General features: G+C 34.6%; 8 protein-coding genes across 10 annotated transcripts; 3 read left to right on the top strand and 5 right to left on the bottom strand.

Moving 5' to 3' along the window:
- Window positions 1-9,360: 9,360 nt before the first annotated feature.
- On the bottom strand, window positions 9,361-11,253 carry LOC125577868 (peroxidase 57-like). Its single transcript, XM_048739926.1, has 3 exons — window positions 10,546-11,253; window positions 9,880-10,331; window positions 9,361-9,738 (listed from the first exon to the last, which is right to left on the bottom strand). Exons 1-3 carry the CDS (start codon window positions 10,747-10,749, stop codon window positions 9,441-9,443), a joined length of 954 nt encoding a protein of 317 aa, XP_048595883.1. The 5' UTR covers window positions 10,750-11,253; the 3' UTR covers window positions 9,361-9,440.
- Window positions 11,254-14,086: 2,833 nt separating this feature from the next.
- LOC125607321 (FT-interacting protein 7-like) lies at window positions 14,087-17,762 on the top strand. The gene has a single exon (XM_048777265.1). The coding sequence runs from the start codon at window positions 14,589-14,591 to the stop codon at window positions 17,661-17,663; it is 3,075 nt and encodes a 1,024-aa protein (XP_048633222.1). The 5' UTR covers window positions 14,087-14,588; the 3' UTR covers window positions 17,664-17,762.
- Window positions 17,763-18,445: 683 nt separating this feature from the next.
- LOC125574995 (beta-glucuronosyltransferase GlcAT14A-like) lies at window positions 18,446-20,614 on the bottom strand. Of its 2 annotated transcripts, XM_048735845.1 has the most exons (4): window positions 20,093-20,614; window positions 19,666-19,741; window positions 19,368-19,483; window positions 18,446-19,115 (listed from the first exon to the last, which is right to left on the bottom strand). In XM_048735845.1, exons 1-4 carry the CDS (start codon window positions 20,583-20,585, stop codon window positions 18,664-18,666), a joined length of 1,137 nt encoding a protein of 378 aa, XP_048591802.1. In that variant the 5' UTR covers window positions 20,586-20,614; the 3' UTR covers window positions 18,446-18,663. The 2 variants fall into 2 exon arrangements, with proteins under 2 accessions (XP_048591802.1, XP_048591805.1); XM_048735848.1 differs by lacking the exon at window positions 19,368-19,483 and having other exon boundaries at window positions 19,058-19,115.
- An 834-nt stretch (window positions 20,615-21,448) lies between these two features.
- Window positions 21,449-22,639, bottom strand: LOC106449198 (F-box protein KIB4). The gene has a single exon (XM_013890991.3). The coding sequence runs from the start codon at window positions 22,637-22,639 to the stop codon at window positions 21,449-21,451; it is 1,191 nt and encodes a 396-aa protein (XP_013746445.1).
- Window positions 22,640-28,059: 5,420 nt separating this feature from the next.
- On the bottom strand, window positions 28,060-43,928 carry LOC106445321 (cationic amino acid transporter 4, vacuolar). Of its 2 annotated transcripts, XM_048745415.1 has the most exons (15): window positions 43,795-43,928; window positions 43,572-43,715; window positions 43,278-43,479; window positions 43,125-43,209; window positions 42,910-43,050; window positions 42,701-42,819; window positions 42,522-42,618; window positions 42,227-42,399; window positions 42,080-42,146; window positions 41,789-41,947; window positions 41,464-41,668; window positions 41,235-41,343; window positions 40,902-41,014; window positions 40,660-40,735; window positions 40,224-40,575 (listed from the first exon to the last, which is right to left on the bottom strand). In XM_048745415.1, exons 2-15 carry the CDS (start codon window positions 43,690-43,692, stop codon window positions 40,431-40,433), a joined length of 1,812 nt encoding a protein of 603 aa, XP_048601372.1. In that variant the 5' UTR covers window positions 43,693-43,715; window positions 43,795-43,928; the 3' UTR covers window positions 40,224-40,430. The 2 variants fall into 2 exon arrangements, with proteins under 2 accessions (XP_048601394.1, XP_048601372.1); XM_048745437.1 differs by lacking the exons at window positions 40,224-40,575; window positions 40,660-40,735; window positions 40,902-41,014 and adding exons at window positions 28,060-28,154; window positions 28,320-28,432 and having other exon boundaries at window positions 43,572-43,919.
- A 1,734-nt stretch (window positions 43,929-45,662) lies between these two features.
- LOC106433093 (BTB/POZ and MATH domain-containing protein 4) lies at window positions 45,663-48,372 on the bottom strand (the record flags this gene model as incomplete). The annotated part of the gene is made up of 4 exons (XM_013873939.3): window positions 45,663-46,231; window positions 46,307-46,589; window positions 46,665-47,013; window positions 47,915-48,372. Coding segments are annotated over 4 exons (1,428 nt in total), but the record flags the coding sequence as incomplete, so codon positions are not given.
- A 2,375-nt stretch (window positions 48,373-50,747) lies between these two features.
- LOC106449197 (LOB domain-containing protein 20) lies at window positions 50,748-52,379 on the top strand. The gene is made up of 2 exons (XM_013890990.3): window positions 50,748-51,276; window positions 51,795-52,379. The coding sequence occupies exons 1-2, from the start codon at window positions 50,860-50,862 to the stop codon at window positions 52,203-52,205; spliced, it is 828 nt and encodes a 275-aa protein (XP_013746444.1). The 5' UTR covers window positions 50,748-50,859; the 3' UTR covers window positions 52,206-52,379.
- A 1,751-nt stretch (window positions 52,380-54,130) lies between these two features.
- LOC111199538 lies at window positions 54,131-56,098 on the top strand. The gene is made up of 7 exons (XM_048777272.1): window positions 54,131-54,401; window positions 54,480-54,743; window positions 54,847-54,980; window positions 55,073-55,150; window positions 55,244-55,345; window positions 55,445-55,480; window positions 55,553-56,098. Exons 1-7 carry the CDS (start codon window positions 54,146-54,148, stop codon window positions 55,676-55,678), a joined length of 996 nt encoding a protein of 331 aa, XP_048633229.1. The 5' UTR covers window positions 54,131-54,145; the 3' UTR covers window positions 55,679-56,098.
- Window positions 56,099-59,537: the final 3,439 nt, after the last annotated feature.

Here is a 59,537-nt window from a genome sequence, read left to right as displayed (position 1 = left end):
AGTACCTCGTAAAATTCAAATCTACTGCTTCTCAAGTAAAATTGGTTTCATCCTGTTAAGAAAATTGGAATTTAACAATTTATTAAAGTTATTAAAATAACTATGTAGATATTCCACACATCCAATCAATTCCTTATCGTTCCCTATTTGTATTTTCTTCCGTGAAATACACTATTTTTGGCGTCATGCAACAGAGACGCCTAAAAGATTATTTTTGTCACTTCCACGAATGAAGTCAAAATGTTTTTCTTTGCAACTAAGTTTCTAAAACTTATGAAACGAGGAAAATCCTTTTTTTTTGACTTCGGAAAATCTCCTTAGTTCCCTAAAAATATTTTACATGAATACATTTACATTACAATAAGTTTTCACAAATATCAATTTATGGGAAAATTAATAAATAAAAATATGGATATATCATTGACATATTGATAATTATTACTTAATAAAATTATTATGATATAATATTAGTTTCTGACTTAATTTGGATATAGTTCATAGAGCTCTGTTATACTATATAGTGTAATATTTAGTGAACTAAATCATTTAATTTAATACTCTCTCAAAAATAAATGCTTCGAGGGAAGAAGTGACAAGACTTAGTGTGGCTTTTTTCCCCCTTTAATGTACCCTTGTTAGTCGTTCAATAAATTGATTAATAAACTAGTAACTGACATATAATTTTCAAAAATAAATTAACTAACTTTGAAAATAATATCACCAATATCGCATTTTATATTAACTTTATAAGTATCATATGATTGGTAAATTATTAGTCAAATCTTTGACATGGTATATATATAAGTGCATACTTTTTTTCTAAATAAGCATATAGAGTTGACAAATAAAAATAAAAGAGCAATTACGGAGGAAAAGCCAAACTGAAGGTCAAGAAACCGTGCAATTAGTTATTGCATATGACGTTAGGGAAACATGGCTTACAGTGGGCAGCCACTCGTTTCTATTTTGTAAGTTGAACAAAATATGATTATAACTAATATTTTATCATCATATTTGTGTTGATTCCTATAAATTTGTATTTGACAGTTAAGATTTAACTGTGTTCTTCCTGTAAAGTTATATTTTATTATCATGTTTTTGATCAAGACTCCAACGACGATTTTTTTTTTTGACCAAACTCCAACGACGATTTTAAAATATACTTTTGATCATAGTTGATCCAAGGTGTTTTAAAATAATAACGAAAATGCTGACAAATAAATATCGAGTCCAGATTTCTGATCAAGCGTGTAATTTTTTTTTTGAACATATTTTTATGTAAATTTTTTTTTAATAACGGAATATTAATAAAGTCATTTTCTTCTTGGGACGGTCGTTGTCTTTTTTTTTAAACAAAGGTACGGCCATTGTCTATTGCATCTTGGAGTTTACTAAGTATTTACCAAATCAAGTGAGTGTGTTATAAAATTAACTGCTCACAAATACTTTGATCTTTCCAAAATACTAACCATAGGTCATACCAGTAGCGACTTATGAGAGTAGAGCAACACATATGCATGCATGTTATTTTATAATAAGATGTGAAATGAACAAATGCCATTAATATGCGAATTAGTGTATATTCAATGTACAATGATGTCTGATGGATCAAAAGTATTTTGGTTTTTTTTTTTGTTAGGGAGAATGAATGTAACTTAAATGGACAATAAAATAGTCTGTACATAGGTGAGTGTGCGAATACGTATGCAATGGTAGAGTGTAGAAAGACACAGTCGGAGACAACTTGCTTTTTTCAGATGCCCTCTGTTTTTGCCTGTATATGTATAGCTGTGTTTGGTTTTAATGTTTTTTTTTTCATGTTGTACCGTGTTTTTTTCTATACAACATGGATATTACGTAAAAATAAAAAAGTTCTTCTAATTTTTTTTGTTTTAAGGGATGGACATATTATTCAAAATACCAGAGTGATCCATTGCTTGTTTGATCCATCCCAAATTTTCAGAATTATGGATAGGATTGTGGGTTTGGCTACCCGTTTATCTACTTAACTACGTGTTTTGAGAAAGAAAAAAAAGACCTTTTTTAGAAAAGGACCTTTTTATTATGTTTATTAAATATATTACTTTACAAAATTAATTAGTTCTGCGAATTAATTAATATATGAAAACGTGAGGAAACTTTTTTTAAAAATGGAAGCTTGTGTAGCTGTATTTAGGAATGTATAACCTTCATATTAAGATTTAAGACCTGTCAGGAAGTCGTAGAAAAAGGCATAATCTTTTGTAAAGGATCAAAAACTGGGGTACTTGAACACATACAATACCCAGTTATATCAAATCGATCTAATCAGTCAGAAACACTTCTAGATCTGCAGAATCTCCTCCCCCTAATATAATTCAAATATATGAAAATATAAAAGTTTACTTGGAACGGAAATAGCACAACTTGTATAAAATGAGCGACTTTTTTAACAAGTTTAAATGATATTTTTTGACGATATTAAAAGGATGATTATAGTTAACTAAGAAAATATTTTGAAAAAACAAACAAATACAGCTAGAACCACATACATATTTAATTTATATGAAACTAAATTAGTTACCTTTTGATCTATTCATAAATATATATTGCTATATAAATAATACCTTTGGATCTGTGATATGTATAGTTTCAGCTACGAAATGGTATATGATCAATTTATATTTAGTTTAATCAGTTTTTTGCATAGAAACCAATACATTTCTAAATGAAATCAAACTAATGGTGTCTGAAAAAGTACAACTTTTGAAAGGTTCCAAAAATTCTAGTAGTCAAAAATCATCTAGTTTTGATATATTTCCATGCTCAAGTTTCTCCATTTATCACAGTATAAGTTCTTATCATATCAGTTTTGTCTAGCAAGATATTTCTATGTTCACCTACAAAACATATATACTCGCGTGTAGAAAAATAAAGCAACATGATTAACGATGCTATCTAAATCTTATCAAGCGACCATAGAGGAAATGGCATCATATATGCCAATAGTAACATATATATATATATAATATATAATATATATATATATCGATAAAATTATAGTTTTCTGTTGTTATATAAATGCTATTTGGCATTTTCTATCAAGTTGATATTCTTAGTTTTTCTCACAATTTTTTTTTTATTTTATAAAAAGGTCTCTACAAGCTTATATTATTTGAATTTATTCGGATTCAGGGAGACACCGACCAGCATGTGGTCATGCTTTTAGGGCACAAGTTGGTGTCTCTTTTGTTTGTTTATCAACATAATTACTTATCACAATACTTGTGTTTCACCCGCCTACATAAAATTCACTTTTTAGGTTCATGTCCACCCACAAGAAACCTTTGTTCCTAGAGTGAAAAAAATTGTCTATAGATATATACAATTATTGCTTATCAGAATATTTAACCAGTTTATCTGTTTACATATTTGAAGCAAGTGTGTATTTAATATTTTATCAAAAAAATTGCATTTAAGTTTTTTTGTTTGTATTTAAGTTCTATTGTATATTTCCGAAATAGATTGCTGCTGAATTACCTATACTATAGTTTCAATTTATTTAACTCTGTCTATATTTTGGACATTACGATGAGCATCGAAACGAGACGTCACATGTGTCATATAGATTATGATATCTCGATGCTATGAGTATATGTTTTGGCTGCAACTATATGTAGGACTCCTAAACGCACTTTCAGTCTGTGATTCTATTCTCATATGACAATATGTGCGCTACTACGTTAAATTCTAAATGTCTATTATGTTATTGAAAATCACCATAACATAAACTAGTATGTTATTGAAAATCAGTCCATTTAAGTGATCATCAATTATATAAATTGTTCGACGTCAAAAACAATCGATTGAGTTATATATTAGGGATAAGTTATCCAGAAGATATATATATTATTCACTTTTGTAAGTGTGCACATTTCTTTGATATTAATTTATCCACATAAAACTATTTTTTGTATAAAACGATTTAAAACTTTAAATTAGATATGCCATAACAATATATAGTGTGCAGTGAAATTTTGGAAAGTTAGAAACGGTAGAAATACTATTATATATATATGCTTTTATTTATAGTGGGAAAAAAGGTAAATGTTCTAGGTCATATGTAATCTGATCGGTAAAGTAACTTCAGTAGTAAACGATAGAAAAGAATATGTATAGAATTTCTCCCAAAAAAACATGTATATATATATATAAGAGAGAGAGATATTGTAAATCATTAACTAGTTAATTAAGAATAGAATAGAGGTTAGGATTTGGACTAAAAATGGACAAGGCTTCACAAAAATAGAGAGGAACTTGGATTTGGACTTGGAAAAAAAAAACCTTGTACGATCTCTGTGGTCCTGAAATCTTAAATCTTGTAAGACTTCTAGACTAATTTTGTTCGTCTAAAAATAATAGATATGTGGTCCTGCTCTGTGACATGTACGGACTCTATACTTACATGATAAATAATGTGTCTTTGTGTAAGAGCTAAATGATGGATTTTTTTTTCTAATCCAAAATGATGAATTCAGATGATAATTAATAACATTAGTTTTTTCGGGTTGTAACCATTATCAGACTTATTTATTCTCCAGGTCCACAAGAAAATACTCTAGGTCGTATTATATGTGATCTGACCGTTGAAGTTAATATTAGACGATAATATCATTTCTTAATATTCCTTCCATTTCAGAACTATACTTTTTTTTTAAAGTTATTACCACTTCTTTTTCAAGACTGTACATCTTTGAATCCCTTATTTAAAAAGTAAGTGTATATATTATGAGAAAAAGTTCTTCGCGTCTAATAACACATCCGATGTAAAATTTTATTTTTTTCTATAAAATAAAGTAACTTAAAATAAAATTAAGTTTATTATTACTCTACTACTTTTTGAGATGAACGATGAAATGATAAACAAACAATAAAGTATTAGTTTAGTTTTGGAGAAAGCTTATTTTACTCTATTATGGAATAGAAAATGAAGTGATGTTTGAGCATTTCTTATTTCAAATTTCATTTTTGAGTGACATATGAATTAGGGTGGGAGATATTGCTCTAGTACCTTATTTCCTTAATCCTAGATTCCTAGTATTCTAAAAGAACCTCATTTTCTCCATAAATTACACACACACGCATATTGATATGCTTTACAAGCACAACTGAGCTAAACGCAAACAAATCAATTAACTTTAAATATACTTTTTTATCTTGTTAAGAATATCGTAAATTACTATTAACGACGAAACAAAGAATGATTTTTTAAAACTAATCATAATAAAAATATACATATGATCATCCTTTATAGATTTTTGAAGAGGCTTGGTTTCTATATAGTATATACATTGTATTATCGAAGACATAAGTTTTTACGAACAGAGATGACATATGGAGTTGAATTTTGTGGATTTTCCCAGTGAACTTGCAGAGCACTTGAGGAGATATTAAAACAAAAAAACTCAGGAAAAAGACAAAAAAAAGAGGAAAGGAACAAAAAGTTTACAATATAAAACATCAATAATTTAATTAGATGCATGTATCCTGACAAAAACCTACGATCATCTCTCTCTTTAGAGAAGGCAAACAAACATATACCCTCGTATGTTTTACATTTTTTATTATTTACTTTTTGTATGTTAAATTCTATGTAAAGATAAATTTGGTTGAAGGATTTCGATAACCATAAGCATAGTTTCTCATGATAAATATCTTCTCACGTATTTATAAACTGGACTAATAATTAGTGAGGGCTACATCCGCTTTCACAATGTAGTATGATTTTGTTTATTTTCACAAAAGTATTTTTCGTATTTTTAATTTAGTTTCAACGCAAAAAAAAAAACAATTTTATCTTTCTTAGTTTAGTTATTGACTAGAAAAAAAAACAAATCTATATATGTACGAATTAAGGATATATATAATCTCAAACATGTTTTAAGAGACAATACCTATAATGCAGCAAAGGTTATATTTAGTCTACTATAGTATTTTTGATTAGTACTAAATATATATGTTAGTTCTCTAACAAAACAAATATATATATAAACTTTTAATTTAGAATAGTTTTTATCATAGCTTTCCTTTATTTCTTTCATCGAATGATTTCATTCATAAAAAAAAACTGAGGGGTTAAACCGGCCGTGGACCACATATAGTTTGCATTTGTGGAAGTAATATTACCTTTATAATTAAAAAAATTAATATGCATAACTGAAACTCAAATATGATCTAAAACGATACTTATAATAAGCAAAGCTGGTTTAAATTACCCGCTCTAATTTGTGGCTCGAAGAAATCATAGACTTATCTATATCTGGATGATTTGGAAAATAAAAGAAGCTAAGATTCATCTACAATATTTCAACAAGAAATACTTCAAAAATATTCGTTCGTATGCCTTATCCACCAATAAGATCAAATTGATATACTTTAAACATATATAGGGTCTCCTGGAGTCGAGAAAACGTCGACTTATCTTTCCATTAACATGAAGGGCATATGAGTTTGGTGCAAAACATTTAAACATACCAAAGATACGGCGCAAGTAATTTTTGAAATAATAAATTTGTACATCTTTATGATTTTAAAATAATTATATATGCCTTCAGCTGTTTCAAGTGACTCTGATTTGTCCCGCACTTGAATGCTTCGCCATCACAAAAAGAAAGAAAAGGCTAAACCTCTAATCTTTCCATTTTTTTTATTTAAAACTAATTAAACTATGTAATGATCAGAGAATAGTGGGGCAGATTCATGCACTTATTATACATTTTTGGGTAAAATGCACTTATTATACATGTTCAGATCGTTCGAAATTTTAATTACGTGCTAAAGCTAAATAAATCATCATTCGCCGGCACTATGTTTGGCCTTTGTTAAGACAAATGGCAATGTTGCTGCGAAAAGGACATGTGAACTAAACAAAGACAACATCTTTCCTAGTGTCACACACGAGCACAAAACATCACCATTTTAATAATTGCTATTATTGTGACTAGATTCTAAATAAACTCTAGTTAGTTATTCCCATTTTTTCCCACTTATACGCGTGTATAAGTGTCTATTAAAGGGAATAATAGAGATACTTTACTGCACTTTATTTTCTTTAATTATGGTACTGTCCAGTGCCCATAAAGGAGAGTGTCGAGCTTCCTATTATATTACTTATTTATAAACTGTTGTGCTGACGGCTTAGGTGAGACTTTTGGGCAACCATAAGACTTATTTGTCCGGTCGAACCTCTACTTATTAATTCTTTCTTTTAACAAGAACTTTATTGTTTATATACTATAAGTAGTACTTATTTACAAAAAAAGTAGCTACAAAGTTTAAACTACTCTAAACATATTATATAGTTATATGATTTTTGTAAGTTTGTACATAATTAAGAGCGGTAGCTAGCATTATTGTTTAGAGGTTAGAGCTCATTATTCTTTGTTACTATTCTCTACATTTAACTACTGGAGTCCGAAGTGCGTTATAATAGTCTTATTTTTAGATTGCCAAATAGAATGTCTATCCTTTGTTTTTTCTTGTGTTGTGTGTTATTTATATGTACACTAAATACTTTCAACATAACTAATTTTCTATCAAGAATAAAATGCCATTTTTCAGATCCATATGAGATAGGATTTACAGATCCAATCGAGTATGTACCGAATCTAGGTTTAGTTTTTTTCCTTTAAATATGGTCATTTTGGTTCATAAATTTATCGCGTCCCATTTAATCAATCACCAATATACTTTAATAGAACGAGTTCATAGGTCATTTTTGTAGCATGCTAAGGTCTAGTCTACACTGAAAAAATGAGAAAGTCTTAAATGTGTGAGTTCTAGCTTAGGGAGACTATCTTCATATCGATTTCGGCTTCGTTCCAAAAGATGTGTCATGTGTTCATGTAAGTTTTTGATTTATGTGATATACTAGGAAGATTGACTTGTAACGACGCCGGTTAATAAATGAAAAAACTAGGGCTGGGCAAATAAACCGAATCCGAAAACCCGAACCGAATCCGATCCGATAAAAATGAATCCGAACCGATCCGAACCCGATGTAAATACTGAATGGGTCTTGTTTTGTGGTATTTCGGGTTATGGGTATTATCCGAACCGAACCCGAATCTAAATGGATATCCGATAGAACCCGAAACATTCAAAACCTCGAAAAGATCTTGTACCAAACATGATTTTAATTTCTAATATGTATTCAAAATACACTAAGAAATATTGAACATCTAAAATACTTATCTATTACATGAAGGTTGGTGGTTCTATTACATGAAGGTTGATGGTTAAAGATGGCCGTTGAATCTTGAAGTATTTAGATTTTGATTTTGTTTTCGTTCAACAATGTTTCTCATTTCATGAGAACTTGGTTTTCGTTTTATACTTTTATTTATTTGGTTTTCTTTTTATTAGTAAATATGTGTATTTTTTGTTTGATTTTGAATGATCACGGTTGATGTTCCTTATTTTTGAATCGATTTTACTTATTTTTGGTTACAAAATAGGTACAACAGGTATTTTAAAACTGAAGAACCGATTTACTCATGTTTTGGTTATAAAATAGGTAAAAATCAGGTACTTTAAACCGAAAACCGATTGGGGACCCGAACCCGAAAGTATATTGGGTTGTACCGGTTCTTTGAAGATTTACTAAACCCCGACCCAACCCGATAGAACCCGAACCGGTCCCGAACCGAACTTTCATATAATCCGAATGGGGCTGATTTTGATAAACCAAAAACCGAAACCCGATTGGATAAAACCGAAACCCGATTGGGACCCCGAATGCCCAGGCCTAGAAAAAACAGAGTAACGAGGCCCACTAAAGTTTGTGTAACGTAAATTAAGAAGTTCGGGGGCAGCGCTATATCATTTAATTGGCCCATAATTCGTATGCAAGCTACAACGCTAACATTTGAACAGTTTTTTTTTTCTTTATCGATCTTAGAAGATCCAGATACCATAGGGAACATGATTAGCGCCTAATGACACGCCCTCGAAGGTATTCCGGAAGACCGCCAATTTCGCCCATTTTAATTGACGATAGTCACACGTGAGATTGATAATTTCACACTAAAAAAATCGATTTCTGGTCTAGACCAACATGATGACTTTTCTTCTAGTTTTGACCACCAAAGCACGATAATGTGGTTAGTATACAAAATTTTTAGACCAAATTAAAATGTAAAAGTATGAATGTGTTTCCAGTATAGATCACTGGATGAATTTATTTAGTAAATACATTTTCTATCTAATGAAGTCCATATTTAAATAAATATTTGATCGATATACATTAATCACATAAATAAATAGAAATATTTTATTCAAAAAAAAATATAGCAACTCAAATGCTTCACAATTCACCCAGATTAAAACCAAAATAACATGGCCATAAAATAAATACCAAACAAACAATCAAGATTCAGAGTATTAAACACACACAAGTCAAGTTAGTTGTTATTGAACGCCCAACAATTCGTTCTGATCTCACCGTCTTCGCCTGTAAAGACATCAACGGCTCCCATTTTCACCATCGCGATCGCAAACTGGCGTTTGAATAAGTCGTTGTCTGCTGCGTATTGAGCCACCACACTAGAAGTGGCTTCATCGGTTGCGAGGCGCTGGTCAAGTTGCAAAACTCCTCTCCTTACTCGGATTTGTCCGAAGAATGCATTATCGAAAGTCAATGGCGTTGACCGGTCAAGTCCTGTTGATGGGTTCTCTGAAGCCTCACATATGGTGGTTAAACTGTACGTATTAAGAAGTTATTATTAAGTGAATTTACGTTATTGCTGTTTATGGTCGATAAGGTGATAATGCATGGACCTATTTTGACTTAAATAAAACAAAAATATTTAATCATATATATAAATATCCGGTCTAACTTACTTTGCAACCAAATCGGAGTCCATGGACGGATCAGGCAGTCCGGTTCCATTAAAATTCACAAGGCGGTCCTGGAATAGATCACAAGATCCCACTCCAACCGTGTGTGCACCCAAAAGAGCCACCGCATCCAACGTGTTCATATCTTTGTCCCCAAAGAAGCTGAGAAACGCAGCCACGGAGGCGGTTGGTCCGATAAGGTTGAACACGCCGTTCGCATTTGTTCTCAACCCATCACGTCGCCCAGTGGGAATGTTGTAGCTCGGACCTCCAGCTAAGGCCACAGAGTCACGGGTGGCAAGAGCCATTATGTCGGCACATGAGACGTTGGAGGGACACTGAGCCTCAAGCTCGGCCTTGATCTCGTCGATCAGCTCAAACCCTCTCACGCTCAAGTTTGGACCGACGAATCTTTCTGAATCTGTTGAGTTTAAGAGGATAGAACCGTCGCAACCCTAGGACATGACATACAATTAATATGTTATAAACATAACTAGTCAAATCAGTCAAAATTTACGATGGTTGTATCGATTTTGTGTATGTGCTTAAGAATATTTAAATTCCATGTTAAGTAGAAACCTACCACAACGGGGAAAATGTGTTAGTCTACATATCTTTTTTGTGTCCCTTGTGTTGCAATTAGAAATAAATATTTGATGAGACTCATACCCCAACAAAGCAATCGTGAAAATGCATGCGAAGCAAAGCGGCCGTGATCGTGGGGTCACTTTCGAACTCATCGCTCACAAGATTTTGAACTATAGTTTCTGCATTAGGGCATGAGTTGTCATAAAACCCTACTCGTAGTTGAGCAAACGTGATAGGAAAAATAAAGAAAGCTAAAAGTAGAATGGAAAAGTTTGCAATCTTCATCTTGTTCTGTAAAAATATGTATTATGATATCTTTGAGATCAAACCTTAGTTCCTATATATACCCAAAAATTGACCGTCGATATCTGACATGCCATACGTGTAAAATAAATGATTTTAAATAAGAGATGTAAATGTATAAACGCTAAGGGAAACATTCCGTTGCCTTGTGGAATATTTAACAAACACTATGGGCTGAAAATTGATGTAGCTTAGTCGACAATAATATTTATACACAAAATTAGATACCAGTAGACCTTTTATATTATATAGTCGGTAAGATGTATGTTTCTAGTAGAGTAACCTAAGTCAAATTATTGTCGTTTATATTCAATGTAAATATTTAAGTGATAAACTATAAATTTCGGAAACAGTAAGCTGAGTTTTTGTTTTCTTTAATGCAATATATAGTTAGTTCAGTTGCTGCTATATATTGTTCAATATCCATAGTGTATTTAGATACTTCAATTGTGAAGATATAAAAATTAAGAAATGAAATATGTATTTTTAAGTTAGTAGCTATGTTTGATATAACAAAAAAAGGGGGGGGGGGGGGGGGGGGGGCAGAGATTGAATATTTAAATTATTTTCAAAATTCACATGTAATTGTTTAAAATTTAGGAAAGCTAGGTGTATTAATAATATTTTTAAAAATAAGTTGATATGTATATTAAATAATCAACATTTAAAATTATTTATAATACGAAATATAAAAATATTTTTAGGGGTTTCCCCAAATTTTAAATAATAATTAAAATTGGTAGCTTTAAATTTATAAATAATTCATATAACAAAAAGGGGGGGGGGGGGCAGAGATTGAATATTTAAATTATTTTCAAAATTCACATGTAATTGTTTAAAATTTAGGAAAGCTAGGTGTATTAATAATATTTTTAAAAATAAGTTGATATGTATATTAAATAATCAACATTTAAAATTATTTATAATACGAAATATAAAAAATATTTTTAGGGGTTTCCCCAAATTTTAAATAATAATTAAAATTGGTAGCTTTAAATTTTATAAATAATTCATATAGATAAATAATCCACTGTCCAATTATTTATAGACCAATATGGCGTTAGTTTAATGCAATGACTCATTCTTACTTTCTTTAGTTTCCTCAAAAGACAGGTAAGTAACTTTTAAAATAAATGACAAAATAGCTATGAAAATATATGTATATAATACTTGAAAAAAACAACCTTGAGGTTGGTGATATCATTTTATGATGCTTTCAACATATGATATAAAATAAAAATAAAAGGTTAATTCTAAAATAATTTCATTTGTGTATGTGTATTGTTGCTCAAGTTTACGGCTTACTCATTCAGACTTTTATTTCTTCTGTATGGCGATGGCTGGCATGTGGGTATAAACATTGCTGATCTGAAGCCCGCTCGTTTGATAAAAAGGGCTTGGCCTAGCTAAAATCTTTCTCCCGTTGCGACCCGAGCCCATTGATCCAAAGAGTTCAGCATTTTTTTGGATCAAAAGAAACGTTGAATTTAAGTAACTTAAAAGTCTACCGAAATTCAAAACTCACTTCTCGTGAAAGGCCCATACGAAAACAAACAAAAATAAAATTAGTTTTTTACAAAAAAATAAATACCGTTGGGGAAAAACATATCAGACAGAGACCTAAGGTGGACAACAGTATTATATAAATTCTATACTTCAAAAACAAATTCACGAAGAAAGTTATAGGACAGGGTAAATATATGTCATTTAAAATATCAAGTATGTTTTTATTGCTGCAAGAAACACGAAAACAAAGCAACGTTCATTTTTGCAGAGAGCAGCAAGTAAGCAAACTAAAAGCAAAGCAAGTTGAAATATTTCATATTTTAATAATTGATAAAAAGTACTGTGTCATACAATTTTTTATGCTGGTATTGGTACTATCATCAATAATTAATAATTAGTAAAGTTAACGAAAAAAGAATAGGTAATTTCATCTTTATGCCAAATCATCAAGATTCTCTGATGTTCTTGTTCCGAACATATATGTTCAATTTTAATTTTAACAGCAACCCCATTTTCTAAAGTTATTTGCTTCAAATGAAAGCTTCCTATAAAGGTGAGATTAATTAGTGTTGACTGTTGATTATAGATATATTTCAAATCTTTGAAATATAAAAGGGAAATGATTCAGACAAACGCAATTTACTCCCACCTAAAGAAAGTGAGACGTCGAATTCTTAATTATATTCAGACCCAAATTTGTGTCATGTATTATGCATGTATGAAAATAGACTATATTTTTTTTGTCAACATAAAAAAAGATTATAAGTATGCTACATTACATAAACGTCACAAAAATCTTGGTCCAAAATTTCACAAAGTACTATATTTTGATTAGATGTTCGGAATCCACGTACGATTCAGAGGGAAAGTATTCTGACAAGATTCGTAATGACCTAAGTAAATTCCAAAAACTTCACTGAAAATTATAATAAAACAGTACTACTACTTATAGACATGAAAGATTTGTAAATATGTCTTGCACGTGCGCGTATTTTGGAACAAGAACTAACGGCTTCTGATTTATTTGTACTATTTTATTTATAATTCAGTGCCCAGTGATATACACAAGTACACAGACACATCTTGTGTGAAGGGAGAAAAAACCATGTAATTTATAATAGTTCAAGAACGTACAAGTATAAGTATAAGTGCAAGTTCTATGCATTTTTTTCAATGCAATTTGTATTTATGGAAGATTCTTCTTTAGTTTCCAGTTGCATGAATGTTATCTTACCGGCCATGCAAGCATATATTCCATGTTCACATAATCAAGAAGCATTTTCGTTATTTTTTATACTTCACGTAAGGAACATGAATTTACTGTAAATCAAATTTCATTATACAGATTTATAATTCATAAATGTCAATAAAGATCTCTAATTATTTAAATATTTGAAAAACAAAAGCAAGGCTTTGCTTATTATATTGATTGAATCACGTAGAGGGCGGGGGACATATAGCAACCATTTGAAGCTTGAATCCTAAACCAAGATTCTGATTTTCCCATGAAACTGGTTTTAATATAATGTTAAATCTAATTTAATTTGGTGAGATTACATTAATTATTTTAGAAAAATAAAAAGAGATTACATTAATTAATGCATAATGTTAGAGAGTTAAGCAATATCAGTTCATTAACTAAATTTGAACGTTATAAGTTTGTAACGCTGTAAACACGGTTTGATAACAAAACAATTTGTCATTTCGTTCATGTTCTAACGGGAAGTCTCTGCATGTTGTAAGTCGTTAGATTTAAGCAAATATCAGTTCATTAATTATCTTTTAACGTTATCAATGCGTCATTTGTCATTTCGTTCGTATTTTTCAAAGGGGGAGCTATTTAGTTGAAAAATGCACAAACCACATCACCTAACTCCTATTTTCAAAATTGTAGAAACCGTTATTTATTACTACAACAAATAAAAACACATGACTTTTATAAAATAAAATCAGTATTTATTTTCTTTTTTCATCAATGAACGTGAGATTCCACTTACCAGCATCAAGCACGGTGCTCAGATTACCTGCACTAAACTTTTTTTAATTTAAAAACAAATAACAATTTGATTCGTCCTCTTATGTTAAATCACGTGGCGTACTATCTTACGTGTCAATGCTGACGTGTAGTAACTTTACCTCTAAAGCCTTTTTAAACCCTTCACTCTCGAGCTTCGAACACAAACAGTACTTCAAAAAAAACACACAATCAGTTCTCTCTCTCTCTAGAAAAAAAACATTTCAAATTTTGTTTCTCTCTTAAAAAGAAACTGAAGAAACAAAACCGATCAGTTCCAGATTGCTGCAAGAAAGACACAATGGCGGACACTGTCCTAAGGAAGCTGATCGTAGAGATCTGCAACGCGAGGAACCTAATGCCGAAGGACGGCCAAGGAACGGCGAGCGCCTACGCGATCGTCGACTTCGACGGCCAGCGGCGGCGGACGAAGACGAAGTTCCGAGATCTGAATCCTCAGTGGGACGAGAAGCTCGAGTTCTTCGTGCACGACGTGGCGACCATGGGGGAGGAGATTCTCGAGATCAATCTGTGCAACGACAAGAAGACGGGGAAGCGGAGCACGTTTCTCGGGAAGGTTAAGATCGCCGGAAACGCGTTCGCGGCGGCGGGATCCGAGACGCTTGTTTATTACCCGCTCGAGAAGAGGAGCGTCTTCTCTCAGATCAAAGGCGAGATCGGTTTAAAGGCTTATTATGTTGACGAGAGTATACCGGCGGCGGCGGCGACGGAGGAGAAGCCTGCGGCGGAGGGTCAGGCTGCTCCGGCGGCGGAAGAGAAGGCGGGGGAGAAGGAGAAGGAGAAAACAGAGGAGGGGAAGAAAGAAGCAGAGGCGGCGAAAACAGAGGAGAAACCGAAGGAAGAAGCTAAACCGGAGGCTAAACCGGGGGATAAACCGAAGGAGGAAGCTAAACCGGAGGAGAAGAAACCCGATGCAGTAGCTCCGCCGGCTAAAGAAGCTGACAAAAAGCCTCCGGAAGCCGCCGCAGCAGCTCCTCCTCCTCCGGCTGTACCGCAGAAGACAGAGACGGTGAAGCAAAAAGAGATAGAAATTAAACCGGAGAATCTAAACCGGCAAGACTTAATCGGAGCGGATCTTGATCTCCCTTCTCTAACCAGAGATCAGAACCGTGGTGGCGGTTACGATCTCGTCGATCGAATGCCGTTTCTATACATCCGCGTAGCCAAGGCGAAGCGAGCGAGCAACGACGGGAGCAATCCGATCTACGCCAAGCTCGTGATCGGTACAACCGGTGTGAAAACCAGATGCCAAACCGGTAAAGACTGGGACCAAGTGTTTGCCTTCGAGAAAGAGAGCTTAAACTCGAGCTCCTTGGAAGTTTCGGTTTGGTCGGAAGAGAAAGTCGAGAAGGAAGACAAAACGGTTACAACAACGGAGAGTTGTCTTGGAACGGTGTCGTTTGACCTTCAAGAGGTTCCCAAGAGAGTGCCTCCGGATAGTCCTTTGGCTCCTCAATGGTACACTTTGGAGTCTGAGAAGTCTCCTGGGAATGACGTCATGCTCGCTGTTTGGCTCGGGACTCAAGCTGATGAAGCGTTTCAAGAGGCTTGGCAGTCGGACTCCGGCGGGTTGATACCGGAGACCCGGTCCAAGGTTTACTTATCTCCGAAGCTTTGGTATTTAAGGCTAACGGTTATACAAACCCAAGACTTGCAGCTAGGTTCGGATCCCGAACCTAAAGCGAAGAACCCCACCACTGAGTTGTATGTGAAAGCTCAGCTTGGACCTCAAGTCTTCAAAACGGCTAGGACTTCGATCGGACCGTCAGCTTCCTCGTCTGGATCAGGTAACCCGACTTGGAATGAGGATCTAGTTTTCGTAGCTTCTGAGCCGTTCGAGCCGTTCTTGATAGTGACTGTGGAAGATATAACGAATGGTCAGTCAATTGGTCAGACCAAGATTCACATGGGGAGCGTCGAGAGGAGAAATGATGACCGGACCGAACCGAAATCGAGGTGGTTTAATCTCGCCGGAGACGAGAATAAACCATACTCAGGGAGGATACATGTGAAGGTTTGCCTTGAAGGTGGATATCATGTGTTGGATGAAGCAGCTCATGTGACGAGTGATGTTAGACCTTCCGCTAAACAGCTAGCGAAGCCACCTATTGGTTTGTTGGAAGTGGGTGTCCGTGGAGCTACTAATTTACTTCCGGTGAAAACAAGAGACGGTACGCGCGGTACTACTGATGCCTATGTGGTTGCAAAGTATGGTCCCAAATGGGTTCGGACTCGTACCATCCTCGACCGGTTTAATCCGCGGTGGAACGAGCAGTATACTTGGGATGTTTATGATCCGTGCACGGTCCTAACCATTGGAGTTTTCGACAACGGACGATACAAACGCGACGAAGCTGGGAAACAAGGGAGAGACTTAAGGGTTGGGAAAATCCGGATACGTCTCTCTACTCTTGACATGAACCGCGTCTACCTAAACTCCTACACCTTAACCGTAGTACTACCGAGCGGAGCCAAGAAGATGGGAGAAATAGAAATTGCGGTTCGGTTTTCTTGTCCCTCTTGGCTAAGCATTATTCAAGCTTATGTCACGCCAATGCTACCTAGGATGCACTATGTCCGCCCCCTCGGCCCGGCTCAACAAGACATTCTACGTCACACGGCTATGCGTATTGTAACTGCCAGGCTGGCCCGATCTGAACCGCCTTTGGGTCAAGAGGTGGTTCAGTACATGCTTGACACGGACAATCATGTGTGGAGCATGAGGAGAAGCAAAGCGAATTGGTTCCGTGTCATCACGTTCTTGTCACGTGCCGCAACTATAGCCCGTTGGGTTCACGGGATCCGAACTTGGGTCCACCCACCAACCACCGTGCTAGTTCACTTGCTTCTCGTGGCCATCGTCTTGTGTCCGCATTTAGTTCTACCAACTGTTTTCATGTACGCGTTCTTGATCCTTGCCTTGAGGTTCCGTTGCCGTGGCAGATTCAAAGTCAGTAGTGTTGACACTCGTCTCTCTTGCGTTGACTCTGTTGCACCCGACGAGCTAGACGAGGAGTTTGACGGTTTCCCGGCGACCAGGCCACCTGAGGTTGTTCGCATAAGGTATGACCGGTTAAGGGCATTAGCCGGTCGAGCACAGACTTTACTAGGTGATGTGGCGGCTCAAGGAGAGCGTATTGAGGCGCTTTTCAACTGGAAGGACCCACGCGCCACATGTATATTTGTGGTGTTCTGTCTTTTCGCGTCGTTCTTGTTCTACATTGTGCCCTTCAAGATCTTCGTTTTGGGGTTTGGTTTTTACTACATTCGACACCCAAGGTTCAGGGACGATATGCCTTCAGTTCCGGCCAACTTTTTCCGACGACTTCCTTCAATGTCTGATCAGATCCTGTGATTCAGACAAAGCGTGGTCCGGTATTCATCTTGTTTTTTTTTTGTTGTTTTATCTATTTCTTGTCATGTAATCCTCTGAATATTTAATTATTATTATTTTTATATACCTTCATTGTTTTTTAAACATAAGTTTGTGGTGGTAGGTCCGTGAGTGAACATTAAGATCTCATCACACCAATAGATGGAAATTTGACCGTTAGTGCTTTGTGGGCCAAATATTTAATTAGAACATTAAAAGACATTCGTATAAAGCTCACAAAAATCTGATCCGTCGTGGTTTAGGTGAAGAAGTTAGTGTGTATGACCGTTGCTGCATCGCAGGAGCGTAGCTCTAGCAAAAAGGAAAACTTAAACCGTAGAATAATAAAGATAAATATTGCCCTTACAAGTTGCCTACCAAAAAGCTGATGTAGAGAGCTGGTCGACCGGTCTCGCCGCCGGATTATGACCGTGAACCATAGCATTACAATCTATCTCAATGATCCTTAGTTCCTTACCTCATGTCTGGACTTTGTTTAGTTTCTCGGATACCTATAAAATTACTCATTTCAACAGGTATTTCATTTTGATTAGAAGATCAGTCTTGTTTGGTTTAGTTTGACCTCTTTCACTTGCCTTTTCCTATATTGAACACCTCTAGTTTCAAACATTAATGTCTTGTAGAAAATCAAGAAATTAAGTACTCCTAGTGAAAACACCAAAAAAAAAACTTAAATCTACTCACTCCCAAAGACACAATTATCAACAGCTATTGCTGAAATATATGCTTTCACAAAGATCAAAGATTGGTCAAACGCTTATAATATGGAGTATCACAACCTCGTCCATCCAAAATTCTATATAGTATAATGGTTTGGAAATCCAAAACCAAATCCACCCCAACAGTATATCTAAAATTTTCATTATTATTTTTAGGAATCACTAAAGACTAAACACCGAAACAAACCAAGAAAGAATAAGGTCAAAGGTATCTCCATATAGAGTAGCATAGCTCACATTTCCTATCTACATTGTCTCTTGACAAAGTTTCTTCTCAACATAAGCCTCAAAAGCAAACTTTTCAACCTCCTAGCCCCCGAACCAGGACCAAGTTCGGGTTTTGACACACGGTTCCGTTTGTTTCTCAGAAGCTCTCGGTCTATCCTATTGAGAACCGGGTCATTGCCCTTGAACTTCCTTGCAAACGGCCTGTTACTCATTACCATCTTTCTGTAATCCCTTGTCCCTAGTGTCTTAGGATGCTGTTTTGGAGGATTGTCCCACGCTATGTAGTGAAGGTCGTGGTTCACGGTTGTGTTCCTGAACTCATCCGAGTTGCATATGAGGGTCTGAAAATAGCCTTCGGGAGATGAAACGAAGTTGGTGTAGTAGAGTAGGAGAGTTCTTGGTAAGTTGTCATAACCTATTATGCAATATTCTGAAAACGGTCTTGATAGGAATGTCCAAGCTGAACCTGAAATATTTCACATGCTATATTGTATCATTTCTACATTCTTTACTAAATGAAAATACATTTCACCAAAAAGAAAATTTCTACATTTTTATCCTTTTTAACAAAAAAAAAATTAGGTTTTATGTCTCAATTAAAATCAATCCTTGGACGCAACACTCTTCTAATCATTTTCAGATTAAATTTCTAAACATCATATACTTTTTTGGTCTTTAAATTAATATAATGAATAAAAGTTGAAAGAGGAGAGGAGACCTGTGAAGAGCTTGAAAGAGGTAGGGAGGCTTCGTTGTTTGATAACCCACCAAATCTCTGACTTGTTGAGGCTATAAAGCCCTGGATCTATTATTATTGGTTTCCCTCTTTTGTTCCTACACATTTCATTGTATTACTAATATTAATCATTTTTTCTTGCAAAATCAATAATACTGCTTTCATATAGTTCAAATTTATATTTATAAGCATGTTCATTATTTTTCTGTTTTTTTTTCTCTTCGATAGTATAGTCTTAATCTCAATGAAAAAGGTAGAAAAGAAAATGAGTACAACTAACATTTTCCATCCCAACCGGCTTGTGTGCTGAATGAAGTTGAGATCTCTAGGCAACTCAGAGAAAGCATAGATCAGATCTGCATTTAATTAACAAATTAATAAATTACACAACAATTGCATAACTCTCCCATAAATAGACACACCATTATCAGCCTAATAATAACTTGAGTTGAGAATCAATGTCTAAACCAATCCTAAGCCACACAAACCGATCCTAACCATTGCATTCTTATCATAAGTCCAAATCCAAACTAAGATGAAAATAGATAACCAAAGGTATACATCCATCTTAACCGGTTAATCTGTACATCATACAAATCTAGATCCAAATCTTGATCATTTTAAAAGCAAGAAATGATGAAAACATTGGATAGATCGTAAATATATTTGGTTAGTCAAAATTAAATAAAAGGGTACACTCACCGTACCGTCTTGTGTGACTAGAGGATAATCAGAAGCACTTAGATTAATGAACCAGTCCCACCGACAACATCTCAAGAGCAAAGCCATTGCGTGAAGCGTCGTCGCCAGCATCGTTGGTCCTCTGTAAGTAACAAGATTCGGTTTACCTACGATCATTACATTACCCTCGGGCTGAAAGAGAGGCTCTCCGGCCACGAACCTGGCCATCTCCAAATGCTCCTCCTCAGGGGCCTCGAGGTCTAGGTGGATCAAGTAGTGGTTTCTACGGTGGTAGAGAGATCTGAGGAGGCGTTTGAGCTTATCAACGTCCCCTTTTGAGGCAGAGATTAGGTAGGCGAAACAGGGGAGCGTAGAGTTGAAGTCTTGGTTGGATTCAAGGGATGTAGTGGGGATCTTTGAAGAAGCGAAGAGAGTGGTGGTCGTGGGGATGATGTAAAAGAGTGAGAAGAGGAGAGAAGTTAGAGAGAAGGAGATCATCAATAGCTTCTTCAACGCCATTTTGTTTCTCTCTGTAAATTTTCTCGGAATCTAGACAAGAAGAAGAGAGAGAGTGTTGTATGGTTTAATGGAGAACTAGTTTGTTGAATAACAAATAGGGGTTTCTATTTATTGTTTCTTTCTGTTATCACCCGTATATTTAACAATTGTCAGAAAAGTTTACAAGTTCCAAAAACAATACTAGGGGAAATCAAAATGTTACAAAATGATTAAACAATTTAAATATCACATAGACGTATGAATCAAAATTCATACTCTAATTTTTCATCGTCATTTATGAGCTAAACTGGTTTAACATAGGCACCAACAAATATTAGGCACGGTACCAATAGTCTGAAAGATGATTGGCACCAAACTTGACATAAACATTAACCAACTCCAACAAATGATATTTTTTATCAAAAGAAAAAACTTCAATAAATAAAGCAAATTATGTAAATTTAGTAGTATTTGTGTATTGTTCTTAACAAAATATCAATGTTCATAAAATTTTGTTATATAATTTTGTTGCAACATACTATATCTTAAACCTGAAAAGAAAAGTGCAAACATTATCTACTGATCTAGATTGAGATTAAGAGCTAAGGATATCTACAAAGGTTTTAAGATTGGATTCTTTGCTTTCTAGTTAAGTCCTCCATGAACATATTTCTCTAGTGTTCTGAGATATTCTAAAACTATAATAGATCTTTGAGTATGATTTCTAGTTAAACACTTTGGATTTGAAACGCATACAACTATAGATTAAAATCACCAAAACTCTTGTTCCATAAATTTATAGAAAGGAAAAAAAAAATCATTCAGCCTTACCAAGATCAATCATTCAGCCTTACCAAAAAGATAAGTAAATAAATTTAAAGTAATCATTTTCCACCAAAAGTGGGAATAAACCAACGAGCATCCTTGAAAGGTAGTGGCGACGAAGCAGTAAGATGGTTGAAAAATTGAACTTCATTATTGTTCTGAATATTGACGACGCAAATGCCGTTATCATCCTCCCGTAGGTTATAGTCATCGTCTCTACGAAACTGATCATTATAACTACAATATAAGCAATTTTTCAAAACTCCATCTTTGGCTGGAACCGTTATTCGTTGATCCAAAAGCAATGCTTCGTCCCCTAGAGACTTGATTATACTCCATTTTGATGATTTAGGATCCATCTTGTACATGTCATATGAGTGTCTCTCCTCACTTGAAATAGCCAAAACTTGTCCAGACAAAGTCACAGCAAGATGTTCGAAGTCACAACACTCGGGTGACGTGGTGAAACTTGCAAATTCCATAGGAGAATCACCGCAAGAGAAATCAAAAGTAGTGATGCTTCCGTCTTCAACAAGCACGTAAAGCTTGCTTTCTTTAAAAACCATATCGACGCAGCTTTGATTCGTTGATGACCGAAACACCCTCCAGCTATCGTCTCCTTTCTTGTGATATGCAAGAGTGCGATCAAAAGCCCACACAACTAGATAATCTTTGTTTCTTTCATCTACCCACAAAACGGCAGCGTCTATTCCAAAGCACGTTGATAATAATGGTACGTTATTGTAACGGAATGTTGTAACCGTGAAACTAGAGTCAAAATTTCTCTTGAATTTCAACTTTGATCCGTCGGTTGATTCCATTGAATCAAGAAACGGGAGATGAATCCTCTCTCGAGTGAGCATATTCAAAAGATAAAAACGGGTTTTACGGTCTAACATGAGGAACCAGCTATTGTAACTTGCCAAACAAGAAGTCCTAAGGATATCAGAACCGAGATCTCTTACGGTGTATGTTTTGTGGTCAATAGGATCGAACAACTTACATGAATCGTCGATGCTTTCCAGAGGTAAGTGAAGTACGTCTGCAGGAAAGAGGATGAGCCATGGGTTTGCTTGTCTCATGCGGCATGATTTTGAAGCGGAATACCATACTGAAGAAACGCATCTAGCTCTATGAAAATCAACAAAGCTTAATCGTTCCATGACCAATATAACCAGGTCGAGGATAAGCATAGGGTCGTTGCGTATCGTTTTGTTGGAACCGATCATCTCCACTTTGGGCGTCATCATGATAGGTTTTTCTTAAACGGTTGTTGGTGTTTTAGGGTTTGTCCTTGTTTACTCTAAGGAAAAAAAAAAGGAATAATTTTCTTTATAATAATAGAAAATTAATTAAAATAAGAGAAATTCTTAGGTTTCACCAACCAATGAGAATTGGGTTTTTTATATACATTTTTTTTCAAAAAGGAAATAGAATATTTAGAATTTATTTTTAAAAATAAATGATAGAAAATAAATAAAAAAGTGTAATAGCAATAACATTTTTTTAATATTGTTAAAACCATTCATACTAAACACTAAACCTTTAAACCATAAAATCTAAACATGAAACCCTAAACCATTAGGTAAACACTAAACCCTAAACCATTGGGTAAATTCTAAACCCATGGATAGACTCATAAGCCTTGGAATATCTCTTTACCCAAGGGTTTAGGATTTACTCAAAAGTTTAGGGTTTAGAGTTTATGATTTAGGTTTTAGTACGAACGGTTTTAATAACATTAAAGAATTCTTTTTTTTTTATGGCTGCTACTATTTTCTATTTATTTTTTTATATTTTACCTAAGGGTTTAGGGGTTTAATCAAGGGTTTAAGGTTTAGTGTTTAGGATTTAGGGTATATGATTTAGTATCAACGATTTTAACAATGTTAAAAATTCATGTTTTATTGATAATACTCTTTTTATTTATTTTTATCCTTTTATTTTTAAAAAATATATTCTAAATATTATGTTTCTTTTTTTGAAAAAATTTGTATATAAAATAACTAATTCTCATTGGTTGGTGAACCTATATGTTCACCTATGAGGTGAACCCAAGAATTTCTCTTAAAATAAATGTTGTAAATTTGGTAGTATTTGTGTATTGGTCTTTAAGAAAATATGAATATGAATGTTGATAAACACATACTCCCTCTGTTTCTAAATATAAGATTTTTTAGGTAAAACACATTTATTAAAATAATTATTTATTATCTTAAAAGTATTATTAAAATGAGAAATTAGGTGCCATATACATGAAACAAACCATAATTAGGAAAATGCTCATTGCACTGTTCACTTTCGAAAAATCCAATAATGTCCCTACCCTCTTAACTCTCTCTCATCTCTTCTCCTAGATCTCTCTCATTTTCTCTCTTTCCTTCTTCTCTATCACGAGCTCTGTTTTCTTTTCAAAAATTCATTATCTCACTATTGTATCAAGCTTAGGCAATCTACATCCAACATATTGCGAATTCCCACAATTTATTTAATTAATTTCGAAAATCTCTGTGAGATCTTTGATTCCATTGATACCACAGAATTCATTTTTTTCAATCTGTGATTCTTCTCCTTCGAGATAAGTTCAGACATGATCCTCTTGAAGTTTCTTCATCTGAAAAAAGAAAATGGATGAGCTTGTATATGCTGAAGTCTAAGACGAGGTGATTGAGATCATGAATTTGTTCTCGATTTGGATAACTTTTTTGTTAGCCTAAAACATGTGTAGTTACGCGATATTATTTATGTTTTAGTGATCATCGATTTTGTATCGCCCACATGTGATACATTTTTTGTTAGATATTATACTTATGTTGCCACTAATTGACAAAATGCATATAAAATATTATAAAATAGTTGTTGTTAGTTGATACATGGTTTTTTAGATGATACATAGTTAGTTAACTGATATATTTTTGTAACGTACATAGTTTGTTAGCTGATACATAATTTGTTATAAGATAAGTATTATCGTTAGTCGATACATTGTTAAATACCAAAGAGTGAATATTATGTTATGGATGTTACTGACTATTTTTGCGTCATGCACATAATTATGATTTGTTAATAAAACATGCATTATGGCTTGTTAGATGATACATAATTTGTTAGCTTATAAATTTTGTTTGTTAAATGGTTTGTTAAATGGTTTGATACCCGATAATTCTTTATGTAAATTGATACATTATTTTATACCAAACAATGTATCAATTAACAAATAATGTACCGTCTAATAAATCATATATCATCAATAAGCCATCTTGATAAGTGTAGCTTTATAATAGACAAATTATCCACTAACAATTTGTGTAACTTTTAAATTAAAACTTAGAACAAGCAATAGATTCTTGAGTTATTGAGATCCTGGTAATCAACCGTATTCTCTAACTGTTCAACTGATTTTTAATTTCAGAAATCTAATGAAAAGACCCATAGATTGGGAAATAATGGCGATGATGAAATGAGAAAGAAGAGGAAGTTGTAGCGGTAATAGTACTTACAACAACAATTAAAGATTCAAAATAAATTGGAATGCACGTGAATTTGAAGACTAAAGATTAGATTAAAAAATTGGATGAAAAGAAAACGAAGATGAAGAAAGAGGCTCAAGAGACGGAAGAAAGAGAATGGTGGGATAGAAGAAAGAGAATGGTGATAGAGATGAGAGTAGGGGTGGAATTGGAAGTTCAAGCATTAAAATCTACAGTAAACTACCATTTTATCTTCTTATGGGTAGTTACCTAATTTTGACTCAATTCATGTATATTCACCTAATTGACTCTATTAAAATTATAAACTACAAAACATAACTATTAAATTTGATTAGCTACACAATTTTTGATAAATTTAAAGTTACCTAGAAATATGAAAACATCTTATATATTGGAACAAAAAAATTCTTCAAAACATCTTATATTTTGAAACGGAGGGAGTATACTTTTAGTTTGAATTTATCCAGATGATAGCAACAAAAAAATATAGTATAACTTTGTTGCAACATTGACAAAAAAAAATAATTTGTTGCAACATCGTATAAACATGAAAAGTGTAAAAATTATTTGAAAACACGTGAACTAGAAATGTAATGACTTTTAAGTTAAGTCTCATCTTGCTCAAAAAAAAAAACACATATCCAACGTCAATTTATTTTTTAATTTTAAAATAGATTGTGGAATAAAAATATTCTAATTGTACTCTATTTTTCAATTTATAGTAGCGTAACAAACGAGTTTATTACATAAATAGAGTATTTTATTTTATTTTTTATTTATCACTCTATTTCTCACTCAAAATAAAGTAGCATTAAAGTAGAACCCAACTCCGTTATAAAAATAGTCTACTTGAAGAAAAATATAAAATGATCCATTTGAAATGGTCTAAAAACTAGAAATATCCAAGAAGGTTGTAACATTTTTTTTTAAGCTATGTGAATGGATTACTCTATATTTTTTTTCTTCAAATAGAGTAACATACTAAAATGAATCATCGTGTAATAGTCTTTGATATCAATGTTGGTACCATATCTAAATTTTTTTTCTTCATAGTGATCCATTCGAAATGGTCTAAACATTTTAAATATTTAAGAAGGTTGTAACATTGTTTTTTTAAAGCTAATTGAATCGATTACTCTATATTTCTTCTTCAAATAGAGTAGCATACTAAAATGAATCAATAGTGTTTAATAGTCTTTGATATCAATGTTGGCACTATATCTAATTTTTTTTTTCATAGTGATCCATTCGAGATGGTCTAATAGAAAAAATATAGAGTGATCCACTCAAAATGGTCTAATAGTCTATATTCTTTTTTCAAAATAGAGTAACATACTAAAATAAATTATGTAAATTTAGTGGTATTTGTTTATTGGTTTTAAGAAAATATCAATGCTGATAAAACACATATTTTAGTTTGATTTTATCCGGACAATAGCAACATACTATACTTTAAACATGAGATACAAGTGTAAAATTCATTTTGAAAACATGGGAACTACAAATGTAATGACTTTTAAGTTGAAACTGATCTAGATTGAGAGTATAAAACTAAGAATATCTGAAATGTTGTAAGATTGAGTTCTTTGCTTTCAAGCTAAGTCATCCATGTACATATTTCTCTCACTATAATGTCTTTGATGTCACTTATATGATACAGCCGTGTAATAGTGTTCTTTGATATCTCTAGACAAATGTGCAACCCTAGGACACTACACAATGAAAACATGTTTCTTTCTGATCACAACCATTTTCGAGAGTATCTTTGACGAGAGGGAATCTCATCCAAACTTCATAGAATTGTCAAGATGAGTCTTAACTTATAACATTAGATTAGAAAAACATTTTGGTTTGGATCTTAGCTTCGGCATTCGAGTGATTATAGAAGCTAATGTATGTTTGTAGACTTTTCTTTAAGGTTGCTTTAATTGTAAAAGGAACAAACAATCAAGATGAAATTGGCACTATAAGAGATTTACATATAGAATAAGTAACAACTAGAGCTTGATCTGCATAACCGCGCAAGTATTTGTTTTACTTTTTTATATGTAAAATTTATTTTAAAACATAAACATATAACTTTTACATTGAGTAATTATATTTTGTGTTTTGATCGGTTAATTTTACCACATACATTGGTATCATAAAACAAACCTATATGAGTTGAACAAAAAAAAACCTATATGTATAACTAATCAGGCTTATATTTATGTGAAAATAGTCGAGATAAATATTTAATACCAAGAAACTTCAGATACTATAGATTTTTTGAAACTGAAAAAGGCATATTATTATTTAACTTTTTCAAAAAAGGTATATTATTATTTCTGATTATGTAGCCAAGTAGGTTGGATGATGATATTGATAAATATCGTATAAGCTAAATTAAAGGCAGATTGATTATTTATAGAATATCATTTGTTGGTGACCTGGATTTTAGGAAGTAATTTGGACCAACAAAATTATAATTTACTAAACTATTATTACATATTTTTTTGATAAACAGAGAATTTTATTTATTTATAATTGATAATCTAGAATTTAGGAACAATACAAATAATATTATTTATTGGTGATCTAGATTTTAGAGAGTTTTTCTTGTCCAAAAGGGAGATTACGACTTTTGATTTTGGTAATTATCAATTTATGAGAATGCATTAATCAATAAGGAAAAGACACAGATTACTTAAATGTAAGTTTATTAATCAATTCAATGGTATTTTCTTGTAAATAAGTTAAAAGTTTAAGGCATATTTCTATTTTGTACTTATCCTTTAATAGTATAGATTAATCACTTCAATGGTATTTTCTTGTAAGAAGGTTAAAAGTTAGGGATATTTCTATTTTGTACTTATCTTTTAATAGTATATAGTATACATTGGCATGTGTTTACTCTTGTGCCATCTCTTTAAATGCTGCAACAAAGCTCGAGCTCAAACGCCTTCAGCTTTGCTGTCAAATCACCCATCTCAAACAAGAAGATCTGTTGTTTCCCATGTACAAGTCGTTGGAACGTAGCCTGCATTGTTCAGTACGCTGTGTGACCGTCCATAGAATAGATAGATCATGCTTCCAATAAGCATCCATATCAAGACCCTGATCCATGTCCAGCTCTGCCATTACAAAGTACCAACAACTTTTTAAAAATATCCAATATTGATTCATACATGTTCATGATGGTCCATCAAACTCACTCACCCAATGTTGATGATCAAGTAGGTGTTGATCAGAATGCAGAGAACAGGAAGATATGGGACGAATGGGCAGAAAAACCCTGTAACCGAATCAAATATAGAAGCTGTTAAGCAAGCAGCGCCGTTGATAGAACATGAGGCACCAACCAAAGCTCAATGATGGCTTGAAGCCTCTTATATTCAACTAGATTTCTCATTTTTTGTTCTGTCTGAATAGGAAACAAAAGGCATGAGACCCTTACTACCTCCTTGGTGTCTAAAGTTTTGCCTCTCATCATCCTCATCGATGCAACCAAGAGTAATCAAACTGCCAAGTAATATGGCTGCACTGACACCACACATAGTGAACCGAGGAAAACTGTCCTAGTCAAGAAGAAAAGGCGTTGGATGATATAAACAATACAAATATTAAGAACATGTAAATCTTTCAACAACAGAGTTCCACAAAATCTATTCACCTCAACTAAAACTAAATCTAATTGTTTAGAAACAATAAAGAGTCAAACAAGACGCATGGATACACAGGACTAAGATACCGACCTTGGAAGACGCTCAGCAGAAGCTCCTGAAGCTAGGCCTAAGACACCTATGCACACAAGAGCTATACTCCAGGAAGCAATTTTTCAATTTTTCTTCTCTTTCCAAAATACTTTTCCTCTGTTCAATGAAAAATCAGTAAAGATTTAGCAAACTACAGTCTACAGTACAATATCATCTTAATAACATATAGAAAGGGTAAATATGTGAATGATCAAATTTTAGTACCTTGATCTCTTTCATCGCCAAGAAGAGGAGAATCAGAAGATTCTATAGCATCTTCAAGAACATTTTCAGGTTGATCTCTACTTTCATCAGTCCAAGTATGTGAGGAGGATGGTAGGGAAACTCCATCAGGTGGTACATATCTGAGAACTAACACACAAGCTGCTACGGCAGTGAATGCCATCAGAGCTGATGGATGAAAACCAGTGTGTTACAAAGAGAATAATCTTTTCTCATAATAGAAGTAAGTTACAGCCTGTCTCAACAATAATATAACTACTATACTATACAATGAAATGAAAGTATCAATACTATTAAAATGGAAGGAGTCTTAAAAAATCTATCTATCAAAGTTGTTTGGACCCTTTTATTTAACTCATTATTTTTTGGTCTTACCTTAAACTTAGACTAACAATATGTTACCATATATTTCTCTAACAATAATTTATTCAATTTCATTATTTATTCAAATACCACTCCTAAATCTTAATCATTACTATTACTATATTTACCATTTTGATTTTTAATTGTAAAAGCATTGAAACTAATGTTTTATATTATCACTTTTATCATATAATATATAATTTAAAGCAAGAGAAGTTACACAACATATATGTGTACATTTTAACTTCCTCTTTCTTTTATAATAACGTAATCATATCATATATAAATTTTCCCACTAAAATCTCATATTATATACTAAACTTTCAATCGTCTATATTTTGATAGATATTTTCATATTTAAAAATGAGTTTTCTAAAAATATTTCATCAACCATGTTTTTGTACAATAACGTTAAAAATCTATATCAAAAGGTTGTTGGATCCGATATGGATGTAATGGGTCCACATCTGTTCGGATATTTAGGATCCTAAAAAGATTCAAAAAATCTGAAAAATATCTGAAACACGAAAATTACTTGAAACTCCAAACAAATACACAAAAAATTCAAATACCTAAAAATTCAAAATCTTATTCAAAATCTGACACTGAACTGAAAATACACAAAATTTTATCCAAATACACAAATTTTTTTTTTTAATTTGAAAATTTACCTGATATCAAAAACTATAATCGTAAACCAAAAACCTAAAAAAAATATCCATAATGCCGGAAATATATTCGAAATATCCAAATATACCTAATAAACACAACATATTTATGATCGGGGTCTAGGGTAGGACCGGACTCAAACAAAGACATGTGGGTCCAAAAAAAACCCACTAGGTTATCTTCTCTCGATCTGAACTAAACCTATATTTCCGGATCGGTTAGGTTTTTTTTTATCCGGATATAATTCTCATGCCTAAAAAAAATTACGTAAAAGTGTACATATAAAATATCAAATAAACTAATACATAGATTATATAACTGTTAAAAAATATATTTGTTGATATAATTAAACTTTGTATTATAATATAATCCAAAAAACCCGCGCTTTTCAAGCGCGGGTCAAAATCTAGTTTTAGTATGAAAACCTCTACTTTTCTGTTTGCCACTAATTGTAGGTAAAGCATCTTTCCATGAGACATTGAGACAATAATGCAAGCAAAGATCAGCTTACCATCTCAGAAAACTGTGAAACATACATGAAAAATGCGAGTGAAGCGGCCAGGTCGAGGATAAGCATCGGGTCCTTGCGTATAGTTTTGTTGGAACCGATCATCTCCACTTTGGGGTCATTATGATAGTTTTTATTAAACGATATATAGTTGTGTTTTAGGGTTTGTCCTTATTTACTTTTCTTAGGGATAATAGAAAGAAAAAGGGAATAATTTTATCTATTAAAAGAGAAGTACCATTTTTATCTACTACAAAATAGTCATATTAGAAGTCTAGGTCCATATATTCAAATAATTGTTTTTATTGTTTATATTAATTTATTTAATGTTTAACATTTCTAAATAATTATAAGGATATTAATAACAAATCAATTTTAACTATAAATTTAAATTTTAGTTTTAGGAATAACAAAATCTGTTAAGAAAAATCTAACAAAATCTATTTTTATTTAAATATTCTTCTAATTAATGCACTAATTAATTTCACAATTAGTAGTATAATATTATTATAAATTAATTTTAATTAAATTTTTATTATAAACAAAATAATGAAATTATATGCTAATTTATAAATTTTATAAGTATATTCTACATTATATTAAAATTATGTTTTTTGTGCAAACATATTAAAATTATGTTGAATTGGTAAACCAATATATTTTGAAAAATACTTTCATTAAGATAAATAAATAAAATATCATTCACCGTGTAAAGTGATTGAAATATCATTCACCTTTTAAAATGATTAATATTCATAAATTATGTAATAATTTTTACAAAAAATAAAATTGTTAAAATATGTTAAATTTTAATATTTAGAACTATATCTCATCTATTAATTTATTTTTAAAATGACAGCAATATATTATCATAAATTATTATATACAAAATAATATAAAATTTTATATTTGTAAATGAAATGTTACCCGCACGGGTGTGCGGGTTAAAATCTAGTTTACTTTAAACCCAAAGTATATCTTAATCAAATTATAAATTTATATAAGAAAAAGTGATTTTTTTTAAATAACAGAAGGTCACTAAAATTAACACAAAAGAAGTATCTTAATCAAATTTTAATAAAATTAGAGAATAAATTAGTAAATAAAAGGGGTAAAATTAGAATAAAAATCCCTTTCAAATAACAGAAAGGTAACTAAAATGACCCAAAAGTATATACTACTCCCTCTGTTTCAAAATACATGAATTTTTAAGATTGTGCACAACTATTAAGAAACTTGTTTTTATCTTAAAAATATCACTAAAATATAAATTAAAAGTTATTTAACCAGTCACAAAACAAACTACAAAATATCATTGGTTACACAGTTTTTGATAATGTGAAAAAGTGCATTTATATATGAAAACATCATCTATTTTGAAACATTAAAAGCTCCCTAAAACATCGTCTATTTAGAAATGTAGAGAGTATATTTTAATCAAATGGCAATTTTCTCAAATAGCAATTTTAAGTTTTTGTCACAAAAATAGTTTTTAATAAAAAAATGACCAAAATAGTATCTTTTTATTTTGAAAATTTTAATATTTATTTTTGATTTTTTTAAAATTTGAAACTCAGTCCTCAAAACTTTACTTCTTAACTCTAAACCCTAAGTCTAGATTAGTTAATCATATGATATAAATGCATTTTTACTCTTGAAGAAAAATTCTTTTGGTCATTTTTCTCACTGAGAACTATTTTTGTGACAAAAACTTTAAAAAGACTATCTTTAGAGAATTTTTCTTAATCAAATGTTAATAAAATTAGAAAATAAATTAAGTGGAGGGTCGAGGCTAAGGCTTTGGTTTAGTAAGAAGAAAGAGAAAAGATAGCGTATGCAAAATTCTACTAATTAATTTGTTATGTATGGTGTTTATAAAGAAAGGCAAACTTTAGTGGGCTTTGTAGCCTCAACAAAAGGCCCATTAAACCCAAAGTAGATCATTCAAATCGAACGCATCGTCGTAACTAACAAACTCTCCCTCCGTACTTTTGACAACTCGTCTACGTCTTCTTCCTTCTGTTTTGCTCTGCAGCTCTAACCATCGCTCTCGCAATCGGAAGAGTTCTTCACCGTCGATTTGCTTAGTTCCGGCGTAATACACCGGCGATTCAACTGTTTTTTTCTTAATTCGAGGTGATCAACCTCTTCCGTTCATTTTCTTTCTGTTTCGTTTCGTTTCGTTTCGCTTCTTTCGATTTTCCCGCCATTTTCAGTATGCTATCCGTAGCTTCTTCTCAGTACTGTTAATTTATTTCGGCAATACTCACTCGTGGTGGATTTCGAGTATGTCTTTTCAATATTTGCGTATGTTCGTCGTCTCTTTTCTTGAAATTTCCGTTACGCGTAAACTTAGGGTAAAATTGAATTCGGCAAGAAGATCGCTACCGTTGTGTGTGATCTGTGATCAATCTGATCGAAATTAGAGTCGTGAATCTTAATTTGATGCTGATGACGCTTAATACTTGCTACTTTTAGGAAACCACAAGGAGAAAATTACAAGTTGTTTCTGAATCTGTGCGAGAATGTCAAACTCTGGTGAAGCTAAAACGCATGAGGAGCTCGAATCTCAAGCTTCTGAGGAGGAGTCCCAGTCTCAACAAAGGGAAGTGGCTGAAAGCTCAAACAAAGGAAAGCTTGATGAAGATTCAGAGGAAGTCGCTAGAGCAGAGGATGATGATGCATTGCCTCTAGCATGTCCGTTTTGCGAATTACCATTCTTGGATCCGGTTGTAACAACTTGCGACCACTACTTCTGCAATCTCTGTGCTCGAAAGGTATGAATGAGCCCCTAAAGCACACCATTTTTTGTCTCCTTCCATTACCGAACAAGTTTTGTAACTTGCAACAAAAGTTAAGTCGAAACGCAGCTTTATTTGTTGTTGTTATTTTGGATTTATTATGGCAGCACCACAAGAAGGACCCAACTTGTTTCGTGTGTAAGAACCCAACTCTAGGAGTTTTCAAACCATCCGTGGAGATCAAGAACAAGATAGCTAAAATGCGTGAGAACATGAAACCCCAAGGTTTGTACATATCTAGTCTCTCTATTTTGTCATTGTTTGCTACATGACGGAACCGGTCCTTTTTTTTTGCGGTTTGACATGATAAACTAACACTAACAAATAGGCAAGGTCATGTTCTCTATGTTTCGTCAATGTGTTTGTTAAAGGACTGAACCGATCTTTTTTCCTGTTGACATGATAAACTAACTCTTACCAGAAGGCTGGTCATGTATCTCTTACCCATGTTTAAGGACTACTTTTGTCAAAGTCTGGATTCAGTGTACAAATAACTCACGTTAGAGTCCAATTCCATTTCTTGGACGAGACGTAACCTTTCAATGTTTTCTCATTTTTTCAGAAAATAAAGCGGCCATGTTCGATTTCGAGGAATACACTTCTCAATACATACGAAACTACCACCAAGGCGGTCCTCTGCTTCTTCGAGTTCTTCATATGGTGACGCATAAACTGTTAGATGAGGAGGAAGACAATCTTCAAGCGATTGTTCGATAGACTTAAGCCCGGGAAGGATATCTACAGGACAAACCCAGAGTTTCTACAACTTGTGTCAAATCTGATTGGTGGAAGAAAGGGCGAAAAGTATATTGCCAGCCAGAAAATGTTACAGGACATGCGAGAGCAATACACCGAGATACTTGCCATCGCATCTAGGGTACATTTCGAACTACTATTCATAATAAATATATACGTACCCTTTAATATTCCTTTTTGATGATTTGCTTGCTGCGAATTGAATTAAAGGAAGAAGAAGACATGGAGAGGCATGCACACGTTCTTGGCAGTTTCTTATACGCGAGTGGTCATGTACGAGAAGCATATGAAGCATTGAGCAAAGTACAGAGCACCATTCTCTTTATGGTGGTAGCTTTGGAGGCCCGAGAATTGGAGGTTCTTTGCTCTCTAAATGCGGTTGAAACTTTGCGTGGAGTGTCTTGTTACGAAGAAATGACGAAAAAAGAGGACTGCATCCGTGCACTAGCCCACCTTTCCAGAGGTGACTACTACATTTCTGCGTGCAAGGTATGTGTCATCCAATAAAAAAATTTTGAACTCTATGTGTGTCCATTAAAAAATTTATTATTATTATTATTTTGTAGTTTCAAGAAGTGATGAACATGAAACACATCCGTAAATTGTGGACATATTGGTCATTTGAACTGTCAACATTAGATGACATTTACATGTATTGCACATGGACTGTGCCAAAATAGAGAGAAGAGTTGCGTTCTATTGAATGGCTCTTGGCCGAATATATATTACATTGGAGATTAGGTTAAACCTAAGAGATAAGACTAAGGAAACAAGATAACTTCCATAACAAGATATGGAATATTTCCAATATATTTGACTATATCGTAATACTCCCCCTCAAGTTGGAGCGTGGAGGTCACAAACGCCTAACTTGCCTAGTAGATATGTAAACTGTTGTCTTCCAAGTGCTTTGGTGAGTAAATCGGCGAGCTGCTCAGTTGTTATAACATGTGATGTAGCAACGGTTCCTCTTTTTATCTCATCGCGAATAAAATGACAATCCTTTTCGATATGCTTGGTACGTTCGTGAAACACAGGATTTGCTGCTATGTGTAGAGCTGATTTGCTATCACAAATAAGTTTCATAGGGTCGTGATGACTAATGCCAATCGATTCAAGTAGCTCTTTTATCCAGAGAAGTTCTTGAACTGCTGCTGTCATGGATCTATATTCAGCTTCTGCAGAGGAAAGAGATACACGATCTTGTTTCTTTGTTTTCCACGACACTGGAGAGTCCCCTAGAAGGACGACATAGCTGCTTAGAGAGCGTCGAGTTCTTGGACAAGCACCCCAATCAGAATCACAATAAGCTGTTACGCGGAGATCAGAGGTTGATGAGAGTAAAATGCCTTGTCCTGGACAGCCCTTGAGATAGCGAACAACGCGCACTGCTGCCTCCCAGTGTGCTTGACGCGGAGCCTGCATGAACTGCGCGAGGATGTTGATGCAGTAGCTTAGTTCAGGACGAGTAAGGCCGAGATATACCAGTCTCCCCACAAGGCGCCTATACCTCGTGGGATGCAAATAAAAGGGACTTTTATCACGCGGAAGATTATGATTCTGTTCTATTGGTGTGTCGAATGGACGACAACCAGTGAGACCACATTCAGTGATAATGTCAAGACAATATTTCCGTTGGGAGAGAAAGATACCATCTGGTCCGCGAGCTACTTCAAGACCCAAGAAGTATTTTAAAACGCCTAGATCTTTCATGCGGAAGCAAGTGTGAAGATAGTTCTTGAACTGAGTAATGATATCATGATCATTGCCAATGATTACTAAGTCGTCAACATAGACAAGGATATGAAGAACTTTGTCACCTCGAACCCGAGAGAAAAGGGAGTAGTCTTTACGGCACTGAACAAAACCGTACTCGAGGAGTGCATTGGAGAGCTTTGAGAACCAACAGCGAGGTGCCTGACGGAGCCCATACAAAGATTTATGTAAACGACAGACTAGAGATGGATCCGAGGGTGCGTAACCTGGTGGAGGCTTCATATAGATTTCTTCTTCAAGATCGCCATGTAGAAATGCATTGTAAACATCCATTTGATGAAGTTCCCAGTTCTTGGCAGCTGCAACTTCAAGAAGAATTCTAATGGTGTTCATCTTGACCACTGGTGCAAAAGTTTCATCATAGTCCACTCCTTCTTCTTGATGATTTCCCATGACTACTAACCGTGATTTATGTCGGTTGATAGTTCCATCAGCATTATATTTTATGCGATATACCCATTTACATGCAAGCGCTTTCTTGCCTGGCGGAAGTTTCTGAAAAGACCATGTCTTGTTGTCTTCGAGTGCTACGTACTCTGTTCCCATCGAATCGCGCCAAACTTTGAGTTTCATAGCATCACGGAAATGAATGGGTTCATCACCGAGGGTTATTGCAGCCAAAAATGCTGTATGTTTAGGTGAGAAACCATCTATAGAGACATAGTTAGCAATGGGATATAAGCACGTACCAGAAGATGTCGATGTGGAGTCGGTGGAGTCGAGAACAAGGTTTATATCACATCGAGCAGAGTACGTGACATACGGCTTGAGACGTGTAGATGGAACCTTTGTACGTTGGCCTCGACCAAGTAACTCATCTGAAGAGGTTTCAGGCAGTGGTTCTAGTGAATTCTCAGTCGGAGGATCTTCTTCTATTTGAGAATCCTCATCGATAGGAGAGGAGGATGAAGAAACTGGAGAGGTAGACTCTGGTAAAGTTGCAGCAGGAGTGTTCTCTGGAGTGGGCAAATCACTCCCCCTATCGTTATTGATCTGATCGGGGATCGAGATATCAATGATTTCTTCAAACTGTGGAGAGACCTGAGGAGGTTGAATGATCGGTGTAGGTAAAGCTGGTTTGCTTGTAGCATACGGAAACGACGTCTCATGAAAAATTACATCTCTAGAGACGAAAAATCCATTTGTCTCAAGGTCGAAAACGCGCCAACCTTTCTGACCAAAAGGATAACCAACAAATATGCACCGTCTACTGCGAGCTTCGAACTTATCTGTTTTTGCAGTCTGTTTCTTAGCAAAACACAGGCTTCCAAAAACCCTGAGATGAGAGTATGCTGGAGGAGACTTATGAAGGATTTCATACGGAGACTTGCCGTCAAGGAGTGGAGTAGGTGTTCGGTTGATTAGATAGGCTGCTGTTAGGATACATTCTCCCCAAAATTTTATCGGTAAATGTCCTTGAAACATAAGAGATCTTGCCATATTAAGGATATGTCTATGCTTTCTTTCAGCTCTTCCATTTTGCTGTGGAGTTCCAACACAGGAGGTCTGATGGAGAATCCCTTGTTCAGCAAAGTACTTACGTAGACACATGAATTCTGTGCCATTGTCACTCCTAACTGTATGAACTTTCTTTTCGAACTGTCTTTCTGTCATGGCGCAGAAATTTTTAAGGACGGTGACAACTTCACTTTTTGCGAGTAGAAGATGAGTCCATACTGCCCGAGAATGATCGTCTACTATTGTGAGAAAATAGTGAGCACCAGAGGATGATTTTGTCCGGTATGGTCCCCAGACATCGCAATGAATTAGAGAAAAACATTGTGTAGCTTTATTATAACTATCTGTAAATGAATCACGAGAATGTTTTGCTCTAATGCAGACATCACAGAAATCTTTAAACTCGCAAATATTATTATCAAAATCCTTTAAAGTAGATAAAACTGAAGATAATGCTTTCTTTCCCGGATGTCCCATGCGTTGATGCCACAATGCTGCGTAGTTTGTTGAAGTAGTCTTGTAGGCTCGAGCTGGAACTATTCCGCGAAAGTGATAAACCCCGTTCTCTTCCTCACCTGCTCCAATCGGCATCTTCGAAGAAAGGTCCTGTATTACGCATAATTTGTCAGTAAAGATAGCAAAACAAGACAAATCTCGTAATAGGCGTGCCAGTGAAATCAGTGTGCACGAGAGATCGGGTACAAAAAGAACGTGAGTGAGAGTTCTATCGCCACCAAGATGAAGAGATCCTTCTTTGGTTGCATACGTGTGTTTGCCGTTTGGCAAAACAATAATGCTGCGAGGTATTTCGCAGAGATCAGTTAACAAATCTACATCTCCTGTCATATGATGCGATGCTCCCGAATCAAGAAGAAAATCAACGTTCATATGCTTACCAGATAGCTTTTCTGTGGAGGTATTAGATGGTTTGAGAAGATTTACGATTGCAGACCATGTTTCTCTGCTGACTCCAGGAATTTGATCTGGATAGTCTTGTGTCGCTGCCGTAGTGTTGCTTGCACGAGCTGGTTGAGGGCTCCTGCCTCTACCGCGACCTCTGCTACTTCCACGGCCACGACCTCTTCCTGATGAGGCTTCAGACCATCCTTCAGGATATCCATTAAGAACCCAGCAGTTTTCAATAGTATGATTTGTGCGACTACAGTGAGTGCACAGAAGATTATTTCTTGATCGTGTGGCAGAAGCAATTGCATTGACTCCTTGTTGAACTGCACAACCAATAGCGTCCATGCGTTCCTCTTTACTCCTAGAGATTGTGAGATGTCTTTCTTCTGCAACAAGTTCTGAGTAAATTTGGTCCAAGTTCAGATCTTTGTCTCGAGTGAGACGACCAAGTAGATTAGTCCGAGTTGTGCCAAACCGAGATGCATCGAGACCCATGAGGAACTGATGAATGCGTTCATGGTCACGCCTTTTGTTGTGTTGAAGTAGGATTGTACACATCGGGTTCTCGCAACAGCAGCCAATTGCAGGTTCATAATCATCTAGGTCATCCCACATGACTTTGAGTTTACCGAAATAGGTTGATACGTCCTGTCCGGTTTGCTGACATGCTGCAATATCTGCTTTTAACTGATGGACACGAGGTGCGTTTCCAGAAGAGAATCGAGCTCGGAGATTCTCCCACATCACAATTGCATTTTCAACAACAGATATTGAGTGATGAATCTTAGGATCAATACTTGCGTATAACCAGCCGATGAGCATAGAGTTTACGGTGGCCCACTTGTCATAATCTGCTGATGTTGGCGCTGGCTTTTGTAGAGTTCCGTCGATGAAGCCAAGCTTTTGTTTAGCGCGAAGATTATTTCTAGCAAGCTTTGCCCATCGTTCGTAATTATCACCGTTCAAAAGGATTGGTGTGAGGACATGATGAGGATGATCGGATGGATGTAAATAATATGGTGAGGTTGTGATAGGGACTTTTCCTGAGCTCTCGCTCGTTTTCCCACTTGAAGGGGTTTTGGAGGAGGAATCGTCATCTTCCACCATACTTTATGAAGCAGAGGTTGCTTGTGTTTAGAGACTTGAGGGAGAAGAAAAATTTGGATCTATTCTTGCTCTGATACCATGCCAAAATAGAGAGAAGAGTTGCGTTCTATTGAATGGCTCTTGGCCGAATATATATTACATTGGAGATTAGGTTAAACCTAAGAGATAAGACTAAGGAAACAAGATAACTTCCATAACAAGATATGGAATATTTCCAATATATTTGACTATATCGTAATAGACTGCCATCGCAACAATGAGCAGACGTGAGATACAGGTAATATACTCTATTAAAACTAATCATTTCATACATAAACTTCTCTATAAACTAATGGTATTTAAATTGTAGGAAGTTGCTGACGACATGGACAAGATCACATTCAAAGAAAGAAAAAAAAATTGAAAGCAAGGAGAAGAAACGTGTCAATTACTCGTACAGATACATGTTGAGTCAGTACAATGCAAGGTACTTCTATTAGAATAAAAACTGTTAAACAGTATCATTTGACTAATTATTGCTGACATTTAGACTTTTTATTTTGTTTCAGGAACTACTCAGAGTGTATTCGCTTTCTGCATCAACAACTTCAAGCTAAAGCTCGTAGAGACATCTACTTATCTGATCATGTTGACAGGCTCTTTCATCTCATAAAAGAGAGATGCATGAGGGAATCAAAAAAGTTCTGCAGTGACTTTGAGAAGCTGAGTGCTATTATCAACAACTAAGGAAGAAGAAATGGGTTTTGTGATCAATTCAACAATTAAAAGGAACTTCATCAGAAGATTAGTACTCTGTTTTTTTTCTCTAAGATTTTGGATTAGAGAAACTTTGTTGCTGGTTGTTTTTTTCTCTAAGATTTTGGATTAGACAAACTTTGTTGTTGGACCTTAGCTGTGTGTTTACTCTTGTGCCATCAGCTTTACTATGAATCACTCATCTCAAACGAGACGATCTGTTGTTTCCTCTGTACAAGGATCTTCTCTTGCGTAGCACGTAGCCTTTTTATTTTGCTCAAGAGTGATGGTCTAGAAGCTAATTGACGTTTCTGGACATTCTTAACGTTGCTTTAATCAATGACAAGATAAGGAACAAACATATTGAATAACTAAACAATGTACATGAATGTTGTATACATTGGCATGTGTTTTTACTCTTCTGCCATCTCTTTAAAATGCTGCAACAAAGCTTGAGCTTCCAACGCCTTCAACTTTTCTATGAACCACCCATCTCAAACAAGGCGATCTGTTGTTTCCCATGTACAAGTCGTTGGAACGTAGCCTGCATTGTTCAGTAAGCTGTGTGACCTTCCATAGAATAGATAAATCATGCTTCCAATAAGCAGCCATATCAACACCCTGATCCATGTCCCAGCTCTGCCATTACAAATACCAACAACTTTTTAGCTAGATCTAGTTTTGATTCATACATATTCATGATGGTCCATCAAACTCACTCACCCAATGTTGATGATCAAGTAGGTGTTGATCAAAATACAGAGAACAGGTAGATAGGGGACGAATGGGCAGAGAAACCCTGAAACCGAATCAAATATAGAAACTGTTTAGCAAGCAACACCACTGAGAACGTGAGGCACCAACCAAAGCTCAATGATGGCTTGAAGCAACTTATATTCAACTAGATTTCTCATTTTTTGTTCTGTATGAATAGGAAACAAAAGGCTTAAGACTCAAAACATTACCTCCTTGGTGTCCAAAGTTGTGCCTTTCGTCATCCTCATCAATGCAACCAAGAGTAATCAAACTGCCAAGTAAAACGGTTGCACTCACACCACACATAGTGAACCGAGGGAAACTGTCATGGTCAAGAAGAAAACGCATTAGATGATATAAACCATACAAAAATTAAAAAAAAAACATGTAAATCTTTCAACACAGAGTTGAGAACTGTTTCACAATCAAGGGTGGATTTGTACTTGAGTTCGACACACACAAGTATAAGTGCTATAGTTCAAGCTATCCACCTCAACTAAATTAAATCTATTTGTTCATAAGCTATCAGAAGATGAACCGACCTTGGAAGACGCTCAGCAGAAGCTCCTGAAGCAAGGCCTAAGACACCTATGCACACAAGAGCTATACTCCATGCAGCAATTTTTCTTCTCTTTCCAAAATACTTTTCATCTGTTCAATGAAAAAGAAGAAATACGGATGAAAGGCAGTAAACATTGAGTATATTACAGAACAATATCATCTTAATAACGTATGCAAAGGGTAAGTATGTGAATGATCACATTTGAGTACCTTGAGCTGTTTCATCACCAAGAAGAGGAGAATCAGAAGATTCTATAGCATCTTCAAGAACATTTTCAGGTTGCACTCTACTTTCAACGCTATCAGTCCAAGTTTGAGAGGAGGATGGTAAGGGAACTCCATCAGGTGGTACATATCTGAGGACTAACACACAAGCTGCTACGGCAGTGAATGCCATCAGAGTGCCTACACTAACCTGATCAATGAATACCAATACTAAACTTATCAATGAAACCTTTATTTTTCTCTTGGCCATTAACTGTAGGGTAAGAATCCTTCCATGAGACATGTAATGTAAGCAAAGATCAGAGCTTACCATCTCAGACAACTGTGAAACATCCATAAAAAATGCTAGTGAAGCAGCCAGCACACCAATTACTATTGTGTTTTTCACCGGTACATGTGTTCGTGGGTTAATTTCTGCAAAGAACGCTGGCAACAATCCATCCCTAGCCATTGCCATGAAGATCCTCGGCTGATAAAAAGAAACCACAAGAGCACTGTCAAAATTACATGGATGCATTACCACGACCCACACAGAACCTAGCAATGGCATGGACCTAATATTGAACTTGGGATCTTCAGAACAATAAGAACTGGTTAGTACCTGAGCCAGAAGCGAACCCAACAAACTCGCACACAGAGCAGTTATAGCCCCCGTAGTTAAGATGTACCTGAAACATGAGAATAGTAAGAGTAAGGGAAAGACGAAAGTAGTATATATATTATATTCACTCTCATGTATTATGCTTACGCTGCCCATTGCATCCCACTGTCTCCAAATGCAGAGGAGATAGGAGTATCAGGATCCAGTGTATAGTAAGGGACCAATCCGACAATAACTACTGATAAAAGCATATACAAAATGCAGCATATCAGTAATGCAATCCCAATCCCCAACGGAAGATCTCTTTGAGGATTTTTAACCTGTTGTGTCAATTACCCAAAGTTTAAAAGTTTATTTATGGAAGAAAGAGTTGACAACACTAATACCAAACACCCTCTTTCATTACTGTAAGTTTATATATATAATCCCAAGAGCAGTGTACCTCCTCAGCTGTGCTTGTTACAGTATCAAACCCAATGTATGAGAAGAATACTACAGCAGATCCAGCAAGAATCCCATTTAATCCAAAAGGAAAATATCTGTAAAAGACAAGAATCAATACGTTGACTTTTAAAATAGTTTTGTGACACAATTGAAGAAGAAGAAGAATAGGTTAATTACCCATCAGGAAGATCATATCCAACCCAGCCAGTCTTAAAAGCTAAATATCCACCAACTACTATGATGAAAACCAAGGTGCATACATTCACTGATGTTACAATTGCTTGTACTAATGAGCTCTGTCAATAATTAAAACCGGCACCAAAACTGTTAAAACTATCTTAGTAATCCAGAAATGAATTTCATTTTCAAGGTTTTGAAAGAAGTACCTCCTTTATACCAAAGCATAGTAGTATTGTAACAATCATAATCAACAGTGCTGCACATGGATCAACCACAATACCAAGTCCAGGTATAGTTTGTCTAGCTAAGAACACAGGAAGTTTGTCTGACCCTCCAAAAAAAGATGCCTTAAAACAAAAAAAAAACACCGCTCAGAATCAAATCCAAGTATCTACATATATAACTCTCAAAGGGAATTTACCAGATTTGGAGATATGCCACGTGCAATGGCTGATCCACCAATCGTGTAGTCCAACACCAGTGCCCAACCAACCAACCAAGCAATCCTATGAAAATAAGAACACCAAGACTCTCAGCTATGTTTCAGTAAAATTTCTGACAATAGAATCCATACCCTTCTCCAAGACATATGTATGCATAGTGATAAGCACTGCCAGCAGAAGGACAACGAGAAGCAAGCTCAGCATAGCAACAAGCGGAGAGAGCAGCTGCTACACCAGCAATGAAGAATGATACAGCAAGAGCAGGTCCTGTGTGTTGTCTAGCTACTGTTCCCACTAGAATATACACTCCTGCTCCAATTGTTGTTCCAACTCCTTCAAAAATTCCAACAAAGGTAGTAAATGATCAATTTAATTTACAAAAAAAAATGATTAAAAAAAAAGTTTGGATCTTTTTGTCTCATTACCAATAGCAACAAGGTCAACAGCTGTTAATTTCTTGGCGAGCTGATGACGATGATCTTCTCCATCGTGTTTTTTGATATGATGAGCAGAATCAACTTGTTTCCTTCTCACAACACTGTTCATATCAACCAGACAGCAACAAAACACTACAAGGATTTGATTTTTCGATTGATTCAGAGTGAACCCATCTGGTTTTATATCTCAGGGAATACAAGAAGTGTGAACCTTTTCCCTCGGACAAGATCTCTAACTCAAGATGGGGTCTGTAATGTATGAGATACTTAGAGAGGCGTGCACGATTCTAACTTTTATGAGATTGGAACCAAGATTCTCATTGGTAAGAGATATTCATTATTCTGTTAGATAGTGTATTTATGTAACAAGCTTAAAAGGCCACTCCTGATCTATGATTTACTCCTAAGCTATTATTACTCCAGTTTTTATCTACACCATCTTTATAGGATTTTTTTCTTTAAGAAATTGAATCTTAAAATTATATATCCTTATTCATTTTAATTGACACTATTTAAGATATACAACAATAGTATGTTATCTCTGATTGCTATATAATAGTATAAGATTATTACAATAATTATATAGCCGAATTAATTATATTTGGATCATGGTTTTTTATGTTTTCTATCATTTTAATTTTATTTTCTTTAAGTTTATATATAATCTATGTTAAATTGTGTTATTTAAAATAATATAACTCAAACAGAAAATTAACAAATGAGTTTGCAATTGAAGTTCTAGTTATAAATGCTTCAAACATATACTTCGACAGAAAATTAATAGCACCAGTTGGTAATATAACATCTTTTTTTTTGTCGATTGTATTATTAAGCTTTCTAGGCAAAGAATTCTAAATAATGAGAATTAGCAAAACAAATATAGAAAAAAGATACACCAGTAAAGATCAAAAGTAAACTAACACAAATATATCTTGCGTATGGATGACGAAAGATTTTTCATATAAAAGCTCCATAATTGCTTTTGGAATAGTTGAATCTCAAATAGATAATCTTCATATTAATCCAAAACCACCACGTTTCAAATTGAATTGGGAACGATTGCTACTCTCTTTTTAATATTCCAGTAGGAGTCACCGAGACGAGACAACTCTTCATATTGCTCTATTGAAAATAATAGAGTCAAAGAGATTACAATTCCATAGAATTTTGTGCTGCCTTTCGAAGTAACCATAGTTTGCAGCAAAAACTCTATCACCAACGATTGAAGCCGGTAAGACCCGTCGCCACCATCCGCTGTAGATCTGTCAATTATCTTTTCTAAACGGTTCAATTGAACCGAAGATTTTGTGTTATCAAATCCATTAGAAGAAACATACAAAATAACAATAAATTTTTTTTTCCAGATTTAAAATAAATTGACAATCAAACAAACCAAGTGATAGAAAGTAAAGCAAATCAAAGAAAAAAAAACAAAACGAATCAAAGAAACCGATGTCGGAGCTATAGAAACCTCCGGCTATCGGCTTGAAACTAAAAAAAAAAACTCTCTCTTTTTCTCTTGACTGCCAGGGTTTTTTTCTAGGGGGAATAGAGACTCAGGATAGTAATATGACATCTAATTAATCATCTTTAGGCTATGGATATATTTTATTTTTTCTTCTGAAATTTCTTGTTGTCCAATAAACTTTGGATTCATGTTTGATAATGTATAAATTTGACAAAAAGAGCTTAAGAACCAATCAAAACAAGAGTGATCATTGCTAAGTTTGACAAAATACAATTTTCTTGTTTCATTTGATAGTGTTTTTTCTTGATATGTGATTGCTTCTATTGTTTAAATCACGATAATATGATAAGTTAATTCACTATGTTTGTAAGAAAGACACGTTTTGTTTCCACCTCTATTGAAACTAGTTATATTGGTCTATATGGAGATTTCGATAGAAAACTAGTACTTTTTCTTTTGTCGCAGCCACCTTTTTACTTGTTGCTGGAATCTCAAGAGAATAATACGGTTAATGTCAGTTGATGTTTATTAGGACAAAAAATATAGAGAATTACAAATAATACAAATTCAACCCAAATAACAAGGTTCATATCAATATTTGCTTCTTTGTATTTAACTCTTAAAATTGTTTATATATCCACTTAAATCCAAATCTAAATCAAATCTTTAAACAAATCCATGTTATGAAATAACACATAATTCTAAAATCTGTTTTAAAATCATAGAACCAATTAAAATTGGATTTTAAAATGACAGAAGCAATAACACTAGATTTGACTTAGATTTTCAATTCCATTAAAATATACAAACGACAACACCCTCTTTATTACTCTTTTATTTGCTCAATCTTCTGCCATGGGGTCGTCGTCATCATCACCGTTCTCGTTGTTATCATCATCATTGTTTCTACCGCTTGCATTAGCGTTCACAACTTGAACCCAAACACTCTGGCTTCTCTCTGCTCCATTGACCTCTCCCCAAGCATGTTGTTGCCTAACGCTCCTCTCGTTTGTGTCAGCTCCACCGTCTGAGAATTGCCCCCACACGCTTCTCGTCTTCCCTCCTCCTCCTCCTCCTCCGCTTAACTCCTCCTCACATCCAGCAACTGTTTTGAGAAGCTCAGACTGGAGTGATGGGCAGTGTTCCCTTAGATAATCAAACCCATCTGATCTCATAACAGCTGTAATAACATCAAACATCTAAGTTTAGAACTCAGTTATGAGAGACATAAAGGGCAATAAGATCATTTCATTACCAATGAGATTCTCCGCTGCAAATTTCAGACAAACTGATTTCAAGGCAGAGGCATTGTAACGGTCAGCAAGTGCTAGAATATTAGCAACTGAGTCTACTGAGATATCCTTGCAGAGCACTGACTCGCACATTAAACTCAGTCTAGGCAACTTGTACTTATCAGCAGCTCCTAGCAGCTTTGCAGCTAATGTATCTGACGCTGATGGACCAACGGAAGAGCCAGAAGAGGATGCTGACTCTGCATCTTCGATGAGAGCATCTTTGTATATGTAATGAAGCAAAGCCTTCAACACAAAAAAAGCATCAAGAATCAGACAGGCGCTTACAGCAACTTCAAAAGGTTTAAGACAAAGCTATACCTTGAAAACCTTTGGTTCCATGTCTGTCACTTCGATATCACGCTCTTCTTCTTCTCCAATAACATCGAGAAACTCGCTTTCGAAGACGGGAGACCGAGCAGCTAACACAAGCCTGTGAGCACGGAACTTTTCACCGGAGACGTTGAAGGTTATATCTGAGCCGTCCTCGTTCTCAAGAAGCATTCCGAAGTGGGATCCAATGTCAGAAGCAGGGACGTGGATGGAATGTAAGCGTGGGCAGTCTATTTCAGAGACTACAACTCCCACGGTGCAGTTAATCTTCAGACAATCGTCCTTGAGATAGTCAGATGCTTCCAGGAGAGTTCTTCTGAAAAAGCGTTTGTATCCCCTGTAAAGAAACAGTGAAGTACATAGATGAATGAGTGAAATTAAGCAAGCGGAGAATAAGACACTATGGTGTATTATTACAAAACTGAATGATGTCTTTTCATTACCAAACAGTTAACTAACTATGTATGGGTTCTTTCAGAGTCCAAAACTAAGTAAAGGCATCACCTTTAAGACTAGACAATGGTTTATCTAAGAGTGAATGATTCCTCCGAAATTAAACAAGCAGAGAACAAGACACTATGGTGGATGATATCCAGAACTAAACGGTTCCTTTTCATTACCAAACAGTTAACTAACTATGTTTCTGGTCTTTCAGAGTCCAGAATCAAAAGCCAAAGGCATCACATTTAAAGCCCAGACAAAGGTTGATCCAAGAGGAAAATGATTCCTCTAAATGTAAACAAGCAGAGAGCAACACACTATGTTGGATGATGTACAAAGCTGAAAGATTCCTTTTCATTACCAAACAGTTAACTACGTTTGGTTCTTTAAGACCAGACAAAGGTTGATCCAAAAGAGACTGATTCCTCTGAAACTAAACAAACAGATAACAAAGACACTATGGGCAATAATGTAACAAAACTGAATAATTCCTTTTCATTACCAAACAGTTAAACTATGTTTGGTTCTTTCAATTCCAAAATCAAAACCAAAGACATCACCTTTAAGACCAGACAAAAGGTTAATCTAATAGTGAATGACTGCAGAGAACAAGACACTATGGTAAAATGATATACAAAACTGAATAATTCCTTTTCATTACCAAACAATTAAACTACGTTTGGGTTCTTTCAATTCCAAAAATCAAAACCAAAGACATCACCTTTAAGACCAGACAAAGGCTAATTCCAAACCCTAACAAAAAAAAAAGAAGCTAAAGACAAAATCAAGAGACGAACCACATGCTGCCACGATACTTAAGAGTATAAGGCCCACTCTCAAGAGCCCGATCAAAATGACTATGAACCTTATGCTTCCCTTTCCCACTCTGATCCAGCAACGACAGCTCAAACAACGCCCTCACATCGGTCCCATCGCTAGCCAAGGCAATAAAAACAGAGACATACGCCGAGTTATCCTCAGGATTCTTGCCGTCGGGGTAGAAGTAGATGGCCCACTCGTACCCGCCGACGGTGAACGTGTCGCTCGCGATGTGTTTCCCGATCCCGATTCCTTTGGCTAGAGAGTAGCCTTTGATCGTGAAGCTGTGGGATCCGTTTATGGTTTGAGTCACGGAGAGAGAAGTCGTCGTCGGTGGTGACGGCATCCTCGGGAACTCTCGTTTGGTCCTTTGTGAATTTTTCCTCTGGTGGATTTTTTTTCTGATAAGTTTTCTTTCTGAGAAAGTAAAATTTTTTTTTTTTTAAAGTGTAGACGAACGGTCCGATACGGACCAATGGAGTCTCCCAATTTAACCGACACTTAACCACATATGTTCGATTTGACCAAAAAGTTTTCTTTTTCTTTTTTTTTGTTGCTAAATTTGGTTTCGTAAATATTTAACTTAAAAGCCAAAACATAAATTATTTTTTACTAATTTGGAGTATATTTCAAAGCTTTGAAGGAGCCTGAGTAATTTCCAATTAGAAATGCATTTTACGGATATACTTTTTTCCGAATAAATAAATAGACCGTAAGCGTACTTTTTTATAACAAATAAATCAAATTTGAAACATTTTGACATTAAAATTTGTAATTTTACCACACAACCACAAAAATTGAGAAAAAATAATAATTGTAATGAAACTATGATAATCATAACAAAAAAAACTACAATATAATTCTTTTCCATGGAAACAAAATTAAAATATGTACTTCTTCTTGTATTAAGACAATATGTTATTTGATAAAACATTACTTCAATTAAATGTTTCTGATAAGTTAAGAAATATAAATTGCTATATGTTTTTTTTTTGGTATTTTAATGAACCAAAAAAAATTGGAAAAAATTCAATTCATTATTCTGGCTACTAATCAGTTCTTCCGATGTGGTAGTTTGAACGGTTAAACTCTTTTGAACTCTCTCTCTCTCTAAATTTATCTAGCCTACACAAATTAATTTATCCCTAATTTCTCAATTTTCCATTTCATGCCGAAAACGATATCTCAAGAATGAGTGGTGATGATTTACATTGAGTCTAGTGGATATATGAGTCAGTAGAAAAGATGTACATGAATGTGTGGGAGGATATTGATAGTGCTTAGCACTCTCAGTAGGCACGAAGGAGGCAATGAATGTGGATTTGGTTGTGGGTGCGGGTTAGGTTATCCAGACGGGATCACTCAAAATTAGAGTTCTATTAGTCTGAAAATCATAAAAAGAATGAGAAGAAAGGTTGACACTTCTAAGCTGATCAACTCATCAAGAAAGACCTATTCATCTGCTAATATGCTGATAACATTTCAATATTTTGATTCATTCCGAATTAATATGCAATAATGAATGAGGCTATCGTAAAGAAAACATTATTAGTTAGAAGTATGATGTTTTAAATTTCATAAATACATATATAAATAAAATTTTGGTAAAATAAGGAAGTGAAACGAAAGGGAATAATGTTGTGAAGAAAGGAGCACGACAGACATGAAGGTTGGTTAGCTTCCAAAGAACTCCACACGAAACGGTCAACACGATTCTTGTGCCTCTCCTCCCTCAGACATAAACTTACACATATACGTACTTACACATCACATATACGTACGTACGTATCCATACGTATACGATACTTAATCAGATGATACGACTACACAATTTGTTATTACTAATCATTGTAATCGGACATTTACAAGTCTTTTGATCATACAGATAGCCTCCAGCAGTCTACCATCAACTATGAACGAAACCTAACCATAACTGGAACATGAGAATTGAAAGTAAATGTCATCAGGTCTAGATATCATTTTATATACACAAACGAAGTGCTGTAAACTCATGAGTATATGATAGCAGATGCTAATTTAAATTGCATCTACAGGCTTAAAACTCCAAGTTGTTGTACGATTGCCTTCTTAAAAAAAAATTGTGTACTTCATGTATTTTCAGTGAAATATATTTTTTACTCTTTTCCTAGCAATTGAGTATACTTTTGGGTTAGATTTACTAAGTTTAACCTAAACTAACCATCCAAGTTATAATTAACTTCATTTAATAGTACCCTGCCATGCATCTCATGTTAACAACTTCCAAAAGTTTTCCCTTTTTGGAAACGTTTATTAGTGCTCATCTTTTATGATTAAAAGATATTAAAAATAGGGATTCCTTGTATGATTTCAGACGTTTATATTTAACGTACGCATTTCAGTAAGACGTTTGTCAGACTAGTGCTAATTAAGATATGTCATAAGCATAACTACTAGTATCTAGAACTTCAAAATTTAAGAGACGAAATATGAAAATAAGTATACAGTAATGAATACTAGCTAGTAGCAACACACACAAACACTCTCTTTGCACGTGCATCTACCATCACACCTTCTTCCCATTTATACTCTCTTTCTTGCACCTAACCATACGTTTGGTATAAAAAGAATTCGAATTATAAAGAAATTTAATTGCATACATTGCTATTATTATATTATGCTAATATTGATGATTTTCCAATAACAAGAATATTACTTATATTTAATTTTAAAACAACAACAAGGAAAAAAAAGAAACGATTACCCCATTCACCTCGCGACCTCCTTCATGAAACAAACGTGGCCTCCTCCGTTTTTCTACTTATATACCCACATTTATACTTCTACATAAACACTCATATATAAATAACGTACATTTATCGATATTATTAGTTCACAAGTACCTCTCATCAACTAAAGCTAATTAATTAATGCTGATTTGGTTATGGCTGATCAGCAGCGATCTGGCCACAACACCTCAGATTCTCGCCGGAAATCAGCAGCCGGGAGACGAACCTCACAACACACTACGACGTCATCATTATCTTCCGGTGGAGGAGCTATGGCGGCAGCTGCAACGACGGGGACAGGAACGGTCTCGCCTTGTGGGGCTTGCAAGTTCTTGAGAAGGAAGTGTGTGAGTGGATGCATTTTCGCTCCACATTTCGGGTCGGACCAAGGAGCGGCTAGGTTCGCGGCGGTCCATAAGGTATTTGGAGCCAGCAACGTGTCGAAACTGTTGCATCATATTCCGGTGAACCGTCGTCATGACGCTGTAGTTACGATTTCATATGAGGCTCAAGCTAGGCTCTCTGATCCTGTGTATGGCTGCGTCTCAACCATCCTTGCTCTCCAACAACAGGTGAATTTCATACGATAGAAGATAAAAATGTCTATTAGTATATTAGCTTTTAAATGAACAAAAATGATATTATTCAATGAGACTTCGAATTTTGTTACCTAGTATAGTTTGTAACGGTTAAAGTTGGCAATGTGCGTATCTTTGAAAGTTTCAGATAAACAAAAATATAAAAGTAATAATAAAGATAACACAGAACATTTACAAAAAAAGAAAAAAAAAAAGATAACATAGAAGCTTTTTTTTTTTGAAACTAGCATAGAAGCTTTGATATATTACAACACAAGAAAAGGTAAAATTTTCAGTACTTTTTTTTTGGGTCTAATTAAAAACTTGCCGTACTTTGATTCCACTTAATTTGTTGGTTGCAGGTTATTTTTATTTCTTTGACATCATATACATGTTTTCCGACCTATAAAAGCATATACGTTAATTCTAACTTTTGACAAACAAAATTTAACATATTTTTATTCATCTTTCATCAATAAATAAAAGTAATCTTATAACCATGAAAATATTAGGTGGCCTCGCTACAGGCGGAGTTATCACTGGTGCAATCACAACTAATAAACAGTAGAGTCGCAATGGCCAACGTTATGCAACAACAACAAAATCATCACCAACAACATCAACAACTAGTCGTTATGCAACAACCTGAATACTCCAACAACTCATCCGCCTCCACCACTCTTGCCGGAGCCGCCATGAATAGTTTCACCGCGACGGCAGAAGCAGCAGCAGCCGTTAGCTATGACGTCATGGCCCCGGCTAATTTAGAGCATTCATTGCAGCATGTGCCACGGCATCAACAAGGTAGCGGAAATCAGCATGAGGACGAGGAAGAGAGTGGTACTGAGTTTTCGGTGGCTGTGGGCTCGACGGCGTTGGCTGCGGAGGTTATATATCCGGCGGAGGGTTTTCACCGGATATGAATATATATCACTGGGACTGTCTTTAAGCTATATATATATATCTCCCTTTAATGTTGAAAAAGATAATAATATATAGTATCTACATACATACGTATACGGTATACCAAATATATGAAGACTTGATGTGAAATATTTGAATGAGATATATAACTAGATTATTGTTTTAGAGGCTAACAAATTATTATTTTTTATTTATAAAAGGCTAAATTAATTCACTATAAAGGGAGATTTTTTTGGTTAAAGAAAACGAATTTATAGAGGTTAGAAAGTAGTTAATTAGGTTAAATAAAACGAACGTGAAAATGTAAGAAGAATTACATGTAAAAACTAATGTGGTTTTATTCTGAGAGAATTTAATTTAAAATTCTCTCTTTAACTTATGTGTTTATATGTAGTATAGGGGTTGCATTTGTACCATCAATTTTACTTTAAATAAAAACAAAAGGTAATCTTCCATATATATTTTGCAATGCTCACTTTTGTAATACAGTTTTGGATTGGTTAGAAAGCATGCATTGCTACACAACTTGTACAATCTTCTATTAGTGCAACCAATCAAAACGGTTATATTTGCTAAAATGATTTATGAGTGCTTCTTTCATAGTGATTAATCGACTTGTAGGAGGTATTAATTAAACGATATTGATTCGTAGCTCTCATACTTAAAATCGGAGACGAGAAAGCAATAAAGAAAACGTGGATGATTACGTGATTAGTTGGATTGCAGTTGTAATTGGTTGGATTGTAGCTGCATAAAATTTGCTGTAAGATTTTATGATATAACTTATAAATGATTTGGTTGTAGATGTAAATTTATTGATGTAAGTTTTTTTACAGAGATTTTTACATAGTTATGTTGGTTGTAGGCTTGTAGCTGTGAGTTCTTAGATGTAGATATTTTAAAATAACACATATGAAATATGTGATGTATATATATATTTAATTATTTTCTATTAATAAAAATAATTTATATTAATAAGCAAAATAAAATTATCAACGTTATACTATTATTTAATGTAATATATAAATGACATTTAAGTTTTTGAAATTTTATTTTTTATAAAATTATCCAAAGGTTATTTAAAGTTATCTATAAATTTCTAAAATTATAGCAAAAGTTAATATCTAAATAGTAATAAATTATACCTATATTATCACATTTATTTGATACTGTACATGATTTTTTCATTTTACATATGCTACAACCTAAATAATAAAGATGTAGGATTTTTTTGCCTAATTTACATAAGAAAAACTTATTTTAATAGCTTTAGAAATAAAGCTAAGTTATGATTCACAAAAACTAGTACAATTTTGATATATGCTTTAAATTTAAAAACTATATCTACATCATTGGTAAGATTTGATGATTTAAACATAAATAAAGCTAAAAAGTGAGACAAAACCCAACTGATCACCCATAAAACTATTAAACCCAGTGCCAACTGACCACTCCGGATCCAATTACTAGTCTCTCCATATATTAATAGTTAAATGATCAAATTTCTTTTTATAAATACATGTTTCTATACGTATTTTTCTTTAAAAAAAGTTATAAATAAATTTGAGAAGGGGTAGTATTTTCTAAGTATATAGTTTTGTTTTCATCACAAATAAACAAAATATTACTACTAAAATTTTTAAAAAATTAAAAAATTAAATATATATATATAAACTTTAAAGTTTAAAGGGTTAAAAAAAAGTTTTGCCTTAGGGCCCTGATAAATGTTAAGCTGGCCATAAAAGCCCATTAAGAAGAGCTTATATTATAAAATTATAAGAAACCCTGAATGGTGCGTATATCTAGACCTCGCCTAGCTAGCTTTTATTTTATCTCTACATTTCTGTCGGCGTTTCAGACAAGGGGTCAGTGATTTTCAGTCTCTTGTTTGTCTATTATTCACGTCGGTCTGATTGATTAATTGTGTCAGGTTAAAAAGATGATGAAGAACGTCAAGAAGGCGTCGCCAGAGTTCGCGATATCTGAAACGTTCGTGTGGTGGGACATGGACAGCTGTCCACTCCCCAGTGGTTATGACCCATGTCGGCTGGGTCCGAGAATAGACACGGAGTTGAAGAATCTAGGCTACAATGGTCCGCTCACCATCATTGGCATTGGTAACCTGGAAGGAGTCCCTCACGACTTCCTGAAAGCGCTCTCTTCAGGTGGAGTCGTTATTAAACAGCTTCAACTAGGTTAAGCTCTCTTTCTTTCTTTTAAAATTTTAATTTCAGATCACAAAAATTTAGGGTTTAGATTCAATTGGCATGCAGGATCCAACATGATTCTATGTGTGAACGAGGCTTTGAATTCGTCTGAAAGTCGTTTTCAACCTCCGTTGACAATGATGGTCATATCTGCCGTCCATGCTGATCTATTGGAAGAAGTCGTTTCCGTGTTTTATATTCGTGGCGCCCTTTACAATCTTCTTCTGGCTTATCCGTACGTTACCGAACATGCTGACCCAGAGCCTTCTTCCCTACTAGTCGACAACTTTGGTGGAGAGTGGGTCTGGGATAGGTTTGGCTTACTGAAAGGTCTCTCTCTCTCTCTCTCTCTCTCTCTCTCTCTCTCTCTCTCTCTCTCTCTCTCTCTCTCTCTACACCACCAAATTAATCAAGCTGTTGTTTGCCCCAACAGATTCAGGGTCTGCCAATGAGATTAGGAGACAGGACACAGGCTGTGAAATGCATTTTTGCGGATTATGCGATCTTTCTTTTCCCAGCTTTGATGATTTCACCACGCACTTCAAAACTCCCCCACATACAGATAAGGTAAGCATCCTTGCCTCCTCTAAGTTTTGTATCAATACATCTTTCATCCTCTAATCTCTCGTTTCCCTTTTGATTCTCTTCTCCTCATTAAGATGGATAAGTATCTTAGTTACCTTGCGTGGAAGTTTAATCGTGAAGCAGAATCTTATGAGGCCCATAAGCTTAGAGAGGCAAGTTTTTTCTTAATACAAGAGTATTTTCACAGAAAATTAATTAGATATATAATATCTAATCTCTCACTCCAAATGTTGTGAAATATACAGCCTTATCTTGCAAAAGTGAAGGCAAAAAGGCTAGAGTTTATAGAGTTTGACAATTATTTTAAAGATGATGATGAGGATGATGATATTCCCAAGACTGAGAAGGCAAGTTAGATTTTTTTTTTTTTAATACAGAAATACAAAAAAAAAATTCACATAAACTATGCAGCTTTCATTATTTTTCTTTACTGACTTTTTCTACAGTCAAAAAGGTTGAAGAAGCCTAAGATGCAATCAAAGGCAAGTTTTTCTTAATTAACCAAACATAATTTCTTAACAAATATGATTTCTCAGGAACAACTACGATTGCAGGGAAAAAGATTCAAGTTTGGCCTTCTTTGTAAGTCTTCCTCTCTAAAGAAAAATCCTACTGCCAAGGCGAAGAAGTTATCAAAGGCAAGTTTTCTAACAAATCCGATTTCCTGTAAACAACTATGATTTCTCGTAAACAACTATGACTAAGACATTTACATCTCTCATTTTTGTTTGCTTACTTTTTTTTTTTTTAACTAGAAGCTATCAAAGGCAACTATAAAGCTATCAAAGGCACGTTTTTGTAACAAATCTGTTTTCTCATAAACTACGACTAAAACATTTAGAGCACCCCCAATGGGGCTATTTTAAGAACCTTTTGGTTAGAACGCCCCATTGGGGGGTGCACTTACATCTCTCATTTTGGTTTACTGGATTTTCTTTTTTGGGTGCTACAACATTGCAGTTGGAGATTGCAGAAGAAGCTTAGTGCTCCTTTCCAAAGAATGCTACTACAATGTTCTCCTAGAGAGGCGTCTTTTATCTTAATGAAAGAGAGTTGTCTTGTTGTTCTTTAAAGGCCATTTCGTATGGTGAAAAGTTTGTACTACTGTACTATTAGTTGCTGTTTTCAAGTCTTGATTTAAATTGTATGTTAGCTAATACTTTATCAACGCCTTGTTAAATTCCATCTATATTGTATCTGCATAGTATATGCTCGATCAGTTTTTTTTTCATTAGCCATCAAAATGATTTACCTAGATAATGCTTTTGTATTCTGGTGATTATGATCATCTATCATCTATATTCTATTAAAACAGGAACATGACCTATTGATATAGGTGTAGTCCAACTAATTATTTTATGACTGCATATAAAAGATATAACACTATCATCGACCTATTGATAACTGCATTGTTTGAATATACCCGCTAGAGTACTTCAATCAATATATATTTCATTACATTTCTTACTGCTTTTTAATACTATCATCGACCTTATTTCCACAAAAGGTGGAATCCACTTCTCTGTAAGTTATCATATATAGCAACAGTTATGATTTGAAATAAAGATAAAATATATACATTAAGAAGTTGTTTAAATATGGCGACAGTTTAATGTTAATGCCTTAATGGAAAGGTGAAGGTTAACTAAAGTTATTATATATGACAACAATTTGATGTTTTTACTATTAAGATTATCTACGGGTTATTTTATGAAACATACAAAATGATTATCAAATACAAAATATCGCAACAAATTTCAAATTTAATTATATTTATGTATTTATTAGTAATAATTAAAAAAATTAACACAAATATGATTAAAGAAATAAAAAATATCGTTACAAAAAAATTTAAATACGAAAATTAAATTTTTTTAAAATAAAGTAAAACAAAAAATATGCCCGCCCTAGAAAGGGCGGGTCAGAAACTAGTTTATACTGTATTCAAAACAGTGACAAAAATATACTGTATTCAAAAATAATGAGGGTTGAAACATTATGGTTTTACTTTTAAATGTTTGCTTGCCTGATATAAGTGAATCCATACGTGATTTGAAAGCTTCAAACATTTTAGTTAGACAATGACTTGTTGTTTACCAATGATTTCATTGGGGTTGATGACCCCCGAAATTTTCAGATCTTTTTATATAGATATAGATTCCGAGATTATTAAAAAAAAAACTGGTAACAAATGTTCTTAATAAATGTTTATGGCTCCCAAATTCTCGGATCTGACCGAGACAATAAAACAATAAAACAATAAAAAAGGTAGTAAGCCCATTAAGAAAAGCTTATACAAAGTAAAGTTTTAAGAAACCCTAAATGGTACGTCTAGCTTATATCTCTAACTCCCTGTTGGCGGTTCAAACACGAGGTCAGTTATTTTCAGTCTCTGGTTTGTCTGTTATTAGCATCGGTCTAACTGATTGTGTTAGGTTAAAAAAGATGATGAAGAACGTGAAGAAGGCGACGCCAGAGTTGGCGACCTCTAAAACGATCGTGTGGTGGGACATGGACACCCGTCCGCTCCCAAATGGTTATGACCCAAGTCGAGTCGGTCCGAGAATAGACACGGAGACGGAGTTGAAGAATCAAGGTTACAATGGTCCGCTCACCATAATTGGCATTGGTAACCTGGAAGGAGTCCCTAGCTCTCATGACTTTCTGAAAGCGCTCTCTTCTGGTGGAGTCGTTATTAAACAGCTTCCACTAGGTAAAAAATCAATCTCTCTTTCTTTATCTCAAATTTTGTTTTTGTAGCAAAAAAAAATCAGAGGTTTAGACTCTCAACTGGCATTCAGGATCCGACATGATGAGCTGTGTGCGCCGTGCTTTGTTTTCGAGAGAACCTCGTTTTGAACCACCCTTGTCAATGATGCTCATAACTGCCGTCCATGCCGATCTATTGGAAGATATCATTTGCGTGTTTTTTAATCGTGGCCCCCGTTACAATCTTCTGCTGGCTTTTCCAGCCGTTACCGAACATGCAGACCCAGAGCCTCCAACCCTACTAGTCGACAACTTTGGTGGAGAGTGGGTCTGGGATAGGCTTGGCTTACTGAAAGGTTGTTTTGTCTTCTCCCTCTCTATCTCTCTCTACCTCTACACCACCAAATTATTATTAGTTATGCTGTTGTTGTTTCTCCCCTACAGATCCAGGGTCTGCCAACTATGATACCAGAAGACAGGAGACAGGCTGTGAATCGCATTGTTGCGGATTATGCGACGATTTTTCTTCCGACAGCTTTGATGATTTCAAAGCCCACCTCGACAGTCCCCAACATGCAGATAAGGTAAAGCATCCTTGCCTCCTCTAAATTTAAGTACAATTTTTCATCCTCTTATCTCCCGTTTTCCTTTTCATTCTAGATGCATGAGTATCTTAGTTTTTTTTTTTTTTTGACTAAATTTGATGCATTAAAATAAAAGTAACCAAGGTTTACAATTGTTCGATAATAACATCTTACAATTGAGAAAACATATATCTGAAACAGATATATGAGAAATATTGAGAAAACATATATCTGAAACAGATATATGAGAAATTATAGAAGAAGTTACAAAGTAACTTAGTAGTTGGTTAAGATGGAAGTTTTCCAATGCATGCACGGAGCATGATGACAGAAACCTGAGATTTAGAGGCGTTTAAAATGGAGGTCTATGATCTCTTTGACCGCCACGACCGCCGTTAGGCTTGCGGGGAGGTTTTATCGGGTCTTAGAAAATTTTGAGTCCGCCGTTAGGCTTCAAGAGGCAAGTTTTTCTTCTTTTCTTCTTCTTCTTCTTATTATAATACCAGAGTTGTTTTTTCACATAGAGATAATATCTAATCTCTGACTCCTACTGTTTCAGTCTTATCTTGCAAAATTGGAGGCAAAAAGGCGAGAGTTTGTAACGTGGTTCGGCTTGGTTGATTCTGATGATGAGGATGATACTCCCAAGCCTCAGAAGGCAAGTTAGAGTTTCTTTTTTTTTAATACATAAATATAAATCTTTTTCTCCATAAAACAACTCGTCAGCTCTACTCATTATTTTGTACAGTCCAAAAGGAGCTTGAAGAAGCCTAACTTGGCAAGTTTCTTAACCAAACATTATTTACTTTCTTAATCAAAACCTGATTTCTCATTAACAACTGTATGATTTCAGGGGAAAAAATTCAAGGCCGCCCTTCTTTGCAAGTCTTCCTCTCTTAAGAAGAAGTCTACTGCCAAGCCCAAGAAGCCATCAAAGGCAAGTTTTTCTAACAAATCTACTGATTTCTCATTAACGAATTTGACTAGCAAAGACATTTTACATTTCTCTTTTCCCTTGGTGGTTGCAGTCAAAAAGGTTGGAAACTGCAGAAGAAGCCGAGTGTTCCCTTCCAAAGAATGCTACTACCATGTCCTCTTAGACATATATGCCTGCTTTGTCTTAATGAAATAATATAGTTGTCTCTTCTTGTTGTTTTCAACTTTCTGCCTAGCTAAATACTTTTATAAACTCCTTGTTAAATTTCATCCATATCAACTCCTTTGTAAAGGGTGGGCAAACCAATAC

The sequence above is a fragment of the Brassica napus genome, chromosome A1, assembly GCF_020379485.1.
Source record: "Brassica napus cultivar Da-Ae chromosome A1, Da-Ae, whole genome shotgun sequence".
NCBI classification, from domain to species: Eukaryota; Viridiplantae; Streptophyta; class Magnoliopsida; order Brassicales; family Brassicaceae; genus Brassica; species Brassica napus.
This window is presented reverse-complemented; position numbering and strand designations above follow the sequence as displayed.

Bases quoted from the DNA above. Each gene is read 5' to 3' on its own strand.
- LOC125577868 (XM_048739926.1), bottom strand. From the start codon at position 10,749: ATGAAGATTGCAAACTTTTCCATTCTACTTTTAGCTTTCTTTATTTTT. The intron at 10,332-10,545 runs GTATGAGTCTCA...GTCATGTCCTAG, and splicing joins TTCACGATTGCTTTGTTGGG to GGTTGCGACGGTTCTATCCT. The intron at 9,739-9,879 runs GTAAGTTAGACC...TAATACGTACAG, and splicing joins GACTCCGATTTGGTTGCAAA to TTTAACCACCATATGTGAGG.
- LOC125607321 (XM_048777265.1), top strand. From the start codon at position 14,589: ATGGCGGACACTGTCCTAAGGAAGCTGATCGTAGAGATCTGCAACGCG.
- LOC125574995 (XM_048735845.1), bottom strand. From the start codon at position 20,585: ATGGCGTTGAAGAAGCTATTGATGATCTCCTTCTCTCTAACTTCTCTC. The intron at 19,742-20,092 runs GTACGGTGAGTG...AATTAAATGCAG, and splicing joins TCCTCTAGTCACACAAGACG to ATCTGATCTATGCTTTCTCT. The intron at 19,484-19,665 runs GTTAGTTGTACT...TGAAATGTGTAG, and splicing joins AGCCGGTTGGGATGGAAAAT to GAACAAAAGAGGGAAACCAA.
- LOC106449198 (XM_013890991.3), bottom strand. From the start codon at position 22,639: ATGATGACGCCCAAAGTGGAGATGATCGGTTCCAACAAAACGATACGC.
- LOC106445321 (XM_048745415.1), bottom strand. From the start codon at position 43,692: ATGAACAGTGTTGTGAGAAGGAAACAAGTTGATTCTGCTCATCATATC. The intron at 42,400-42,521 runs GTACACTGCTCT...TTGACACAACAG, and splicing joins TAACAAGCACAGCTGAGGAG to GTTAAAAATCCTCAAAGAGA. The intron at 40,576-40,659 runs GTGAGTGAGTTT...TTGTAATGGCAG, and splicing joins TACTTGATCATCAACATTGG to AGCTGGGACATGGATCAGGG.
- LOC106449197 (XM_013890990.3), top strand. From the start codon at position 50,860: ATGGCTGATCAGCAGCGATCTGGCCACAACACCTCAGATTCTCGCCGG. The intron at 51,277-51,794 runs GTGAATTTCATA...TGAAAATATTAG, and splicing joins TCCTTGCTCTCCAACAACAG to GTGGCCTCGCTACAGGCGGA.
- LOC111199538 (XM_048777272.1), top strand. From the start codon at position 54,146: ATGATGAAGAACGTCAAGAAGGCGTCGCCAGAGTTCGCGATATCTGAA. The intron at 54,981-55,072 runs GTAAGCATCCTT...CTCCTCATTAAG, and splicing joins CTCCCCCACATACAGATAAG to ATGGATAAGTATCTTAGTTA. The intron at 55,481-55,552 runs GCAAGTTTTTCT...CTACGATTGCAG, and splicing joins AGCCTAAGATGCAATCAAAG to GGAAAAAGATTCAAGTTTGG.